This window comes from Crotalus tigris, unplaced genomic scaffold (genome assembly GCF_016545835.1).
Source record: "Crotalus tigris isolate CLP2741 ecotype Arizona unplaced genomic scaffold, ASM1654583v1 scf7180000018691.1937549, whole genome shotgun sequence".
NCBI classification, from domain to species: Eukaryota; Metazoa; Chordata; class Lepidosauria; order Squamata; family Viperidae; genus Crotalus; species Crotalus tigris.
The window spans coordinates 1,765,282-1,837,370 of record NW_024097150.1 but is presented as its reverse complement, the minus strand read 5'-3'; positions in this window follow the sequence as shown (position 1 = coordinate 1,837,370).

Below are 72,089 nucleotides of genomic sequence, written 5' to 3'. Positions count from 1 at the left end.
TTGGACTTTATTATTTTTTTAAAATCAATTTTATATTATCTGATTAGTGTCTGATAGTTATAAAAGCAAAAATTTTTAACTCTGGAAAACAATCTAAACATCTCATTAACCAAAAAAGAACCCTGAAAAGATGTCATCATATAGGCCTATTATTAAATAAAAATGACAAAAAATATCCACTATATTATTGGCCAGTAGGCTAAACAAGTTTATAAGTAATTATAATTCCCCAATCAATCTGAGTTTGTTCTGAAAAGAAATATAACCAATTCAATTATAAAACTACTTAACATAATATACTATGCTAAGCACACTAAAATTCTACTAAGCTTACTGTCTTTTGATGTCTTCAGAGCACATGATCGAGTGGAATGCAAATTTCTTAAAAGTTGGTTACTGGAAATGGGATTAGGACATAATTTTATTGCTATAATCAATCAATTATGTTCACCAGTGCAAACAGTAATTAGCATCAATGAAATAGAAATAGGGCTCTTTCAAATAAATAGGGGCATTAGACAGGGGATGCCCACTTCCCTATGTTTTGTTTAATCTTATTATAGAAGTATTAAAACAAAATATTGGGAGGAAGAAAAATATTCAAGATCTTAAAATAAAGCAAAATAGTATTGTGCAATAATTCTGTTTGCAAGTGATCTTTATTTTCTTCAAAATCCCATTAGGAATATCATTCAGTCACATGTGTTATTGAATAAATTTAATATGTCAGCAGAGAGCTGGTTTGGTATAGTAGCTAAGGCACAAGGCTAAATAATGTGAGTTCTACTCCTGCCTTAGGCAGGAAGAAAGTTGGCTGATTTTGGATCAGTCACTGTCTCTCAGCTCTGGGGAGATTGCAATGGTGAAGCACAACCAAAAATCTTTGCAAGAAAACTGTAGGGACTAGTCCAGGCAATGACCAGGATTTAACACTCATTCATAGGCACAAAAATATTTTAAAAAGATGTGGTAACAAGATTTGAAACTAATTTTGTTAAAGTGTCACCAAACCTATTTTAAGAAAATTTAGTGCCACCAGATGTGGGCTTCCAGAATTTGGATAACCGTTAGATGACAGCAAAACGTTGTGACCATCTAATTGTCACAATGAACAATTGGGTTGGTACCTTTTTAGGGACTTGCACATCTCAGAAACAATATGAGCTACATCACTGGAATGTACATTCTCAGAAGGGCAATGCTTGCTAGGCAGGTCATAGAAGAGAGGATAGACTGAATATGTTTCACTTAAGAAGGAAATGGCAGTCTAGTATTCCAGTATTTCAATATAAGAACAGACATTCACAACCAGCACAATGTCAAAATAATACTAGAGGATCTCACAAATTTGAAGGTATCCTATAAGCTACTGTTAAAGACTATTTTACAGGTAGCACTGGTCCTTATTATATGGCTAGATTAAAGCTTAAAAGATGACTTGCTGCTGAAGTGACTAGAGGCAAAAGGAAAATTCAGTGCTGCAAAGATATGTCTACCAGAATCATGAGCCAAAGCAAATTTGATGTTCTCAGAACAGAAATGCCAAGACTGAACATTGACATTCTTGGAACTAATGAACTGAAATGGAATGAGATGGGTCACCTCATATTAGAGAACATCAAATCTATGACAGACATGAAAATCATAGAAGAAATTAAGTAGACAACCTTATTAGCAAAAAGATGTCAGAGTTTTACTGGCTTATGACTAAAAAAATTAAATCATCTCAATTCAAATCCAAGGCAAATCAATCAGTGTTCATATCCAAGACTATGGTGCATTGCAGTGGAGTTCAGCTTGTAACACCATGTTAGCCAAGCTACACACACACACACACACACACACAAATCACATTTCTTGTAGGAGACTGCAGTGCTGAAGCCAGAAGTCAAATAGCAACTGAAATAGAGTATGTTTGTGGGAAACTGGCTGTATAAAATAAAGCAAAAAACAATAGAGTCCTGCCAAATAAATTCAGTGTTTATAGTAAATGCCTTCTTTTTGAAATCTAAAAGCTGATTCTACAGATGGGCATCTCCAGAAGATCAACACCAAAATCAAATTGACTGTAGACTCTGCAAGCAAAACTAGAGACTTTCAGTTCAGTCAGGAAAAACAAAGATCTGATACCAACTGCAGGTCTGATTACATATTGCCTGCAAATTGCCATTAAACAAAAGAAAGTCAATTAAAAAAAACCAAACCAACAAAATAAGAATTCAGAAATATGTGCCAGCACTTAGAAATATATTTTATGGGGTAGGCTGGATAAATAGACTCCCTAAAAAACTGAAATTTGTGGCATCACTGTAAACAGACAATATTTTGAAATAGAAAAAGGGGAAATGCTAATACAGTTGTCTGCTGATGTACTAAAAATGATTAAAGAAAGTTGAGAAGGGAAAGAAAAAGGTTGTGTTTTTTTTACAATTGAAGCCCTACCGTTAAAGAAGAGTGCTAAGAATATATCTAAGAAGTACAAAGAAACTGAAATTAATAACTGAATTGTAAAAAAAGATTTATTTAAGAAAATTACAAGATTTTTATTTTATGCATACTGTTTTGATGGCTGGAAAACTTAAAGAATCTCTTGCTGAGTTTCAAAAAGTGAAAACAAAAGTCAGTTTGCTGCTCAATAGTAAAAAAAACCCCCTTATTTGTGTAAGCGTACTCAGTCTAGTCTAATCAGTAAGAGAAGAAGTTGAAATAGTAACAGATTTTATCTTCCAGTGCTCAAAAATTCATAGGGACAGCAACTGCAGCCATGAATACAGATGTCTGATACTTGGAAGAAACGTTATGACAGATCTAGACAAAATATTAAAGGATAGATATATCTCTGGCAGCAAGCATATTTATTGGATTCCAAGGTCTTCAGAATATTAGCATAATAGCAATAGCACTTAGACATGTATACCCTTCATAGTTCTTTACAGTCCTCTCTAAGCAGTTTACAGAGTCAGCCTATTGCCCCCAATAATCTGGGTCCTCGTTTTACCGACCTCAGAAGGCTGGAAGGCTAAGTCAACCTTGAGTTGGTCAGGATCAAACTGCTGAACTATTGGCAGCTGGCAGTCAGCAGAAGTAGCCTGCAGTACTGCATTCTAACCACTGGGCCACCAAGGCTCTAAAACCAGGATCATCAGAAATGTTGAATAAAGTTACTTACAATCCTGATGAAATGATGTCCATTAGGTCATGCAGAGATGGAAGTGACTGAACAAGTGAACCATAATCAAAATTGGGGCTAGAATTTTGCAGCCCAAATCTAGTAGTCTAATTAACTCAGGAGGTTTGAAGACTGGGGAGTAATTATTACAAAAGACTGGCTTCACTTAATTTCAATTCAAACGACCATTATTTGTAAAGTTTTACTGCAGTTTCAAAAGTTTGCTTCCGATTGCCATACCTGTTATTTGGCTTCATAGCTGGTGAAAACAATTCCTTATTTATACTTAATTATAAGAAACACTTAGAATCAGACAGTAGAAGGCACACAAAAGCATGATAGAAGTTTAGCTGGGATAAATATATAATTAAAACAGTACAACTAACAATTCTTTTTTTAAAAAAAGAAATGCAAACAGTCAAACAATTTTAAACAGATAGAATAACTTTATCCTGAACAGAGAAGCAGAAGGTCAAAATTTGGAGCTGAATATTTAAAATAATACAATAGGAATTTAAATAATCATTTTCATCTGTTGAGCAGGCTCAGTGGCCTTCATTGATATTGTGTGTGTGTGTGTGTGTGTGTGTGTGTGTGTGTGTTTGCAGAAACAAGTCTTGTTACCTTTTGTTTTATGTAAAACACATTTGGAGGGAGTTGGAAAATGAATCTTTCCTAAATGTGATCCTTCACGGTATGAAAGGTAAAGGTGAAGGCTTCCCTGTCAGTCATGTCTAACTCTAGAGCATGGTGCTCACCTACATTTCTTGGCTAAGGGAGCCAGTGTTGTCCGAAGACAATGTCTGTGGACATGTGGTCAGAATAGCTACACACCAAAAGTGCACAGAACACTGTTGCCTTCTCAATGAAGTGGTATCTATTTATCTACTCACATTTGCATGCTTTTGAATTGCTAGGTGGGCAGGAGTTGGGGCAAGTAATAGGAGCTCACCTTGTTGTGTGGAGTTTGGGCTGTCAGCTCTTCAGCTGATAAGCTCAGCATCTTTAACTGTTGAGCCATCCCACCCCACAGTCCCAGGCATGATTGTTTTATAAAAATCATGAAGGAGCCGTGCAAATGACTGAAGAGACACTTTGCTTCAATAGAAATTTGAGTGAAATACCCCATTCAAACTTGCTTTGCAAAACAATGTGGTCCATTTATGTTGAAGATCTACGCAAAGTAGCTGGCTGGCTTTGTTTGGCTGGCTTTGGTTACCTATTCTGGCACTTACATTGATACATGTGCACACACAATGCATGAGCAGAGGCCTCTTTCAGCTGCTGAATCTGCTAATCAAGGCAACACAAAACATCTTAGCAAGGCAGATCAAGTATTCTCTTATCCAAGCTGCCTTACACAGGCTTTGTATGTATGTCCTGGTGCAAATTACATTTCCATGAAGATTTTATACACATCTTTATAGAAATAGAAATTTCTGATCTTTCCCCAAATAGAAATCCACTCAGAAGACTCTACTAAATTTCCAAGCATATATATGTGTATGATGTTTCTTTGTGTAATCATAGCAGTGCTCAAACTTTATATTGCCCTCTATGAGTGCTTACATATTGGATGTAATTGGAAAATGACTTCGATCCAATCTAGTGGATTTCTTTACTGTGCTAGACCAGAGTGAAAGTGTTAAAGGAGTAATTTTATTTTGCATTTGTGAACAGTGGAAAAATGCTTTTCAGAAATTATTTCCTGATAGTTCTTCCTTGTTGAAAAAAGTAAGACATGAGTTGTAAAATTGTTATTAAGTTGCTTTTAAAGAGACATGAAATTGCCCTTTCTATTTAGAAATTGGCAAAAACCCTTTCTTAAGGTCTTTAAGCCCAATTAAAAATCCCAGTGGATTAATTAAATAGATATTTATTTTACCTACTGCAATTATTTATCTGCTCTTTTAATATTTATTTTTAGGACATCTCTGTATTGTATAATCTATTCTACACTTGAATATATTAACACTGAAGCTTTTCAGAGTTCGATTCTGAACTATTCTTACTATTAAGAAGTTTTATTCCAACATTCAGTTGAAATCTGTCTTCCTGCTACTTAAACCCACATCCCTTTTCCTGAATGCTGGAAAAAGAGAAAACGTGCCTTGACCACCTTATGTTTTCCTAATAGGTATTTTAACAGTTATACTACCATACAGGTGATCCTTTTAAGTTAAATTAAAACTGTTAAATTCTCAAAATTCTTAAAATAACTCCAGGGTGTTAATCAATAGCTTCAGGGTGTTAATCTTTTGTTCAGCCCAGGGTTTCCAGTAAAACATTTCTCCTTCTATGTGCACAAATTATGCTTATTCCCAGGTCAGCTACTTCTAATTTAACTGCTTCCTCGTTGATGCCCAAATATATCTAGCAGCTTTCAAAGCTAGAAAAAAAGTCAGTTATTTATTGTAAGACAATCCATTTATGTATTTATTTATTTATTTCCCACCTTTATTATTTTTCAAGGCAGTGAACACATCCAACACACCTTCCTCCTATTTTCTGCACAACCACAACCCTGTGAGATGAGTTGGGCTAAGCAAAAGTAACTGGCTGAAGCCGGTTTTCATGGCTGAGGTGGGTTTTGAGCTCACAGTCTCCTGCTTTCTAGCCCAGTGCCTTAACCACTAAACCAAATTGATTCACATGTGCCAAGATTTCAAAGGATTCAAACACTGAATCTTTAAATGAGACCATCAAAACAATTCCCTTTCCACATGGATATAGTTGTTAATGTACAAATAATAAGGCTGAAGATCTGGTAGGTTAAAACCACCATCTCATGGGACAACTTCACTTTAGCCAAAGAGAATTAAATAGGTCTAGTCCCGCAACAAAAAGTGTTTCAATTTTTTCATCTATTTGGGTAAATGCTTTATAGGAAATAACACTGGAATCCCACAGTATATACAATTATACATAATATGACCTAGATCAGTGATGGCGAACCTTTTAGAGACCGAGTGCCTAAACTGCAACCCAAAACCCACTTATGTTTTGTCGGGTGCCAGGTGGGTGTGGCCCTTTGGGAAGGTGTGGCCCATTGGATGTTTGTGGCCCATTGGGTGGGCATGGCTTCAGTAATGGCAGACTGGGTGGGACTAAAAAGTTTAATCAATCAATTCCAACTTTGCAAGATCTTTTTTTTCCCGCTAGAAGTTGAAATTGATTGATTAAACCTTTTTTTTTTTTTGCACATGGCGGTGGAGCGAAAAGGTTTATAAAACCCAGCTGAAGGCCTAGGACTGGGGCGATGGCACGTGTGCCCACAGAAAGAGATCTGCATGCCCCCTGTGGCACATGTGCCATAGGTTCACCACCACAGACCTAGATGCTTTGAAATAACTGGATATTTAAGAGATGCAGTATTCCAAATAAAACATGCCATCCGGTTCTATGCAAAACTAGAAAATGTAAAGTTTAATGTTGGTAATGGATGTGATATTTAGAATGAGAAACTGGAATATCCAATTTTAGGAAATCAATACCCCCAAGTTTTAAGAAACTTAAAACTATATTTCAAATGACAGTGAGTGAAGTTAATTCATCAGATGATGTTCCACAGGTATTGGATTCCTCAAGGAATGTTTTTTAAAAAGAGAGTAATGTGATTGTTCATATTCACACTGTAAGAAATTTAAAGACTGTTGGACTCAAAATAAGTTATAATTGTACGATAGATAAATCAATGTAATAAATAAACAAATAGGTCATATTCTTCCATAGCTTTTTTGATTTCAAGTTATTACATTTTTCCCCTAGAGAAATGAATGAATGAAAAAATGAATATGATGCTGAATTATACTTAAAAAACAGGAAAATTGACATTTTACGAGAAAATCTAGCTGGGTTGAGTCTGAGGTTCAGGAAAAAGAATTACCCTAGAAAAATTCACACTCCAGACATTTAGGAATGGATTCAGCAGATGTATCTTTATTGATTTTTAAAAAGTTTTTATAACATAAAATTAGGCAATATATTTCTATATGGTCTAATAATGTATTATTGCTGATTTATTTCTGTACAATCTTTTAATCTTTAATTTTTAATACCTTTTCTTTTAATTCATTTTAATAATTACTACATATACTTTTTCTCTGACTATATTATCCCAGTTGTTTAATTTTTATCCTTCTTTAATTTCAATATAATCAGTGGTGGGATTCAAATATGTGAACAACCAGTTCTCTGTATGCTGCTTCCGGAAGTCCATTCTGGGCCTGGGCAACAAAAAATTAGTTACCGGTTCTGCCGAAGTGATGCGAACTGGCTGAATCCCACCACTGAGTATAATGTTGTTGTTGTTGTTATTTTAAAAAGAAAAATGCTACCTGAAAAGTTGCTTTACAGGGGAAATAGGTGGCATAAACATTGAACAAATAAATAAATAAGACTTCAAAGATATTCTCCCTCAGATGTCTTATGACTAAACATAGTCAGCTTCTTCAAATATCTGTTCATAGAACTTAGTTTCCAGTTGCTCATCCTTATTGCCTCTTTTTGAACCTGAGTCAATTTTCTTTGATTTTTCTTTGATTACTTCTTATAAAACACAGTGCCTAGAATTGGGCCCAATGCTCAAGACAGGATCTGACTAAAACAGAATAGTTTGGAATGGTTCTTCCTGCCCTAGTGGAGAAACGTGTTTATCAATTTCATTAGAACTATGAGTAAGAAAGCTGAACTTTAAATTTAAAGACGTGGAGGAAGGAACATCTTATTATAGGAGTTTTGTTTGAGAAGAAAATCCTTTTATTTGTTCAGATTTAAATTCTGAAGAAATTTAAGTGCCTATAAGCTGTAAGAGATGTAATTCCAAATAAATAGCCATATACATTCAAGTTATTTTGAAAATCAAAACTGACTTCTCCATTAAAAAAAAATATCACTGGTTGGTGCAACCAGTTCTGTGTCTGTACCATCTGTAACTCTTTTTCTGCTACACAGAGATTACAAAACGTTTATTGGATCTCTTCATTGTCCATTGATCTTGCAGAAATTTGAGGATGGCAGATCATGAGATTGTAATCACAAATTCCTCTATTCTTCCATTAGTTTCTTCAGTCTTTCTATAAGTGCACGGGTCTGATCAAGTCAACTACTGTGATTTATTGTATGAAAATCATGAGCAGGTAATGTTGTACAAGTTTGCTTGAGTCAAAATAACAGAACAGAAATATTCCTACTTTCAAACTTTGTAATTTTATTTGATTGCAGAGGAATTAATAAAGAACCATTCTTCTGTCATGAGGTTCCTGACACTGATTAAATAGATTTTATTCTAGACCAAAGTCCCATTTTTCATCACTGTTTTATATTTTATATATTTGGTTCGTTAAATGTAGATGACAGTAAAATGATTATTATAGTTGTTAGAAAAGCTTCTCTGGCTGTGTTCCCTTCCACTTATTATTAACAGACTGTTTCATTTTATCACCACAATTTCTCTGAACCAAATATTTGCAGGGAAAGGCTACAGAATAATATTAATAAAATATTAAGGATGCAAATCCTATTGCTTCTAAGAGAATGTCCCATAGCCATGTAGTTCTTTAGTTTTTTCTCTTCTGGCAGCAGAGAAAGAGAGAGAGAAATGTATCTGCAGAAGGACTAAATCATTTTAGAATTTAGAATGTGTCAGAATTCAGAAAGGGCAAACAGGATGAAAACTAACGTATAATGCCTGGCAGGATAGCTATGATTCTGTCATATACAAAACCAGCATGGTTTCCAACTGTGCACCTAAGTCATGTGTATTCGTTTCAATGGGAGGAAAATAATCATGCTGATTAGTTTCAATGGGAGACCTCAGGAAAAGATGGAATGCTTCTCTCTCACAAAGAATATGTACCAGGGTCTTCACTGTTTGACTCTCATAAATGTAGGATTGATCTGACCCTAGAACTAAATCCATGTAGGGATTAAGATGCTGCTCAATACAAGTCATTTCCTATATTGAAAAAAGCAGTTTAAACATGTATTTATTGCATTCTTCAACGTGCATCTAACTGAATCTTTTAAATATAAGTAGCTCAGCCTGTCAGTCATAAATGCATTCATGAGTCTTAGAAGTTCAATCATTTTGTTGTCGTGCTCAGTGCCATTGAGATAACATCTAGTTGGGATGGCAACCTAAGTCCTTTATTACAAAGGTAGAATTTCAAAGGTGATTTCAGGTTTGATTCTGAATTAAGTATATAGGCATGAAATAATTTTAAAGTTAAATAATGTGTGTTCATTTAATTTCTGAACTATATTCTGTTACATTCTTGTGGAAAGGGCTATGGTCTTGGGACCATATGCTTCAGTTGCTTGCCACACAGCTGCCCTTTACTCTCTATGTCTCTATAACCAGAGGCATCCAACCTTGGCAACTGTAAGACTTGTGAACTTCAACTCCCAGAATTCCCAAGCCAACATGGCTAGCTGGAGAATTCTGAGAGTTTTTACTCAGCAGGGTGGCCAGAAAAGAATACTCTGTGATCCAAGGACTTGGTATGCTATGCTCAGGGGCTTCAAGAACTGTTAAAATTAACTTCTACATCCATGGTTCAAACTTAATCTTCAACATAACCAGTGAGACAAGATATTTTGCTTCATTCTGTATTACTAAATCAAATTTAAGTGTTCTCCTTTAATATTTAGTTCCCCCTAGTGTCCAACCTTCAAAGTTCCATCTTATCCTTTTTTTTAATGGATTCAGAACAACAACATTTTCTCACAGGAAGAATTCTTATAATTAATTCCAAAATCTTATGTCAAATCCATATGATGAAAAATTAAAAAAAAACTTTCCTCTTAAAAATACACACACAAGATGTCAAAATGTTCAACCACATTTTAAAGTACTCATCAGTCATGACTTCTCCACAGGAGATTCATAATTTTCTGTCCAGGTGAATTGAAGTGCTAACCAAGCAGTAATTGACCAAAATTATTTTTACAGGCTACAGAGAAAAGGCTATATTTTGTTTATGGCCAATACATAAGTTATTTAGAGATAGAACTGTTATCTTTCTGTAGGAATAAAAGAAGTGGAATGTTGCTTTAGTTCTAATCTGCAAGACATAGATAGAAACACCTGGTGTGAAAAGCAGGAGAGGTAAAAAAAATTCGCTGACTACTAATCTGGAAGATAGCAATGTGACTGCTATAATTGTATTTGATACTGGTGATACAATTTAGTTCTCAAAGGTTACATTTTATTAATACACAAGTAGTTTTGCTCTTTGCAATAGTGTATTCATCATTGACGTTTTGATTCACTATTTATCACTGTATATAAGAAGATGAATAAAGTTGTGCTCACATTTTAATTGAAGCCGTTTGTTTATTTCCATTTGGATTATTCAGTTACTTTAAGCAGTGTGATTGCTTTCCTCATGTATAAGCGACTGATATCTTTCTAAAACAGAACAGTTTTAGAATAATAAGGATAATAAGATTGCCGTTTTTGGTTTAATTTTAAACAAAAAGAATGTGATGTCAGCTATAAGCAGATTTCATTAAATTCTGCCTTTGCACTAAATCAACCAATATAATAAGCTTTCCTGGACTCATGGCAGGGATATTGGCTTTGAATTATATCTGAGTCTGAAGGGTTGCAAGAAGACTAATGGTAAAAAAACTTAATTGTTTTACAGGCCATGTTGTAACTAGAGCCCAAATCAATGCTGTGAAAGGAACTGTGCTTCTGGTATTACTATAATACAGTAATCCCATTTCTACAGTGTCTTGCCTTCCTAGAAGTATCATGCAGAAATTCATATCAAATATCAACAACATAAAATGATCAGTGGCTTTTTTCCTAAATGGCGTAACTAACATTTCTGTAAAATTATTGAGCATGAGGGATTTCTTTGATGTCTCCCATGATGTTGTGATTGTCCACCATCTTTGTATTCTCACTATTAGTTTGCCTATTCCATTGCCAGTATGAAAGGTGGACAAGTGTCACTAGGGCTACTGGTTTTGCTCACAAAAGTCTGGGCAATTGCTAGATGGCAGCAAAGAAATGCTGAAAATCACAGTGGGTTTTTTTTAACTACCTTCTAATTGTCCCTTGAGTTTTTGCAGCTTAGGTTTGGCAGCCCTGATTAAGCCCCCTTTTTCTACGGTGGCATGGTTTGTAGTAGTATGATAGTATGATTTAGGGGAGTGTTGTAAGCTCCCCTAAAGCTTAACAGTTAGAACAATCATTTTTAAACAAAATTATCCAGACCATATCAAACAATGGTCTTGCCTTCCCCAGGAACGGCCCACTCCTCATCTCCTGCCATATTTTCCCATGCCCATGCCCATGCCCATGCCCATGCCCATCAACACTCTAATACTGTGGATCCTTGCATCCCTTCCTCTGAATGCCATATTAAGGGTTTCGGAACTGGGAATTCCATGTAAAGGATTCTTATTATAGAAGTGTAATAAGAAAAGGATGCCAAGTACAGAGGATGGGAATACAGCCAACACAATCCAGTCAAGGACTCCAAACCACTCTTCCAACCAGCACCAAGCCCACAGCACAACAGGGAGCAACCAGTGCCAAATCCAAAAAGAAGTGAATGCCTCCCACTCCAATCTGTCCTTCAGTCCTCTAGCCCATCTTCCAACTGGCTTGCTTGGCAACTCAGCCTCCCGACACAGCCAGCATCCAGTTCGAGCTTCTAATGCAACCAGCACCCTGTACAAATGCTGCAAATCACTCACATGTTCTGGCCCAGTCCATTGACCTTCAACCTGGTACAGCTTGCTCTTCCAATCCCATGACTGACTATCTTAGCCTAAAAAATCCCACTCAGCATGTCCAACTCTCAGCAGCTCAGATGCACTCAGTTCAAGGGCATGACAATGTAAAACACACAATCCAAGCAGCCAGAGTAGCCGACAGCAACACAGTTCCAAACCAGCTGAAAAGCCAAATCCAAATCCAATCCAGCCAAGTTCAGGTAGACGCTAACATATTAAAAAAAATAAAAATGTAATCCAGCCACACCACCAAGGCAGGATAATTAAGTGGCTCCTTAGTCACTAATATCAGTAGTCTAAAGCAACACCATTATATATGTGAGAAAGATGGGAAAGGAAGAGCAATGATAGATAACCTGCATCAGAGGTGCTCAAATTCTCTGGTACACCCATCTTCTTTTTCTCTAAGCAATACTTCAAATCATTTTTCTTATTCATTGTGGTTTCAGTGATATTTTTCCATTTTGATTCATTCAAAATGGCTATGCTGAAGAGCTAATTTTCTCCATTACCTTCAACTACTGTCCTTCAATTTGATGGCAAAGAAGTTTCTTTCAAAATATTATTCAAAGAAGACAGATTCGGTGATACTTTTGTAGCTGGGCTGGAATGGAATTATCATACTTACTTTAAATATGAGACGGTCAAGGAATCTAGCAATGTTATTATAAAACTTCATATCCAGCATTCTGTATTATTCTTCTCTTCCTTCTCTATTTAAATTCAAGTCATGAGAAACTTCTGTAAATTTCATTTTGGATCAGGACACATGGGCAGGCTGGAAGGTTGAAAGTGATGGAATGATGTGCATTTAAAAAAAAACCTGCTTCCTCAGACTACAGCAATGAAGTATATTGTAAAATACCACTAAATTAAATTCTGAAGCATCCTCAGAATGTGGTAGAAAAATAGAATATTCATTCACAGAGAAACAAGTTTTCAGGAAATTGAAAAATATGTCCTGACTTTGTATTAAAGTATTTAAAAATACCTTCTGTAGCTTCTCCATTGTTCCTCTTCTTTTCCATCACAATTTCCCATCTCATTTTTTTTTTAAAAAAAAAAAACCTGACATTGTAGATCAAAATCAATGCCTGGTTTATGCTTTGGCATATTTATCCCTCTAAGTCAGTGGTTCTCAACCTTTTTAATGCCGCGACCCCCCAACCGGTCGTAAGTCGAGGACTACTCAACCGGTTGAAAGTCGAAGACTACTCAACTGGTGCAGCACCGTTTACAGAATGGGACTTTTGGTGGGCTCAGCAGGGCAGAGACAGCCTGGACAATTCCTATTGGCTTTGGAAAGCCAATAGAATTAGACTCTATTCAAGAGAGTCTATTCTATTGGCTTTCAAAAGCCAATAGAATAAAAGGGAGTAGCACAGCTCAGGAAAAGGGGGGAAAAATGGTGGACTGCGTTGTTTGGCGACCCCCGTGAAATGGTCGTTCGACCCCAAATGGGGTCCCGACCCACAGGTTGAGAACCACTGCTCTAAGTCATTCCTGTCTATGGGTACAAACTGCTAGTGCACTTTGTAGCTGTTTTCAAACTGCTGCTAGTATGGATCACCAGTTGAGCTGTAAACAAATCAAGTTCAATTAAAGGTTTATATTTCAAGGGCCTTTAAATATTTTTTCATTCGAAAAATATAACAGGGTTAACTGACAAGAAAAGAAATTTGACTGATACATAAAGAGTAAGATTTATTTTTAAGCTTGTAAATAATTTTTCAGTACTAACTAATCAAGCTCTATATTTATGACAGTCTCTGAATTCTAAACTCTTCTAGTCTCCATCAAGAACACATTTATTATATATGAACTAACCCAGCATTTTTTCATGAGCTACCCTAGCAGTGAAGAAAACTGATGCCCGTGGCTTCATCCTATGTTGTCACAGAAACATCTGGAACTTCTTGGCTTCAACCAGTCATGTCAGTCATTTGATCCTTCCACCATTCATTACCCTTGTATCTCTTTGGGACAGAGAAACGCATATGTTCATGGACCTTGACGTTTTAAAACCATATGTTATTTAAAAATCAGGAAATTTAAACATTTCATTCACAGGCATTGGTAATAGAATTGGCTTATAAATTCCTTTGCCTTGAATTAATTACAAAGATTCTTATATCTTTCTAAATCACAACAGTTATATTAACTTATTCTATGAATTCAGAACCCCACAGATTGTAAACGAAACAACCAAATAAGTCCCCTTGTATTATACACTAAAATTAAATAGTAGGACAAGATAATATATACAATTTCCTTGAAGCGACATGTTGTTAGGACGGAAGGAAGGAAGGAAGGAAGGAAGGAAGGAAGGAAGGAAGGAAGGAAGGAAGGAAGGAAGGAAGGAAGATGATTTGTGAGAGAAAACATCTGTTCCATATACTATTTGTGGATATAGTAGCAAGTCATCATATCTTATCATTCCCAGGAGCATTTATTATTCATTTATGAAGATAGATAGATAGATAGATAGATAGATAGATAGATAGATAGATAGATAGATAGATAGACAGATAGATAGATACAATTGTGAAGTTTTCTAACTGCTTGAATCCATTTTTACCTGTGAAAAAAACTCCTTCCTTCTTTTTAAAGGTAATCCAGTTGGTGTTCTTCTTGTATGAATTATTATTCTTTTTACGAACACAATAAATTATTTAATTAGATTTTTAAAATCATTCCTTTATTATTTTTATAAATAACTCTAGGTGGCAAAATACCTAATACATTTTCCTCCTTCTATTTCTCCACAACAACAGCCCTTTGAAGTGAATTGGGCTGAGAGACAGAGAGAGAGAGAGAGAGAGAGAGAGAGAGAGAGAGAGAGAGAGAGAGAGAGAGAGAGAATGGCCCAATTAATGGGAGTATTATTTGTGAGCTTCCCAAAACCATCAGATTGGGTTAGGATGTTTAAAAAATGGCTAATCCATAGATAAACATGTTTCTTCAGATGTATATTAAATCAGAATATGTGACTACTTTGCTTTATTTGTACAGAATTACAGCAATGTATCAAGTATAAAGCCAATATTTAGATCTCAGTTGCATTATTATATACACTGCATTGTTTCTTTTCATTTTTGCATAAACAGTATGGAAAATGTATGCTTAGAAGTTTTATAGTGCTTTCAAACAAACCTGAGTGAAATATATTTCATGCTCCAACATCAATCATTCCATTCACTAAAGTGTGATGCTATAATGGATAAGTACTACTGTAATAGTAATTTGTACACTTTACTACTGTTTCAAATTCACCTGCATTGGTGGATTTTCATTTTGTCAATGCTCATGATTAAATAGAGTTCCCCCCAGCCCTTTTTAATACTGTACTTGCTTGTCACCTTGAGTGAGGTACATTGTTTTCTAGATAGTGTAAAAATGGTTGTGACTGGCTGAAAGTGATTGCATATCAAAGTATTTAAAATATGGTCTGAGGTTGGTTTCACAGAATAGTTTACCTTCTGATTCAAAGAAGTATAATTCTGAAACTTAGCTACAAAGTGTAATTCTTTTTCATTGGACTTTAGAAAGATTGCCAATTTTGATTTTCCCAGTAGCTTTTTTTCTCTCATTCTCTCAAATAAATGCAAGCAAAATGTTAGATAGATGCCAGTAATTTCCCAGTTGTAAGGACCCTCAACATTTTTCTTGCTGAATGCACAAATCATGGTACAGCCAAATGAATAAACAGGGGGAAAAAAACCTTCCCTTTTTGTGTTTTACCTTTCAAACTTGGCATTGCAATGATGACTGATCAACTGAATATCAGAATATACTGACATTATAATCCGCCTGCATAGGACTGAGTGCAAAAACCTGTCCATCTGTAATGCAGGTATTAATAAGTCTGTGCTGATATAATATGAAAGATAAGAATATTTTTTGCACCCCAATTCAGATTCTCTATTATCAAAGGTTAGTTTGAATTGCTACTTTGGACATTTGTAATATCTTTTCTAATATCTCGGGTAACAGTCTGAGAATATGGTTTGCTCCCTAGTAGTTTAAAAAACATCTGCTCTCTGATGCCATAAACAAAAAAATATGGTATTAATGTAGGCTGATGTCAATAAAAGCAAGAAATGTTAATTTAGAGGAAATGCTCACATAATTATATAAATGTTCCTTGCTAATCAAATGGGATAGAGATAAATAAAGCCTATTCCAAGTGAACATTCCTAAACAATAACTATTTCTTTCTTTTTTGTGTCCCTCTTGAAAAAAAATCCTCAGCACAGATGGAACTAACCTATAGTAGCCATTCTCTAGCTAACTGAAAAATGAAATGTGAATGTTTTAGACTACAAGAGAGGTGATTTACCATTGTCCTAACATGATACTTTAAATTGCCTTCACCATGATAAATCAGCCTTTGAATATTTTTATACTTTATTATCACAATAAAAATAATTCTTATAAGACTTGTGCTTTTGTATATAGTACATCTCTCTTTCTCTCTCTCTATACAGGCAATATCTGCATTCTATTATCATTTAATAGGGCACATTGAATAATGCTAAACAGGCACAAGCAAATATATCATTGCAAGTAAGTTTTCTTATCAATAAATGAAATTTCAGTAGTTTTCCTATTAATGAATTATCTAGAGAAATATTTGCTGAGGAACGTCTATGAATAATTTTAGTCTCTTGATTTGCGGTGCTCAAGATTATGAGTATTTTGTGTTCAGGGATACTTGTTGTGTCACAAATTTTTCAAATATATTTCTTCTTGCCTGAACAAATATAAATTTATAAGCAATTTACAGCAACAACTTTAAAAATGTATGTGATTTATAAATGTCTAAAGAAACAACAATACATTTAGAGAAATGCAAATAGAAAATGCTTAAATAATCAGTGAAATTCTGGATGGATGAACTTTATTACACCATGAAAAATGAAGTGCAACAGAGCCCTCTTCGTAAAAGCAAGTCTCTCTGTGTCTAATCCAGAACTTCCCCGTTCTTATCATGCTACTTTTCTGTATTTTTTTCAGTTCTGCCTTTCCTTTCTGAGTTCCAGAAATGGTGAGTCTAGAAAAAGAGTTCTAGGCAGCCACATACATTTTTTTTTCAAAAGGGAGGAGTAAGACTGCAATGTGAATAGTGATCATAGATTACATACTTTATACACTGCTCCAGCACAACACCTACTTTAGCTGCATATCTGCTTTGTATTCACTACCGTATTCAAAGTCAGAAACACAATACAGCACTCTGAAGAATATACACAGCCCAAATATTTTTCTGTTTTCCTTTTTATTGTTGTCAATCTCGATATAATTATTATCTCAATATATTATCTCACTATATTATATTATCTCAATATAATGATATCTGTGTAGTGTTAAGTATTGATATGCTGTTCTTTAGAGAATTCAGAATATTGGAAATAAAAGAAAGAGAAAGAAATAATCCTATCAGTAGTAATTAGGATATTGATATTACAGCATAAAGTTATTTGACTTTTTAATACAAAATTGAGTATAACATTAAGAAATGGAAGAAACTGCTTCAGATTACATCAAAGTATTTGTTCTACAATGAAGATTTTGGTCTTAAGCTGATTACACAGTATTGAAATTCCCATTGATGTGTTTTTTTTTAATTAAAGGAAAAAAATAGATAAACAAAACAAATTTAACAAAAACTAAAGTACCAAAAACAGAAAAGGAGAAAAGAGAAAAAAATTATCTATTAGATTTCCAACTTTCCCTTTTTTGTATCTGCTAATTTTCTATATTGTAGACATTTGAGCCCCATTAGAAGCCAGACTGTAAATGATGATATTTGCCATGCTGCATGATGTGTCATATGTATGGAGACTATTATTGCTTAAATTTGGTTAAACTTCTGCTGTGTGTATATATATATATATATATATATATATATATATATATATATATATATATATGTTGGCTTCTCGTTCGTGGTTGTGTCTCCTCTTCACGTGGTTGTGTCTCCTCTTCACGAACGAGAAGCCAAAAAATAGCAAGGCAGCCCAAAATCTTAAACCCCTCTGCAACTCAGACTAACCTGAGCACAACCAAACAGAACACTCCCCCAGCCAATCAGAGCACAGCCAAGCCCCTAACCATTCAGAACACACCTCCACCCAATCAGAACACAGCCCAGCTCCCACCCAATCAGTTCATACCCCCACTGGCAGTTAAAAGGAAGAAACAGCTAAGACCACACATTGCTGCTCAAAGCACGAAGCTGAAAACACCAGCCTGAAGATGACGAATGAGACTTCGTCGAAATGTTGCCAAGACACTTCCAATTTTACGCAGGAGAAAACCCGAACAACCAAAGACCTACATACAAATACCCACGAAAACCTCAGAAAACATATATATATATACATATATATACTCTTAGTTTAACCATTGCTGCATATTCTCCAAGTTTAAGTTCCCAATCAGATATTTTCAGTTTTGTATCTTTCTTTCAATGTTGAGCAACATTTATTCTCACTGCTGCAAGCATATATCCCATTAAATCATAGTCTTTCTTCTTGATTATTTTTTCTGAGATTATACCTAGTAAGAAAAGTTATGGTTTCAGTTCAGATTTAAACTCCTTTTTTTCATTGTATTAGGTATCTTTCAAGTACTTTTGTTTTGTTTTTAGACAGGCACTTCACTTTATGATATACTTTAAAATTTGGAAGAGAAAATTCTTTGGAATCTTGTGGGATCTTTCTTTCTTTGTTTCACTGAGGATCTTTTCCCCAATCTATTGACAGTTTCTTGTCACTCTTACAAGGTTCTCTCTGAAATTCTGATTGATATCATTTGTAATAATCTATTTTGGGTAGTAGATTCATTTTGATGATCACAATTCATTCTAACCAAGATAATTTTCAGTTCCTCCACTGAGGTCTTTCTTAATCTCTTGCCATCAAATCACAAATATTCAGTGAGCTACGTAGGTTAGGTAACAACAGCAGAAAAAAACTGACATTAAAATCATACTGTATTTTAAACACATTATGTGAAAACCAAACTCTTTGGAGAAGGCTGTAATGCTAGGAAAGGTGGAAGGAAAGATGGCAAGTAGCAACCAGGTGATTGGTCTCCAGCTATCATGGTGATGGGAGCATCATTAAGTAAACTGAAGGACACATCATCGTGGAGGTTCAGGACATATCATCGTGGAGAAAATCTATCTTTCTATGTAGTTGCATATAATCAATCCAAATCAATCCAAAACAATAACCAAATTTCCCAGCAGTGGATAGTTACAGTATGTTTACTATTTGCATTAGTTCTATCACAGGAAAGTAGGAAGGCTTTGATTCAATTAGATTACATTTCCTCTGGTAGATGAAGAGGCAGACTCTGGACTGTTGGGATTTGGACTTGCTGCAGAACTGGCTGATAATTTTCAAAGAAAAAAAATGACTGTATTTCTATTTCTTTTCTACCTTTAATCTCATTTTAGAGTTCAATTCACATCCATTTTTTTCTTTGCCACCCAAGAATATGTGATGCCAGATGTTCTTACTGCAAGCCAACATTTCTCAATTGCAATGTCAACATCTATTAATTCAGGTTTGTAAACATTTTAATCTTGTTTTAATTTTGGGGGCAGGGCTTGGGACAGGGTTTCTTAGGCATTTCTTTTCTCACCACAATGAATGCCATTTGGAATGTGATTGCAGATATCCTACCTGCTGTACACATGCTCATGTCAGCCTGATTTTTTTAAAAAAAATAATAATCTGAGAACAAATTGAAAGATGATTCTGGTCAAGGACACATGAAACATGCATTACAAAATTATCAAGCATCTTAGCATACACTGAGCATAAACAGTATATACTAGCATACATAGTGAAATCTATATCCAGGTCTGTTCTCTGATTCAGATCAAGATAATTGCAATCTGCCTTCATAAGACTCCAGTAGTAGTTACTTTTCCAGCATGCCCTGGGATAGTAATCCTCCTTCTGAATTGGCAGACACCATGGACTCATGAATGAAAGGGTTGATGATTATTTCTTTCTTCCAGTCCTAAACCTGACTTTATTTCATTTTCAGCTCTGAGGATGGACTTCAGCAACAAGTCCAAAAGCTCAGAAGACTAAATCTCTGGTCACAGTGGCTGACCCAGATTGGATCCTGCAACAAATATTTGTACATAGTCTCACTTTTATTTCTACAGAATGTATTTATTTATTTTTGGTTTGGGAAGGGGGGACACAAGTAATTTCCTATGGCATAATTTTTGTGCACCATTTCCATGATGTATAATGTATTACTAATATTGTTATGAGCGTATAAGTGAATTGGAGACCTAGTACTTTTAAGGGCTACTTGCCTTTCAGAGTACATGTTGTTTCAAAGGTGCAGAATTAAGGAGATTTAAATTCAATTGTGAACCAAATTTCTCAAATCCCTTAAAGTCACTAGAATTTATACTTGCCATGAAAAATAAAACAAAAAACAAAACAAAAAAAAAAACTCTTTTGATTATCATAAGCTATTAAATTTTCTTATTCTGCTGACGTGATTTTCTCATAGCAGGAAAAAGCCTGGACAAAAATGGCAATTTTAAATAGAATATTTGTTCACATGGTAAATAACCTGTGACCAAAATGCAGATGTTTGTTATGTTGAATAATATTTTTTAGCACTCACAGGACTGAATTATCTTCAATTGTTTTCATTATTCTGTACATACCCATGGATCCTTTAAGAAGAAGAGAGAAACATACATAAACAAACAAATATCAATAAAATATTGTGCTCTTAGGGCAGTTATAGTGAACCTTTTAGAGACCGAGTGCCCAAAAACTGGCCAAGCCCCCTCTCTACCTCCCTGCTCCACCCCCGCTCTGCCCCCCATCCCCTGCCCTGCCTTCCCACAGGACCACTCACCACCTCCAGGGCCCGCCGCAGATCACCCAGGCAGCCCAGCAGCACTATGATGGCCACACCATCTGTCCGCGTCCTGCAGCATCAATTGCATGATGGGGTGTGAGGGCAGAGTCTTGCCTACGCTGCTTGGCTGCCATGTCCTTGGCTGCACTGCTCCATGTGGGCCACGCTTGAGGTTGACTCTCCTTCAGGGAGGTTGCTGGAGAGGAGGGGGTCATGGGGAGAGGCAAGGCTGGGCAAATGTGCCCACAGAAAGGGCTCCAAGTGCCGCTTCTGGCACCTGTGCCATAGGTTCGCCACCACTGTCTTAGATGCTTTATCTTGTCTTACAGTTATTAGGAATTGCCATGGCAACTTCTTTTCACTTTGCAATTGATGTCTCCCTTACAATATTCTTACTATCAATTCATCCAAAACATGTTCTGCCCATGTTCTGTCCATGTTTGTGATTCATTTTCAGTATCAGTAAGACACGCCACTTCTGGGTGCACTTCTCAACAATGTGAACCAGATTTTTTAAGAAGAGACTGGACAGCCATTTGTCTGAAATGATATAGCGTTTCCTGCCTGAACAGGGGGTTGGACTAGATGACCTCCAAAGTCCCTTCCAACATTATTATTATTATTATTATTATTATTATTATTATTATTATTATTACCCAGAGTGGCTGTCTCAAAGGAAGTGCCCCAAAGACCTTAGAAGTCCTTGTCTTGTCTTTCAGTAAGTATGGCTATTTTTCAGCTCCAAGGAACAGATCTAGAATATTTACTAACCCATTTGTCTGTTAATTAATACTCAGCCTGGATGAGTATTAATAATATCTGAGCACACAGCGAATGCACAGTCTTTCACTGAAGTTCAATCAAGATGTGCTCATTGGGCTGTCATATTAAAAAAAAAAAAATACCCAGCCCTAGCAACAGTGGTAACATTTGGTCCAATCCCGACTCCAAGCATTGCAATTCAGACTTTAAGTTTCATCTACTTAACTTACAAAAATGCCACCTTCCATGTAAAGAGTCAAAAAACAGGAAAAACAGAAGCGCAGAGACAGGAGGTCTACCCAGGAATACCTGATGCCACCTGCTTCTGAGAGAGGCTGACAACTTCCTGTCTTTAAAATATCAACTGCAGACTGGACAACGGAGCAACTTTTTCTTATAGTTCGAATGTGCATGTCCTCTCTGTGTATCTTTTTTAATCCATGGTATACCAATGTCCTAAGCTTAGACGGACTCCAGAAGATAGTAGAGGACAGGAAGGCCTGTAGGAACATTGTCCATGGGGTCCCGATGGGTTGGACATGACTTTGCAACTAATAACAACAATACCAATGTCCTGTTGTGAAGAAAATCTCCAACTATACTCTTTTAATGACTATTTATCACTAAATTTTGTCAATAATAGAAATTCTGTTTTCTTTGACCTTGAACTGAATTAATACTTATGCCTTTGTCCAGTGGTGGAATTCAAATTTGTAAACAACCAGTTCTCTATGTGGATGCTACTTCCGGAAGTCCGTTCTAGGCCTGGGCAACAAAAAATTAGCTACCAGTTCTGCTGAAGTGTTGCAAACTGGCTGAATCCCACACTGCCTTTGTCTGAGGATTTGCAGTCTTCTAAGTGCTGCTCTACCCTAGAGAAAGCAAAAATAGTAGTTCGTGATCCTGTTAATATTTACTATTATGCTTTCCTTTAGGCAACATAGCAGGAGATCATGTACCAAATAGGTCTTATCACACTTCAGACCTTTTCCAAAGGTCTTCTCTGGTATCAAGATTTATTTTTCCAGCTCTTTGTATAGTCTGAAATTGAACACCTTCTATAACAGGTAGATGTCTGCAAACGAAAAATATATGCTTCATAAGAATATTGTTCTCTCCCACGTTTAAAAAAATGAGCAACAACACATGTAAGAATTTTCTTCCAAGTAAAAGCTTTTTTCAAGGCTAAAGCAATTGTATTTCCTGACACCAACCAAACTGCTATAATTGAATTTTGCGCAGATACTGGATTATTCATTCAAAAAAGTAGTAAGTAATTTTATTGTGCCTATTTCATACCATTGTGACATTATTATATTGGAACATGCAGTGTTGTAAGACTTTCAGAAAAAGAAATATACATGATGGGGAAATATGTTGATTTTGAAGCTATAAAACCACATTTGAATTGACACAAACTGCCAAAATAGTGTATCATTTATGTAAAGGATAAGCAAAATATAGTCCTATAGAGATACAACTCTAATAAACCATTGCCAACAAGACCACAGATGAAGGATGTTAGAAATTAAAGTCAACCAACCTCAACCTCACATGCCTATGTTTAGGTCACATCTCATTTGTGTTCCTGGGTATTGTCAGGAGAGAAATTCCCTTTTCTGTTACCCAAAAGAGCTCTTTATACTGGTGCTATACAAACAGGAAGAAAACTTGCAAATATGTCTTTTGAAATCTTATTTGGCACTGATCAACTTGGCATCTTGATTCCGGGTTACGTTTATAATTTTGAGGTGGGGGGAATATGCTCACATAAAGGAGGCAAAAACTTTCCATTAAAATGTGAGTAAGCATAATTGAAAACTGCTTGCTAGGACAAAGATTTCTGCCTCAGAAATAATTATTTAGTTTATGGGATAAGGATGAGCTCACTCTCCTCCAAGAGTGTTAACTATTCATTTTGGAAAGATTTTCCTCGCAATAAGTCAAGTCTGTGCTTTCCATCTGGTATAATCTCCCCAAGCAGATATTTATGTAGGCAGCTCATCAGGGAGTTGAAAGCAAGCAGGAGGCCTGTCACCGCCAGCTTCATTCAAGAGGAACTGAATGCTATCCTGACACAGTAATGCTATTTGAAGTTGGTCTGTCAGATGGGGATAGTTCTCCCTCAAACAAGCAGGAAAGGTAGACTTCGCTTACCTTTCAGTTCAGATAGAAGCTGCTTCATTTAATTTTCCTCCTGGGTACGTTTCCGGTTTATGAAGTTTTCTAAGTTAACATTGGTGACCTTGAAAGTCTTGACAGATGGACTGCTAGGCAATCTTCAGAGAGCTGCATGGTTTAATGGAATTGCAGAAAGGACCCTCCTTTTCAAATATCGATCTGATTTGTGTATGTTTATGTTACATACCTTGTTTAAGATCTCAGTTTGCACAATTCTAAATAGCTGTTTCCTAAAGAAAACAACTGAGTGGCACCTAATGTTACTTGAGAAAATGAAACTCAGTTTAAGGGCAATTACAAACAGCGTAATCCAATATAAAAACTAACCATTTTCAGTGAGACAGTAGGACTCAGAGACACTATACTGGGAGATTCATATATTTTTTCTCATCATTAAAAGCATCTCCATGGACCTGAATCTACAGTTATGACTGGCAATTGCCAAAAACAACCTACAAGACATCTGCATGACTTTGTTGATGGATAACATGAAACTCCAACATGAAATTCTTGGGCATTTTATGTAGAGACCGGATTGATCTTTCATGTTCTCTCCCCTTCCACCTGATCCAATTCAGGATCCCCTTGCTTCTGTCAAGTGGAGAAAAATAACTTTGGCAACCCAGGCATCGATATTCCACTTTAATCTATAGCTTCCCCATAACAGATGAAAAAAAAATGTAAACTTTGCTATTTTGAATACAAACCAAAATGCACACTGGATTTGGATGCCAAAATCTACAATTTTTATAATGTCTGTGATGCACTGCAAATCAGACAATAACAGTGAATCTCCAAGGTGCTTTTTCAAAAGGCAACTGGTATGAAGAAAAAAAACATTTCACTTCTCATCCAGGAAGCTTCATCAGTGATGAAACATCTTGGATGAGTAATGAAACATTTTTCTTCTTCTTCCTAAGGGAAAAAAAAGAAACAGTCCAGTTGCCTTTTGAAAAAGCACCTTTGAGACAACTAGGACCTGGATGAGTGAGCATCTCCACAGACAATAACACTGAATTAAGACTGCACAGAAAGGAAAATCAGTTGAGAATGTATTAAAAGACATGTCATAGAAAAATTGTGAAAACATGATATAAGATGATTCAACCATTTGAAGAATATTAAGAACCCATCTCAATACAATAGAAAGATTAATCCAATGAAGCAATTACAGTTATTTGACTAAAATGATTATATCACAATCAACTGTAAACTAGAAACTATCAAAGCATTTTCAGTAGAAAAAGGCAGATTACATTAAACCAAAAAAAACTATATTAAATTTCAACTCCTGTCAGCCTTGAGCATACTTAGGCCTTCTAAATAACAATAAAGAAAAAAATCATATTTACCACAAATGCTTAAAATAGTTATGTTATTTTTAATTCTTAGCTGGACAGCAACTTTCATCTGGAATCTTAGAAAACTTTTTTAAAAAATAAAAATTAGAAGTTTAAAATATCTATAATTCCTATAATTCCAGAATATACACATTAATACACCGATGATAGATAGATAGATAGATAGATAGATAGATAGATAGATAGATAGATAGATAGATAGATAGATAGATAGATAGATAGGTGATATATATAGAATAGACACTGATATATATAAAAGTTAAAGTTACTAAATATACAGTTTATAGTTTATTTCTCTCTGATTCTTATTAAACTTTTTTTCTCTATTACAAAATATAACATTACAACATAACTATATCTAAAAAAGTACTAATGTTCCAAAAATGCATTAAATTAAAAGTATTTAAATAACCACAATTTAGTTATCATCTTAAAATTCACTAACTAATAGAAAATATGTACTCCTCCATGGTAAGATTTCATTCTTTTTAATTGGGGGAAAATGCAAGTGTTTCATATTTTCATATTGATTTTTTTGACTGGTTTTAGTCTTTAAAGTATCAGCTCCCTGTGTAAAATTTCTCATATATCATCCTATGCAGATGGGTACATGAAAGAGATCTAATATATATTCTTCAAATAATTTTTGGGATAGCCAGGGCCCTCAGAGCCAGACTACTGTTCCATTTAATTCCTTATTCAAATATCTTTAACATACAAGTTTTGTTCAGGCTCCTTCTGAAGAAGACCTCAGATGGTTTGCTGTTTTCCCACTATTTTTGTTCAAACATCAAAAAATAAATTATCAAATTCACAAATGAATTTTCAGTAAGACTTCCTATAAGATAGAAAGAAAGGACTATAGGCAATGAATGATTTGTTGTGCCTTCAAATCAAAGCAGATTTGAGAATTTGATGTAGCTATTTATGGTAAACGGAACACTTGCAATCAGGACTTGGTATAAATAACATTTGCAAGCAACATTTTAAAAAATTGGCTGAATATGAGGACTTCTGGGTGAGTCATGTCTGACTGAAGATGTCTCCAAACAGCAGAGATGACGACCACCATGAAGAATGAAGGATTGGCAAGCAGGTTGATTCTTTGAAATCTTTCTGGAGAAACAAAGAACAAAACATGATTGCCCATGAGTGCTGTAAATGGTGGCTCCCCACAAGAGACAACAGACAACAGTCACTTTGTGGATTTGAGCACCAGGACCAGAAGGAACTATTTTAATAAGGACATATAGGCTTATACTTATTAATGTTTTGGATCTATATAATCTGTGTAACAAATGTGTTACTATAGTAATAGAGTGAATGTTATGTGATTTATTTTGCTAATATTAGTACATAACTGCATTCATTAGCTTCATTCTGTTTTTGCTCTTTCAAACCCTTCTGGTTTTTGACTTTTAGAGGATGTTGAGAATTTTTTTTATTTTTTATTTTAAAAAAACAACTCTTACTTGAAACAGAATTTGAAAGTATGCAAGACAACAAAATTGAGATGGGAATACAAAAGACAAACCAAGAAAAAGATTTGGACATGGGACAAGTGAGAAAAGTAAGACTGGACAATGTTTCTTTCCAAAATTTACAAAATAGGCTGATGAAAACTTTGATTGCCAGATATTGATGAAAGATCAAATCTTACAATGTCTTTGGAATGATTTAAAGGTCAATATTATAAAGAACAACAAAAAGGAATAGAAAGTTGGATTATCTGATCAGAGATAGACTGTTTGGTATTTCTGGTAAATCATAATACACTTTTTGCTGAAATACAATTTGTGAATTGCAATTAAATAAAAATTAGGTTATGGAAAGAATTCTTATTATTGGTAATTTTAAAAGAGTGAAAAGGTAGTATATTAGTGAAGTCACTTCTTTATTCTCTTTGGTTCTATTTTCTTTTTTTCTCTTCTATTTTTTCTTTTCTTTATCTTCCTTTATCTTTACAGAACTTTTCTTTTCCTTTCCTTTTTTCTCCTAGTTTACTTTGTATTAGTTTTTACTATGTTTATTAGAAACTTCAAATAAAATTATTTTTAAAATGGTTAAATATAAAACTATAGTATATTGCTTCAATTAATCAGATTAATTTTAATCAATTATAATTAATATCTCAAATTATTTAAAAAAACTCTATTGTGACTTTTTAAAAGGTATTTTGTTTTTGGTTTTTTTGAGTTACTTTCAATTTACCTATTGTAGTTACCCCTATTTTTATGAAATTAGATTTATATATCCTGAGTTCTGTCTTATTTTTCAAAAGAAAATAGCCAATGGACAACATTTGGAAAATTATGGATTAAGGCAATGTTCAGTCAAGCTTTGCTACCTGCCTGTCACCATGGGGTCTGTTCAAAATACTACCAAAATTTACTACCAGAACCCGAACCACTTTTATCCTGAGATAGAAAAAAAAGGGAGGGGGAGAAAATATTCCACTGAAGGTTTTTAAAAATAAAATTACAGATGACTTATAAAGGCTTTCGTAAAAGGAAAATGTGCATTATGAAGGAGGTGGCAATTAATTGGAAGAGGCTGGATAATTATACGTCCATATTGGCTGGGAAATTGAAGGATGTGATTGAATGCAGCCTTTAAACCAGGCACTGGATAGACAGATAGATAACAGACACAATCACATGGAGAGAGAGAGGGGGGGGAGGGAGGGAGGGAGGGAGGGAGGGAGGGAGGGAGAGAGAGAGAGTGCACTTTTCTTCATTTGTTATAGCATTATAGAGGGAATGCAGAAGTCTTTAACATCTAGATCAAATAAAAACAATATTTAAAAAAACATTTTTTTCAGTCTCTATAACACTTTGGCTTCATCAGTATTTTTTTAAATGTAATTTTAAAGGGCCATTCAGAATGTGTTTCTCGTTAGTACAACCAAACATGAATAAATAGTAAAATATTTAATGGTAAAATCTAATATTAAAATATTTTAAGGCTTTGTTTTTTAAAAAAAACCCATTATAAAAAAAGTGCTGAAAAAGAGCCCCTTATTTCTTTGTTCTCAACAGCAGTTCACCACCAAACCTCTCCCTTAAAGCCTTCAAACACTGAAAAACTTCAGACCCCTGGCCACAAAAAGGTTATTTAAATGTTTTTTTCAAAAAACACTAAAGTTTTAATATCTACCAAGCGAAGTGTTTAAATTGGTCCACATAATACTGAAAGAAAATTACTTGGTTTTTGAACAATAGAGAAAGGAAATACCAACCTAATACCGACATGTAGAATGCAATATGATTCAGAGGAAACAACAACATAAAACAGTATTGATCACCTTGCCTTCTAGTAAAATGCAAGCTTTCATTTATACAGATATTTTATAAGTCCATGGGTGTTAGATAGATTTATCCTCTCTGCTTTTCCTCTATAACATATAAAATATCAAAGTCAGCACAAGAAGGACCGAAGTGCAAAAGCTGAGCTGGAATTTTGCTTCGCTTTTCATTTGCAAATACAACTTACTGATAGGTACCTCTACTCTTTTTAAAAGCTACTTGAGTAGTATTATGATTGGAAAGAATAATCTCCGCCCAGTACAACACAATATGAGAAAAATCAAGCCAGTTTACATTGCCCTTGAATGGTTTAAGTGTTTTGATAAAACAGTGCAGAAGGCTTTCATTTCTTTCTACAGACATCTTCAGAGCAGCTGTCAGCCTTTGTAATGCTGCTTGTCAAATTATAGTAATACACTTTGACAACTTTCTGGAAAGATGACAGTCTCATCTGCATACTTCTTGATGTTCACCTGAGGAAAGGAAAGAAAACCCTCTCTCTAAACCAGTGGTTCTGAACCTGTGGGTCGGGACCCCATTTGGGATCAAACGACCATTTCACGGGGGTCGCCAAACAACGCAGTCCGCCATTTTTCCCCCTTTTCCTTAGCTGTGCTACTCCCTTTTATTCTATTGGCTTTTGAAAGCCAATAGAATAGACTCTCTTGAATAGAGTCTAATTCTATTGGCTTTCAAAAGCCAATAGGAATTGTCCAGGCTGTCTCTGCCCTGCTGAACCCGCCAAAAGTCCCATTCTGCAAACGGTGCTGCACCAGTTGAGTAGTCCTCGACTTACGACCGATTGAGTAGTCCTCGACTTACGACCGGTTGGGGGTCGTGGCATTAAAAAGGTTGAGAACCACTGCTCTAAACTCTTGTCTGTTAAAGCTGATGCGCTATGTTTTAAAACCATGCTTTTAAAAATGGGAAGAAGGAAGACTATAGAAATTACAGCTATTTTTACTTCTATAACCTGCAAGGTCCTTGAATGGATTGTTATGCATCATGTCTGTGATGCATAACCAACGTTGCCATTATTGGAATCTGAACAGGCTTCTTAAGAACAAGTTATGCCAGACCAATCTTATTGTTTGTTATGGTAGAATTCCTAGTTTGTTTAAACAAACCCGGTAGTCCTCAACTGATAACAGTTTGCTTGACAATGGTTCAAAGTTACAACGACAGTGAAAAAAGTGACTTACAACTTGTACTTGCATTTACATCTGTTGTACCACCACCCCCAATCATGTGATCATAATTTTTGCACTTGATAACCATCTTGCATTTACAACCAATTTCTGGCAAAAAAACAACAACCCAACAACACCCATTGGGTGAATCTGAATTCACTTAATGACTGCATGGTTTGCTTAATGATTGCATGAATTGATGAATGACAGTAGTGATTCACTTAATGACTTCAGTAAAATGTTTTAAAATTGGGTCCAACGATGACTTATGACAGAAATTTCAGTCTCATTTGTAGTTGTTATAAGTCAAGGACTACCGAAAGGGAAAACTGTACATGTAGTTTACTTTGATCTCATCAAAATATTTGACAGGGTCTTCCATGATATCCTAATGGATAAATGGATGGATAAATATGATCTAGATAATTGTCCAGTAAAGATTTGAGTCTGATGGAATTTGTCAGGAATTTCCTGACAATAAGAGCTTTCAAGTAACAGAGCAGTCTGCCTACAATCTTGCTGGAGATTTGAAAACAGAAATTGAATGGTGTGGCAGCTTCCTTCACTGAACAAAGATTGGACAAGATGTATAAGGTTCCTTCTAGTTCATGTAGTCTATGATTTCACAGTGCCATCCACCAGGTTTTCCTCTGCTTATTACCATAAATGACATGACAATGACCCATTGCAGAAGTGAGAGAAATCAGTCACAGTGTTCATCTCCAGCAAACAGGTGCTGGAATCTCTAAGCTTTCATCTTTAAGTATCCGTACAGTTCTGAAAGTGTCCAATTTTTTTTCTCAGTTCAAACTTTGAATGAAAATAATGCGCATTGTCTGCTTGAGAAGATAGCATATAAAAATGCAGATGCTGGAGAAAGGTGGATCTTAAAGAGTATAGAATCAAAACAAGAGGTGTACGAGGCAAGAATAGTTTAGGTTAGGGAAAGCTTCATGGGAAGATAGCACATATTTTTTAGGATCTTATTGATCCTAAAGCTATTGATCCAGAAAGCTTCTGAGAACAGTTCAAGGGGATGAGAATTACCTATTGTAAAGAATGCAGAGTGACCCTGGAGAATGTATGAGAGAGCTGTTAAGAGGGGAAGGAAGGAACAAGTCATTGGAGGAGAATTTGAAGAAGAGATTGCACAGCCCTGAGATTAAAAAGAAAGCATAAAAAAAGAAAATCAAAATAATCCTGCCTTGATTTGGAATTTGGAGAGGTTTCCAAGATTTTGCTAATTTACCTTCCTGAATAATGGGCATTCCTGAAATTCCTCCCATTTCTGTTTCTTGACCTGGCCAGTCTCAAAGGATCCACAGCTTTGGTTCTTGCTAATCCTTCTCCAGGTAGAATTTACCTGGCTCAGGTAAATTCAGAGGGGATGCTCTGAATTTACTCAGAGGTAAAACTCAGAGGGGATGCTCTGAAAATCTATTTACTGAGAAATTAGAGATGAAGGAATTTGAAAAATGATATAACCTGAACTAAATGATGCTATACAGAAACAGTCACTATCTTACATAAGAAGATTATTCTGGAACGTATATGTAGCCCTAACTAGAGAGCAGGTATCAGTGTGTGGGAGTGTCTGGCAGTTATTGGGTTAAATGCTAGGTATGTTGATGGGTCAGTGGGAGGAGTCTAAAGGTCATGGGGAGACTTCCTGGACACAAGCCACATGGGAAGGTCTTTGTCTGTAAGAAGCATGGGTAATGGAAGGTCACACAATAAGCCTGAGCCGTTAGAGCATCATACTTTTACCTGAAGATATGGTCTGAAGAAATGGACAAAAGATGTATTTTCCAGGAGTATCAACCACAGCGTGAATGCAAGTAATCTTTCTCATTAAAATATATTTTTTGTTTATTATAAGATCTTTCTTTTGAGTTATCTATCTGACTTGATAGGTGGAGGAGAATTTGAAGAAGAGATTGCACAGCCCTGAGATTAAAAAGAAAGCATAAAAAAAGAAAATCAAAATAATCCTGCCTTGATTTGGAATTTGGAGAGGTTTCCAAGATTTTGCTAATTTACCTTCTTGAATAATGGGCATTCCTGAAATTCCTCCCATTTCTGTTTCTTGACCTGACCAGTCTCAAAGGACCCACAGCTTTGGTTCTTGCTAATTCTTCTCCAGGTAGAATTTACCTGGCTCAGGTAAATTCAGAGGGGATGCTCTGAATTTACTCAGAGGTAAAACCCAGAGGAGATGCTCTGAAAATCTATTTACTGAGAAATTAGAGATGAAGGAACATGAAAGATGATATAACCTGAACTAAATGGTGCTATACAGAAACAGTCACTAACTTACTTAAGAAGATCATAATGAATAAAACATGCCTGGCTGAGGAATTCTGGAGTTGAAATCCACAAGTCATAAAAGGGCCAAGTTTGAAGATCCCTGTTCTAGAGTTCACTTGAATATTACCAGGAAATAAAAAAGGAGATGTGCATTTGTTAGTTAGGAACCAAATGGGAGAAATCCTGATGAGGGTGAAGGTTTGTTCTTTGAGCTTGTGGGTTGGTTTCCAAACATTTCATTACCAGGCTGGGTAACATCTTTAGTGGCATTTAGGGGGATGTCATTGTCAGTGCTCTTCTGTTTATAAGAACTTCATGTGTGAGTGTGTCAAATGAGGATCTTGTGATGGGTCAGGTGTGAGTTATCAGTGAGAGCCTGGTGACAGCTTTTGTGATGGGGAGGTTACATCAGGTCAGAGTCTTTCGCCACTATTGCAGAAATCCTGGTATTTTAATCAGTAGACACTCTGTTTGCTATAAAAAGCTTTACAAAGAAACATAGAGGTTTCTTTCTAGCCAGTGTAAAGAGAAGGGTGATCCAAATAGCAAAACTAACGATAAGCAATTCAGTCAATTCCATGGGATGAAATGACTAGTTCAAAAACTAACACAGTGGAAAACAATGAAAGTGGAGCCCAAATAATCAAAGAATGGTTCACAGGTTTGTTATGTATCATTCATTACTTACATTTGCCTCTGCCCAAAGGGAAAACAAACAGAAGAGGAATCATTGGATAGATGTATCCCAGTGGTTCTCAACCTGTGGGTCGGGACCCCATTTGGGGTCGAATGACCATTTCACGGGGGTCACCAAACCACGCTGTCTGCCATTTTTTTCCCTTTTCCCTAGCTGTCCTACTCCCTCTTATTGGTGGCCACACTCACTTGGGGGTCACCACAACATGGGGAACTGTATTATGGGGTCACGGCATTAGAAAGGTTGAGAACCACTGATGTATCCCCTTTTCTCATCTTTCTTATATTATATTGTTTATATTTAAGAGTCTCTCTCTCTCACACATGGTGTTTTATATTATTTTGAATGCAGCAGAAAACCTGAATTCTGTTTTATAAGAAAGAAAAAAGAAAAAAAGCTGGGAACTGGAAAACTTTAAGGCATAATTCTTCAAACTCTTCTTGCTACAACACCAGTATCTTTTGATGAGATCTTTTAGCAGCTCAGTGAATTTCAAAGGAGCTTTAAATTTCTTTTGACATAAAGAGCTTGTCAAAGATTTCTCTGAAAGCCTAAGAAAGTATGAAAACAAACACCCAGGCTGAATTCTTAAATGTTCAGCTATTCTGATCAATTTTTTAAAGCCTAATCTTAACTCAAACTCAAAACAATAGAGATTCCTCACTTTCAGCATGCATTATTTTACGATGTCATTTGGATTGTGATTGCTACTTTGCAAAGAAAATTAAGTTTATGATTTGTGTGGAGGTGGAAAACCTTTTTTTTAAAAAAAAAAAAAAAAAGTACCTAACTTAAAAAAATACAGCAAGAATGTAAAAAAGTAGAGGAAATTAGAATGTTAGCTCATATATTTCACTTGGTATTAAATCCATCAAACAGTTCTTATTCATTCCAAAACCTAAGAAGTATGAAGCTGCTATAGGGAAAAGCAGCTGAGAGAAGTGTACAGGGGTGAACATGCACAGACTATCCACTTTCTTTGTTCTTACCTGCATATAATGCACAATAAGGACCTGAAACTCTTACATTGCATGGGGTTCACAAATTGCCATACAAAATACAAAGGCCATGCAACAAGATATAAAGGCCATGCATTCTTCAAGAACCATCATGAAGTGACTCTGGTGAGTGTAGTGATTAGTAGCCAAGTGGTACAGACAGATTTGGTAAGATATTGGTCACAGCAATATGAATTTAGGGCTGGAATGGGAAGCAGAAGGTCAATCAGAAAAATATCTTCAGATTGCACTGCTGAAGCAATGCCAAAAAGGAATACAGAGGTTTAGTTTGTTATATGAGATTTGCTAAGACTTTTGCAGATTACTGTAGCATATTTCAAAACACTGGGCACTGGCCTGCTAAATGTAAACAGAGAAAAATGTATCCTGTTATACTTTCATTGTTTTTGATTTAGTATTAATGTGCCAGAACGGCTTGTGACACCATGACAAAGCAAAGGCTCATGAACACATTGTAAGATTACTCCATATATTTTTTGCATGAAGAGGCAAAGTATATGTAATATATAAAAATCAGGGTCTACTCTAACTTAGCATCCTTTAGGTCTTAATATGTAGGCAAAACTTATAGAAAAGGAAATGGAGTCTTGGCCTCATCCACATGGAACTTTTCCCATCACTACCAACAGTGTCTGGGCCTTATGTCTTTAGAGCTCTCTCCAAGCAGTGGGTGCATGAATGGCTCATGGTATGAGTCATACAGTACATGTATAATCCTGAATCTATGCATTCAAGTTAGGAAGAACAAGTATACTCCTATTGCCTTAAACAGCTTCCTTTAAGGGCAGGTATACTCCATTTTATTATGGTTCCAAATGGCATAGAAAGGTGTAGTCATATCCAAATCACTAAGTGTATATCTTTTGTTTCTGACCTCAGATGAATGCATGGGAGTTCAGGATAGTGATTCTCCAACCAATTCAAACCTGCTACACATTCAGCTGAATGCCTTAAAAGGCTTAGTGTAAGAATTTAAGATATGCATAGGTGGATCAAAGAACTGGACATCCTTAGTGACAATCCAGAACCTTTTTTTAATAGGTGTTGCCTATAAAAGCTAATATATGGAAAGATGCAGGTTAAGGCAAAGGGAGACATCATTTTTCATCCACTTTTGATCTTTACAGATTTTGTTTTTTATATACCTGGTAGTATATGACATCTCAGAGATGAAGACATGGAAGGATAAAGACAGAGCCAAGCATTTAGCCTCCTTTTCCATTTTTCCTGGTTTGAGGAGTCGTCATATGAAAATAAATTTCTTTAAGCTTTCTGAGTCAGAATGAAGCTATTTTAAACTTTTGCCAGGCAAAACACAAAAAACAAAACATTGCTGGTTATCTGCTGCCCAATTTAATTTTTGAAGTCTATATTTGTTGAAGTAAGCTTATGGGGCTCTATGGTTCAATTTAGGCTGAAGTCATAGAAAAGTGCTTTTTGCTTTAGGTAGCAGCTCAGTGAAAAAGCTACTCTAATGGATATTTCTGATGTAATGGATCTTTACTCACAATTCAAAGCTGAGCAGAGAAGAAGCCAGGAAAATGCCATAATAAGCACTTTGCAACATCTTGTGTCAAATGTTGAGCTGTGATAAAGTTATTCTATGATATTATTTCAACAGCAAATACTGGGAAAAATGCTTTTAAATGCTATTTGTGTTATTCACTTTCAGTATCATTGTCAATTGCTGTCCAACCATTTGTCCTTAGTTACATCAAGTAGTAAGTGACTGTAATTCACCTTTTGGGTTACATAGCCCAGCATAGCATACTTGTTGACTGGAAAATTATTGATCAGCTAGAAACACTCATGTGACTTGAGTATGAATTTATCCATGTGATCTTAAAATGAATAAGGCCAAATTCTAAGCAGAATGTAATTCTCTTTTTTTATTATTATTCCAGTGTACTGAATTTTGCAAAACAATTTCAGAATAAATTTTGCATACTTCATGTGCTCATTAGGAAAACTGCATGCAAATAAGTGTATTTGAGATGGTTATGCATTGTTCTGCCTCTAGCCTAGCTGTGTTGGATCACAAGATCTTTTGCATTCAGAATCAATAACCCACAGTATGAGAATTTAAGCCTTTATTCCAAGGCAATATAAGAAAATAGCATAACATAATGCTATTATACAGCATAATACAGCAATCAAGGAATATTTAATACAATGACAAAGAAAGGAAGTTTATATGCTCCATAAAGGGAATCCCAAAGTGATGGCCATGGGTAGACTTCTTTTTTTTTAGCCAGTAAACACCCTCCTGTTTAGGTCTGGGAATTTTTTACTAGCTTACATTGGGTCTTTATGAACTATTTAATGAATTGTTACTATATTAATAAATTCCACTTTCCTCTCAGCAAGTCTCAGTATATCACCATTGTCAGAGCTTACAGACTAACTGCCATGATTCAGATGAATACAAAGGTCTTCATCTGGTCTATGAGGACGTAGACCAGATTATTCAAACAACCACTGACAGCAACAAACCTATTATTCTGGGTGACTTCAATCCTAGAGTGGGGACAGACAGTCTTTGGGAGACATGGAATGGGAAAACTAAATAGCTGATTCTGACCAAATGTGCCAAGCACAACCTGTGCATCATTAAGATGATGTTCATACTTGCAAACAAACTCAAAACTATCTATGCATCCCAAGTCCAAACACTGACCCCCTACCTGACTGTCATAGTATGTCAGCTCAATCTTAAAGACATCATAGTTACCCACACCATGAAAGGTGCTGAATGTTGGACAGATCACAGGCTGATCCAGTCAGTCCTCAATCTACACATCATAAGCAACCAAAGACTGACAGAAAGTCATTCAATATCAGCAGACTACAAGAATCAGACTAAGTCCAATGTTTCCAAGATGTACTTAATGAAAAACTCTCTGACAATTTACCACTTGTAGAAATCTGTTCTGATAGGTGGACGTACTTTAAAGATGTCATCATGGAGACTGCAACAATTAGTTTGATGAAAGCCGTGGAACTATTTCAGCAGCCTCCCAGAACAAGGGTTATGCAGACTGGCAGAATGGGTCATCATGTGTCTCAAAGAAAGACACGTTTAAACATTATCAATCCAAATACAGACAGAATTGCAAGAAATAAGTTATCTTAAAATCTAGAACAGGAGTTTTCAACCTTTTCACCCATTGTACCACTTTTAGGATATGGCAATATCCGAGTACCATCAGTTGCCTAGCAAGGTGTCAAAAACTTGACCAAAAACCTATGTACCACCTATGGTACATTGGCACCTGGCAGGTGGTACACGAGCATCCTAGAAAAGTGGTAGTGGAGGAGGGGAATGAGGTGAACCGGTGGCAGCACCACACAAGCCTGAGCAAGAGATCACTGGAGCTGCAGGGCTGTCAGGGCTGAGTGGAAGTGCCAGGATCAGCGCCAGGCTCCAGATGGAGCTCAGCGCTGATCCTGGTGCTTCTGCTGAGCCCAGAAGCACCAATCAGCTGGAATGTTGCAGCATCTCCAGGGTCTTGTGATTTACATTCAGATGCTTGGCAACTGATTCATATTTATGATGGTCACAGTGTCCCAGGGTCATGTGAAGTGACCAAAACCTGCTGCAACTACCCAGCAGATGGGGGGAATAAAAACCTAACACCCCCACCCCACCCCCACTGCCAATCCTCACCAGAAATGCTCACAACAATGAAAACCTCGGACAGGAGGAAGAGCACTGCCAGGCAGGCAGGCAGGCAGGTGTCTTGCTCGGCTGTGCCTTGGGGGGGGCACTTTTTCAGTGCCATTATAACTTCGAACAGTCACTAAGTGAACTGTTGTAAGACAAGGACTACCTGTATTTTATCACATTTTTCCTTTTTTTTGGGGTCAAGTTTTTAACACCTTGCTAGGCAACTGGTGGTACTCGGATATTGCCATATCCTAAAAGTGGTACAATGGGTGAAAAGGTTGAAAAGCCCTGACCTAAGGGATACAACTAAATAACCACTATTCTATTCCATTCTACTAGTCTTCCAGTCAAACCATTAGCACTACAATTTGTATATACAGTAACATATACACCTTATGTATATACTAGGACTTACCAAATACATACAGTATACAGTATGAAGTCAAGTTGCATACCCCCAAATATGCACAAAATTACTTAAGTCAGTTTGTGCAATTAAAAAAAAGGGGGGGGGGATTTATTGAACTAACTTATTTTATTTCCATCTTATCCAGAAAAGAAAACAAAGCTGTACCAGCCAACAGGAGAATTGTATTGAACCATTTATATTTAATATGCTTCAAATTTGGAGGGTGAATTGCCACAGCAGCCAAATTGATCACAATTATGAGAAAATCAGATCTGAAATAGAGTTGTTGAAGCTGCAATAGGATGAGTCTTTCGAACATCTGAACTGCAGAGAATTCCCACCAGCTTTGGAAAGCTTCTATCTGATATTCATTTCTGAACATGTATTTTGCCAATTACTTTTGGATAGGCTTCTGCTATATATTTCTGATCAATGCAAATTGGAATATGCCTTTGCATATTCAGATCCAATGGAAAAACTAGATTGAACTGCTATCAACAGACAGTAAGAATTACCCAAAACCTATGAACTGAAATGGAATATAATTTCAGACACTTAAAGTCAAACTTCAGCATTTGAAGCAAATGACTTAGCCTCTTTTGTCTTTAAAACTTTCTAATTTCAGTTAAATAACTGCATGTCTGCCTTTGCTAGTATTCTATTTCAAAACATAATTAAGATAAATATCAGTCAAAATGAGCTTATACCTGCAGCTAAGCCTGGCAAATTTGACTCCTTCATCTGTTCCCTTTGACCTAGCACAAATGACTTACGATTAGGAGTGTACATGTATTGAATTGCTCATGTTGAGGAAATGTCAAATGGATTCGGGTTTGAAGAAAACATTATGCCTTCTTGAGGCTAATTTACTGACATACCCAAAAGAAATATTGTATTTATCAGACCACTTTTGCATATATAAATGTCAACATAACTCCATTTACAACATCCAAAACCAATAATTATTCAAATGAGCATTCTTGCTATATCTTAGCATCTTTATTTTTTGAAATAAACTATGTGGCTTCCTTAAAGCTGATGGAATCATATCAACAGCAATACCTGTTTTATTCAAATTTCAAGGAACTCAGTGTGCTATTAAGTTCAGAAAATCTTGTCTAGGTGCCACATATATTTGCTTTGAGAATATAATGGGACACTCAACTAACATCATATATGCAAAAGGTAAGACAATATCATACCAAGTATGTGTGTGTGCATGAGTTAGAGAGACACACAGAAGTAGATAAAAACAGAGATGGAGAGTGAAACAAAAGGATTGGAATTCAAATTGTGGAATTTCTCTCTTCTGTTTTTCTTTTAATTTTCCTTGTCCTATCTTCCTTTCTCAAAGCAACGTAAATCTTGAAAGTATGAGCTTAACAGCAGAACCCCAATTTTGAACTCCAATCATAAATAAAAAACTTTTATTGGTGGTCAAACCAAAAAAATCTTGGAATAGGCAAGTCTGTCAGGGTTATTTATTCTTGCTTTTTTATTTTTCCATCATAAAGTCCATTTTCCTATATCAGTTTATAAAGATACTCTACAATATATGTAGATAATATAAAATTCTTATGAAAGTCTCCCATAAGTAAACATGTGGAAATGCTGATTATGTAAATGCTATGTCAGGCTCTCTATCAAGCAGACCGCCTTATCCAACTGAGACAGCCTGAGGTAATTCAGCATTGAGTGCCTTCATCCGGGGTGAACCATCATAATCCTCATTTTCTTTCCTCAACCTGAATCCAAGACAGAAAATACATGCAGCTTTATGGTAAGGTGACCAATCGTCCTCCTTTAGGGAGGACAGTCCTTCTTTTGCAAGTTCTGTCCTCTCTCAAAAAGTGTCCTCCTACATATCCTCCTTTTTGATATTTGAAGACTAATTGTAAATCTCCGTATTCGATCGATGCCGAGCTGATCCATTGCGTGCGATGTGACGTATTTGTATTTGATATGATGATTCATCAAGGCTTGGTACAGTGCAGCGAGACGCGATTATGAGATGCATGCGCTCCGCACAGGAGAATTGTTTTGAGAGAGTGTGCTGTGCGCAAGAGTGCGCCGTGCGCAAGTGGTTTTGTTTACTTCTTACCGAAACATGACACGGCACATACGCACGTATTAGACTCACTTCTTTCTCAGTGAATATTCAATCATACACAGGTGAGCACAATAATTCATGTTTTATTAATTCATTATCTATTTAATAATTTCCAAATATGTATAATTTTATTTACAAGTTTATTCACTTATGTTATTGTTTCAGTTTTAATAATTAATTTTATTTATTCACAATGAATGTGCTTGCATCGTTCGTGTAGCTCTATATTTTATTTTTAATTTTAAATTTCATTTAGGGATGGAAAAATCAAAAAAGAGGAAACGCCATTTCAACAATAAATTGAATAAGGAATTTCCATTCCTCATAACAAAAAAGGATAACATTGTTTTCTGCAATATTTGCAGCGGAGAATTTTGTATTGCAGTTGGGGGCAGAGCAGCTATTACAAAACACTTGACCACCAAGAAACATAAGCAATCATCAAATGCATCTGCTTCCAATTGTAAAGTAACAAGTTTTTTTAAAACTTCCAATTATTCTGAAGATGAAAAACAGTTAGTTGCAATGGAGGGAACATTTGCATTTCATACTACAATTCACAATCAAAGTTTTTGTAGTATGGATTGTACAACTAAATTATTGAAAAAGTTTCACGATGCTAAATTTCCATGCGCCGGGACAAAATGTGAGGCTATTATTAAATCAGTATTTAAAAATTACTGTGACAAAATACTTACAGAAGACTTGGAAACTGCAGCATTTGTAACGGTTTTATCTGATGCATCCAATCATAATGAAACTAAATTGAATTCAATACTAGTAAGATATTTTAATGTTAGCAAGGGCATTCAAGTAAAAAATTTAAATTTAGAATCCATTGAGGGCAAAACTGCTGAAATTTTGTCAAATCATCTATACAGAGTAATAAATGAAAACAATTTGAAATCCAAAGTTGTTGCACTAACAGCTGATAATACAAACACAAATTTTGGTGGACGAAGATGCAAAGGGGTGAACAATGTGTATGTAAAATTACAAGATTTACTCCAAAAGAAAATACTAGGAATCGGTTGTAATGCACATATTTTGTCAAATGCAATCAACACGGCGTCATGTGCCATGCCAATTGATATAGAAGTAATAATAACTACAATTTATTTGTATTTTAGTCATTTTACCGTTCGTGTGGCTACTTTAAAATAATTTTGTGAAGAAGCGAATGTTCAATACAAAAAACTTTTAGGATATTCAAACGTTAGATGGCTTGCTCTAACACCAGCTATAGAGCGTGTTCTACAATTATTTGAGCCTCTCCATTCAAAGACAATTGTCTCTTTGAAGAAATTAGAAGACTGAATATATTTTTAAATTCTGAAAAATTAATACAATGGGAAAATAAACACGTTGGAATTGATAAAAGATGGGTGGAAATATTCAGCCATTTCAAAAATGAACATATTCCATGTGAAAATTTATTTATTCTTGTTCAATTTACATTGTGCTGCCCTGGAACTAATGCAGCAGTTGAAAGGGTTTTTTCAATTGCTAATGATTTTTGGAAAAGTGAGAAATCGAGATTGAATGTTGGTACTCTAGCTGCAGCACTTGCCATAAAATTCAATATGAAGGATATTTCTTGTTCAGATATTTCCAATATATTATTAGAAGATGATACATTGACAAAAAATATTCATTTAATAGAAAAGTACTCATTTAAATAATAATTAATAGGCATGTAAGCATAATTACAATATAAAATGTTATTATTACAAATGTCTTATTATGCGTTTATCATAGTTTATTCTGTATTATTGTTGCAATGAATAAAATGTTTCTTTTATTTTTTTTCTTCAATTTATTTGTGTCCTCCTTCTCATTGTAAAAAAGTCGGTCACCTTATTTATGGTATCTGAGGAATACAAGAATACCACAAGCCAGTCAGGAGAAAACTAGGCCTTCTGATTGTAATCCCAAAACACAGATTGGTATCCAGAAATGGAGGATCAAAATATAATTATAATTAAGAACCCCCAATAGCAAAGACAGAAGAGATGGGTGTAGGCATTAAAAAAATGGATTAGAGCCATGGTGGCGCAGTGGTTAGAATACAGTAATCCAGTAATCTAGTAATTCTGCTATTGCCAGTAGTTCGATTCACACCGGCTCAAGGTTAACTCAGCCTTCCATCCTTCCATGGTCAGTAAAATAAGGACCCAAATTGTTGGGGGCAAGTGGTATTGCTATTGCTATTAGGCTTCTAACTGACAAGGTAAACAAAAGAATAATGGGAATGCAGGCCTAACTAAGAGAAAAAAATACCTTTGAAGGAAACCAAGCATTTTGTCTTGAACACATAAAAAATCAAATCAAATTCTAATATCATTCTTTCTCTATATATTTGCTGCACTCAGATATTTAAATACTTCCAGGATACTAGACATCACTCTGAAAACAAAGCAGAGATAGGGGCATTGGATTTCTCTCTCTCTCTCTTCTCTCTCTCTCTCTCTCTCTCTCTCTCTCTCTCTCTCTCTCTCTCTCTCTCTCTCTCTCTCTCTCTCTTGTCCTCAGCTAGCTCCTGCTCTTCAGAGAAATTCAAAAATGCAAAAACCTCCATTAAATTCCTCTCTTGCTATTTAATCTAAAGGGAAAAGAAGCTGTGATTGCCAGCTAGTGTTCACTGGTTTACCTTTCAAAAAGTTGAGGGAATGAGTACACTCAACTGGGGGGGGGGGATTTCTAGAAGTTTGCAGTTTTAGAGGTGCTCATTAAATTGCAGTTTTAGAGGTGCTCATTAAATAACCACCTGATCCTCTCCTTGGTTCTCAAACAAAAAAAAATACATAAAGTAAAAACATCAGTTGTTTCCTGATTTATTGCTCATCTGGAAACAAAAAGTTATCTGGATAACTCACAGGTAAGTAGCATCAATTTAAATGTTGCACTGAATCACCATCAATTAAAATCAGAAAAACCAGTAAAAACAGAATTCAGCTTTGCACTTATTCTTGCAGCTGTGATCCATCCCATTAGCAGTTGGAAATAACTGATCATCTCTTTCTCTGATTACCTTTCATTTCCCAACTTAATAAGGCAGACATGATTTTTATTTCTCTTAAAAATGTCCCTGTGGTGATGCAAAGGGGAAAAAATATGCTTCACTAGAAGTCCCCTAATTTGGGTAAAATCTATATAGCGTAGGATCAGTTGCTTCCATAAGAAGCCACATTTTTTAAAAAAAAAATAGTCAGGAGGATGGCACAATTATGTAATTAAGTCATGACATCTTGTATAGCTACTGTATATCAGTTGCATCTCTTTCATATCATCACCTACCTTATCAGTAGTCAAAACAAACTCGAAACAAACTAATGGAATTAAGTCCGAGAAAATAATCTCTCTGAGGGGGATCGAGGTAAACAAATGGCGACCCATTGCAGAGAAGTGGTTCTCCCCTCCTCCATAGCAAAGGTCCTTGAACTTCCTTCGAACACTCACAAAGAGTCATTATTACTGAACATAAAGTGCAGACCGATTGATAACGATGGAGCTGTCATTAACAATGCTTCCATCGATTCATTTAAAACCAACATTTTAATACAGTAAATAAACCCAAAACCAGCCTAACATGATGGATGTGTGTGGCCCATCCATACTTCTTAATTATTTATTGAGTTTATATGCCACCCATCTCTCTTAGAGTCGACTCTAGGTAGATTATAATTTACAATCACCTTGTTTCCATTCTACAGATACAAAACTGAGACTAGGTTTCTCCAAGAGGCCAAATGAACTCAGCTCAGGGCTGCGTAGATTTTTCCAAAGAAAAACAGTTAACCTGCTATGCACTAGACCAAACTCAGTTATTAAATTACATAGGTTTTGGTATCTTACGGGATCTTTACATCTCCACTGTGGTGTTTATGTTTTTCACAAAACATTAAAGCAATGTTTCAAAAGGTCACCATACAGATAGAAAAGGATGGATAAGATAAGAAGCAATAAGGGAAAGCAATAAAGCTGCCTGTGTTTCTGAGACTTTTTCAAATGTATTCATCACATGCTATATTGCAGCAAATCTTGTTAAGGATTTGATGCCATTGTGGTTGGGAGAGGGAAGAATCTCACACTCCCCAGTGATGAATTCTGGCAGGGTTGGATAATAAGAAGTTTGACAGTGAATTGAAACCATAAATGAGTTATTGGTTACCTAGAGATGAAAGGAAGGATAGTTCATCATTTAGCCTTTCTGTTATCAAGAAGATGGCAGCAGTTGTGCAAAGGCAAGGCCATAATCTTCAAATGTGAGATGGTCTGAACCTTCCTGGTGCAGTTTCTGTGGCAGAATTTATACATTTATAAGCTAATCATACTTCCACACACCTTTGCCTTTGTAGCACTGGCTGCCATTCATCATCAAGGAGCATCTTCACATCTTAGCTTCTAGAAGGAGCGGGATTCCAGAAGTGAGAGGGGGGAACAAGGCAGAAGATTTATTCCAATGGAAGGCTACTTTAATCTGTAGTTTTAGAGGAAATGTTGAAAAACTAATTTGCAATGTTTCCTCTGAACTAACCTGAGCCTCTTCTAGAGTTAAGAAGCTCAGCTTTCATTGAATTCTTTAAAACCTAATGGTTTCAAAATACATGCAATGAGATAATTTTGAGATCAGAATCATTTCTGCACATGGAAGGGCCTAAATTACTGCCTCACATTGCTGTCCTTCTCATACTGGATTCCAGATTTATGGAATGTAGTGCCCACATTCTAATATGTACATTCTGGGCAAGAGGAATTTGCTAAAAAGTTTTCCTTCATGATTATAATACAATGACAGCAGTTAATCAAACTCCTTGGAGAAAGTGGAAAGAAAACAAAATGCTTCATATATACAACTTGATTTAATGACCATTGAAATATAGAAATATAGATATATGAATTAAGTAAGGAAAATGTATCTTCCTGGGTCACCCTCAGATTACAGAATGCACTTTTTGGGCTCCATTCTACCAATCATTAGAAAAGTAGTTCAGAAATATTTTAGCCACATATTTTAAGTGGTAAGGTTTTTGCACTTATGATTTTACATGTTTTGCTTTAATCTTATGTTGTATTGTGTTGGTGTGTGTTGGGGTGTGCATGTATTAGGTGTCAGGAGTATTCAGTTGAGCAGAAAGCAGGATGAATGAATAAATGAATGGCAGTGAAATTAATGTGCACCTTTAGTCTTGGTATGGAGTCACTGGCCTGCAATTCACACATTTATTTAAAAGGCAGGCCACTTTATCTGGGTGTAATTCATCTCAATTATACCGTACTATACCAAGAATATTCATGTTAGAGCCAATTCACTATTTCAGTGCTGTCTAAAAAGAAGGAAAATTGCAGAATTGGTTTTTTTCTATATACAGTATGTGATTTCTGTCACTTGAATATCTTTCCTTTATTCCTAGAAAATTGGAATGAAAGGCAGTTCTTTGATAATGATGGAAAGAAATACCATGCCATGGTCTTTGAAGAACAGGTTTGCATGGAAAAAAATGAGCAATAGGAATAACACTGCTCATGAGTACATATCAGTTGGCTTTGAAGGGACAAACTGATTTGATAGACCTTGGCTGGATCTGGATGGAGACTGAAGAACAGGTGTGTCTAAGGTTTTATTAAGTTCTAAATTATTTCAGCCATTACAATTTGTTTTTGTGTGCCCCATGTATGCTAACTCCTTGAGTTTTTGACTATTTGCCTTCTCATTTTTCTATCTTTCTAGAAGTTTATCTTCTAGAATCCTTGGGCCTCTGCTTTATCTTTGTATTTACTTTGTATTTGCTTTGCTTCTTGACCTCCTTAGGCATTCTTCCTTTGGAGTCAGACTGATGTAGATTGGTAGCTTTATCTTGCACATGGAGGTCCTTTCATTATTAATCTGTGACATGTTGCCCCATACTTAAACATAATTGTTTTTCACACATTGCACAGATAAGACCTCAGTTCCCTGGGAATATGATCTGAAAGTAGTTCTAATTAATTGGTAGCTCAGATTATGTATTAAATAATAACAGCCATTCCAAGCTATCTGGCAAACCAATTAGAAATAGGTCCGATTGTTTGAGATGCTAATAAATATGTGGCACTTGTTTAAACCTTCTAAGTTGAAGCACATTGTTTATAATCATAGGAAATCTTGACTGCCACTTAGAACCCACCTTTTAGTTTTAACTCCATATTTCATTTATTGCTCCAATAAAATGATAAAATCTGGTTGCAATGGTTTCAATGAAATGTTGCCTATCTATGCTATATTAGATTGTATGTAGCTGATTTTTTTGATCTTTCCATGGATCATTAAAAGATTGTTATAGTTAATTCCCATTTTATGAGATGGCTGTCATATGGAGGTGTAGGGAGTTAACTGAATAAGATTTTTCAGAATGCTGAATGTATAGAAGAAAGAGAAGAGGAGCTTCCAGACTGTAAAAAAAATTGCACAGACTAACCCAGATAGTTTGCCCCAGGCTTTAGGTATCTTAACAGTCCCTTTTAGCATTTACATGAAGCTGTTCAGTGAGTTCATTCAGTGGCATGGAGTGTAGTATCATCAGTGTGAAGATGATACTCAGTTATACATTTCTATCCCAGGAGGTGCAGATGATGCTCCAATTATAGAGGCTATGAGATTCTGAATGGGAGAAACCAGCAAGATGAAGTAGCTTTGAATTTTTGACCCACCAGAATGATCTATCATCTTTGATGGGGTAGCACTCACCCAAACAGAGTTCATGTGCAGTTTGAGAGTCTTCTAGGACTCGAGTCCTGTTGAAATAGCAGGTGCCAACTGTGACTAAGGTGGGGCCTTGGCATACATTTTGTTAACTGCACTTATTTCTGGGACCAGTGGGCCTTGCTCACTCATACTTTAGTCTTCAACTGGTTGTCCACAGAGCTGCCCTTGAAGATTACCCAAAGGTTACCATTGATCTAGAATGTAGTGCAGCACAGCATCCTGGGTGCTCCACCATCTGCTCATGTTAAACCATTGCTTTCCAGTTTCTCTACAGATATAATTTGGGATGCTGGTTATCACCTTTAAAGCCCTGAATGCTCCAGCTCCCTTTAGAAGAACCTCCTCATGCGATTCATAGGGTTCCTACCTCTAAACCCTCCAGAGGACTATGAAGACCTGACTTTTCCTCCAGGTCCTGGAGGAAGAGAGTGAGCTGCCTAGAATTATGTATAAAATTAATAGCCATATAAGTCTTCTAAATGAATAAACAAATAAATGTTGGCATGCAATTTTAATTACATTTAATTGACAAATGTATTTTTATAGCAATATCAGCATCTTCTAGATAAACTCAATCCTGATAATGTCATGAACATATCTATGTAGTTTTCTTGGCATTAATACATAAGTGATTTGGCATTGTCTTTTTCTTAACATTTGTTTTCTTAAAATTTAAAATTTAGACTGTTGCCTGTAATTTCCTAATTGTTTGCATCCAATTTTAACCAAGTTCAAACCTGTTTAGCCTTTTGATGTCATAACAATACTCACTGTTTATTTATATAATTCCATCATTATGTCATAATTTTCAGTGCCACTGCTATGGATCTACAACTGAAAAAATTGTGGTGGGTTGGGTTTTGTTGTTGTTATTGTTGCTTTTTATTGTTGTATGAGTCAGCTATTCATGTTTATTGTACTTAGTACAAACCTTGTTTATAGAAGTGGCCAATATTATTTGTCTAGCATTCCTATTAACTCTCTTTCATGGTTTAAATGGTAGTATAAGTCATCAGTTGAACTACAGAATGATTATTCTTTATGTCACACCAATTTCTGTGAGTGGAAATCAATCAAATGTGCCTGTTACTATCCACTTCAACCTATGTGTCCTCTATTTTCACTTTATGCTGCAGACAAAATTAAAAGTTTAAATCATAGCTCATTTAATTTGTGGGAAGATGTAAATGACTAGAATAATTAGCTACATTTTAAAAAGAGAGAAATGATTACAGAATCTTGGAAAGAATGTATCCACTTTATTTAGTTGTTCAAAGCTACCATCTGTATTAAAGACATGATAGAAAGTATATTTGTAAAGTAAATAAATACAGCCTTCTTTATTTTACTAGCTTCTCCAGAAGAATCAAAATTATTTTTCAGCTAAAGAAAGTTTATATTTGTTTTTTTAAAAAAACTAGAAAAAAGTTTCTTAAATCGCTGGAAACAGAATACTTTCATTTCATCATATGACAAGCAGTTTGAAGGATTACTCTTAAGATATTCAAATAAATTTCAGTTTGTGTTTTTAGCTTTGATCTGGATCAGTTGTTTTTAAAATAATAGCTGAACAGCAGAAAGCAATAGTTTTCTTAGTTTGGAAGGAATGCTCAAAATCCAGACCTCCATATTTGCTTATACATTCTGTACTGTATTTTAAAATGCTAGTCCATTTCCCCAACTGATAGGCATTCATAGACAGAGCAGTCACAGTTTGTATATATGTCTCAAGAAACAACAACTGGAAATTGAAGGGAAATCTATTTCAGCAAAATTATGGGTCTGCAACATAGTGCTATGACTCTTTTTTATAATGTTACAAGAAACAAAATGGGGCCCATACACAAACATACACCCTTGAATTTTTATGCAGAATTGGCTGGAAAGAATGGGAGGCAGGCAGAAATAAATGCCATATGGTAGAAAATACAGAATATCATCCTTACAAAACTCTTACTTGGAGTCTCATCCCAAAACTCATGTGATGATAGAGCATTTGTCATGGTTCCAATAGATAGAGCCAAATAAATCAGAACTCTGAGGCTAGAAGCTTTCTCAAAGAACAAGTTTATTGGATACAAAACATTGGCATGGTCAAAAGTGAAACCATGTCTGAAATTCCCTGCAAAGAGTTATACTATGATAAAGTCAAACTTCCCACCCCAGTGCTATGCAAGTATCTTCAATAGAATAGTTTGGCGGGCTTTCTAACAAAACGTCCAACCCTCTAATGACCTTGGTTCCCATGGGACACAGAATTGTTTAGGCTAGCAAAGAGACTCCGCACCCCCTCCCATTCAGGTGGCAACCTAGAAGGAGCAAGGTGGCTGCAGCCAGGTTCATTGTAGAGTTGAAAATATTACTCCCAAAAGTTTTGAAGCTGGCAATGCAAGATCCCCAAAACTCAATTAAGATAAAGATATTTAGGATCCCAGGGTTTTATTCCAGGAGGGAGAGAGAGGAGGGAAGGGAGGGAGGGAGGGAGGGAGGGAGGGAGGGAGGGAGGGAGAGAGAGAGAGAGAGAGAGAGGGAGGGAGGGAGGGAGGGAGGAAGGGAGAGAGAGAGAGAGAGAGAGAGAGAGAGAGAGAGAGAGAAACACACACAGAGAGAGAAATCTTTGTCACCATCAATCAATCCATTGCAGGATGAAAGCTAATATCACCATAATCTCCCATGATAGTCCAGCATAGGTTAGTAAATAGATGTTTTTCAACATCCCAGTCTAATGGAGAGTGAGTGACGGGCCCAATTTACCCAGCTGGCATCCATGCCTAAGGTAGAACTAGAACACGAGTCTCCTGCTTCTCACCAACACCTTAACCACTATAACAGACTGGCTCTCATAAACATAAACAAACATGTATCAGATTTCCTCTGCTGTTATATGCAGAGCTTCTTCTGTATAGGACTTCCTAATATTCACCAATAAAGCTAATTTATCTTACTTTTCTTATATCTGCAGAAACTGTCAAGCAGCTTCACAAGAAAAGATGCTCTGGGCACCAACAAATCTTACACCATTGCCAGTGGTGGGATTCAAATATGTAAACAACTGGTTTTGCAGGAAGAAATGGGGGTGGAATGTTTTTGTTCAATAGGTCCCAAAAGAAATTTCCACAGCGTCAAACACATATAGCAGAGGCATCCTTGATTTCAGTGAAGAGTTAAGACTGTACAGTCCAATCCATACTTATGTGCGAGTAAAATCTCCAGATTGCAGTAGAGTGGATTTTAGACTACATATACATGGTATGTATAACATTCATTTTCAGTTGTGTTTGCATTAAAGTAGTTGCCAAAGAACAAATGAAATTAAATCAGATCAAATATTAAGGAGAGTGAGATGGCTCATTAAATGACAGAGTATAGGATGTTTGGAAGGGCAAAAATATGCCACTGATTTAATTGACTCCAGGAGTTGTGAGTGGAAGTTTTAAGAAGAGATTGGACAACTATTTGTCTAAAATGATATAAGGTCTCCTGCTTGAGCATAGCTAAGACTAGAAGACCTCAAATGTCCCTTCCCACTATTTTCATTCTTATCTTATTTTAATGTGCCCGTGGAAAGCTTTAGAATAAAGCACTGTTCTCATCATTAGCTTTGTTGTTTATCATATACCCTGTTAACTTTTGTTGATTCATTTTCCAAAGGAACCAGGAGAACCATTCAAAAGAGGGAAAGTTAAAGTAATGCCACTCAAAAACTATGCTTAATTGCTAATGTTTAAATAAAGAAAAAGGATACAAGTTTAGGATGGCCAGTAGATTTACTATAATACAGAGCAAAACAAGTGATTGCAAGAAGGAGTAAAAGGTGTGGCATTATTCTATTGTCAAATTAAGCAAATCTACTTTTCCATTCTCTATCAGGAATCACTTTTTGTTCCAAAGAACTCTTTGTATTATCCCAATGAATCTGTCATATTGTCTGTCCAGCCTTTGGGGGAGAGAATTCCCCTGGTGGACATTCATAAAATGATAGACATCCACGAACTGAGTATCTAGCATTGGCAGCATGGATACCTATTCCTCATTCATCTTTGTCTCTCGCTCCCACAGCCCCCAATTTCTGCCTGAAGGAGGAGAGAAAAGAAAGTTTCATTGCATTAACAGAAGTCTAGTTGAACAACATTGGATGTAACTCAGAGGATATGTAGAAATGTTTCTTAGTTCTAAGCCTGGTTTGAACAGAATTGTGAAAGAAGAATAAGTGAAAGAGACTAAAGTATTGGGAGGGGAGGGGAAGTAGTTGACTATATCCAGAACTTGATCTTGTTGAAGCCAGTGACATGAATCTAAAACTGCATAAAGACCTCTCATCCTTTCTCAGATATTCATAATAACTAGCAATATGTTTAATGCATTTAGGAGCCCAATAGTATTGCAATAATATTTCATACGGAGTTGTTATTGGAAACTAACCAAATAGATAAAATTAATCAACATCATTTCATTGAAAGTAATCAAGTACAATGACCAGTTTTGTTTTGTTTTTGTCTTTTGTTAAACATTTACGGCACAACGGTAATTATCCACAGATTAAGAAAAACTGGGGAGCAATTCATAAACTATTACATTCTGAGTCTGAATGCCAAAGACAAAATACCAAATTAGGAAGACCAATGTTTGTTAGTCAAGAGAATAAAGTGAAAAAAATGAGAAGATGCGTGTCTCAGTATTTTTTTTTTATTATTATTAAAAATGGTTTAATCTTTGCTAGCCAGTTGGGACATTTCTCTGCATCTAACAAAATGCTGAGCTCCAAAAAAAGTTAATCAGAGTTAGAAGAACACTACAAAGGCCCAAAGCTCTAGACTAGATGGGAAATCAAATCCCAGAAGATAGCAATGTTAAGCCACTTCTCCACTGTTACCAAGAAAGCTAAATTGATGTATCTGGGCAGTCACCAGGAATTGAATCTGACTCTAGGGAATCTTTGCCACTTACATATATAACTTAGCCTTTCCTTGACAAAAGCAGAAGGACAATGCAGCCCACCAGTCAAATATACTGTAGCACCTAATATTTTCCCCTGATAATAAGCCATTTATATGCTTTATGATAAGTAAGTATACCTTCCAGATTTCTTAGAAGACCTTCTAATAGCATGCTAAAAGTACACACAAATAATAGATTCAAGATCAATACATGGGAGAATATGAGCATTGTTTTTCAGGTTTAAAGTTCCTGCTGGAATGACTTTATCTGTAAATCCACACGGGGCAGTTGTTCAAATATCAGATTAACACAGCTAATAGCAGCTAAAGGTTTTATAATGTGGGCAGTTTCCTGTACTGCAATGCAAGGTGGGGGTTCTCATATGCCAGGTGTCAGTTTCAAGTCAGTGAGTTGATTTATTGAGCACTGATAATATAACAACGTTTAGCCATGAAGATGCTAGTTCCTGACATCTTCCTTACTGAGAAAGTGCAATAGATGAAATTGTGCCTATCTCCATTTCCCAGTCGCTTGAAAGCACATTACTTTTTGAGCAAGAAGATAAGATTGATGAGAACTAGTAACTTTTTAGGGAAAAAGTTACCAGTTCTCATCCATCTTATCTTTCATCTTAGAAAGTAACGTAGAATATATGTAAAATTTAGTGTGATTCCTGTCAATGGAAGTCAGGTTTTTTTAAAAAAATATCTCCTTCTTTCCTTCCTTCCTTCCTTCCTTCCTTCCTTCCTTCCTTCCTTCCTTCCTTCCTTCCTTCCTTCCTCCCTCCCTCCCTCCCTCCCTCCCTCCCTTCCCCCTTCCTATTATTAATTAATCAGGCTTGCTTAATAATAATAATAATGATAAAGTTGGAAGGGACCTTAGAGGTCATCTAGTCCAACCCCCTGCTCAGGCAGGAAACCCTATACCATTTTGGACAAATGGCTGTCCAGTTTCTTATTAAAAACTTCCAGTGTTGGCGCATTCACTGCTTCTGGAGGCAGGTTGTTCCACTGATTAATTGTTTTAACTGTCAGGAAGTTTCTCCTTAGTTCTAGGTTGCTTCTCTCTTTGGTTAGTTTCCACCCATTGCTCCTTGTCCTTCCTTCAGGTGCTTTGGAAAATAGCTTGACTCCCTCTTCTTTGTGGCACCCCGTGAGATATTGGAACACTGCTATCATGTCCCCCCTCATCCTTCCCTTTGTTAAACTAGACATACCCAATTCCAGCAACCGTTCCTTATATGTTTTAGCCTCCAGTCCCCTAATCATCTTTGTTCCTCTTCTCTGTACTCTTTCTAGAGTCTCAACATCTTTTTTACATCGTGGTGACCAAAACTGGATGCAGTATTCCAAGTGTGGCCTTACCAAGGCATTATAAAGTGGTATTAATACTTCACGTGATCTTGATTCTATCCCTCTGTTAATGCAGCCCAGCACTGTGTTGGCTTTTTTGGCAGCTGCAACACACTGCTGGCTCATATTTAAATGACTGTCCACTAGGACTCCGAAATCCCTCTCACAGTTACTACTATTGAGCAAGGTACCCCTATACTATACCTGTACATTTAGCCACAAATCATCTGCAGATGATTCACACACAGAACTGGGTAAAAGGAAGAATCCTCCTCATAGGAAATGTCACTAAACTTTCTGCTGCAGGCAGTCATGCTGTACATTTGGTTTTTCTTGCCTAAATGTAGAACCTTACTTTTTTCACCATTGAATTTCATTTTGTTAGATAGCGCCCAGTATTCAAGTCTGTCCAGATCCTCCTGTATCCTAAGCCTGTCTTCTGGAGTGTTGGTTATTCCTGCCAGGTTGGTGTCATCTGCAAATTTGATGAGTTCCCCATCTATCCCCTCGTCCAGATCATTGATGAAGATGTTGAAGAACACTGGGCCCAGAACAGAGCCCTGGGGCACCCCACTACACACTTCACTTATATCACATACTTCTTACATATAATTGTCAGTGCTCTTTTTCTATAGGTTCTGTGTGTAAACAGGCAGAATCTTTTTGCTATCTATTTCTTATGGGTCTTGATCTTACCCTGTTTGTAACCTAAAGGACTTATTATTAAACCTTGAATGTTACTAAATACTGATGCTTTTTGTAGAGTATACCCCAAAAGATCATCCAAAAGGTCACTGTTAAACATGCAAATAGAGCTTCCTGTGAGCCAGCAGGCTGGGAAAAATGGTTTCTGGATTAGCCACAAGTCATCTGCAGATGATTCACACACAGAACTGGGTAAAAGGAAGACTCCTCCTCATAGGAAATGTCACTGAACTTTCTGCTGCAGGCAGTCATGCTGTTCTCATGGAGGTTAGATTGAGATCAACAGAGTTGGTTTGGGGAGCACATGGACTCTTCACCCTTGTTGACAGATTCAGTGCAACATACAATCAGATTGCCTGAACAAAGAAATAGGGAAAGGTCTTTCTATCCTTTTGGCAACCATGGGTAGCAAGCAGTATCTTTTTTCCTACTTTCTTTCATTCGACTCCTATAAAAATTGTGTTGACTAACCTTAAAGAGGGCAGGAAGAGTGAAGAGTCAGACCAACCTTTAACAAGAACATGAAAGTAGGATAAAAGCAAGATACTTTAAGGCAATGGTTCTCAACCTATGGGTCGCGACCCCATTTGGGGTCGATCGACCATTTTTCGGGGGTCGCCAAAGGCGACGATCCGCCATTTTCCCCCCTCTGGGGGCGGCGCCGCGCATGCACGCCACGCATGGGGGACGGCACCACGCATGCGCACCGCGCATGGGGCGCCGCCACGCATCCGCACCGCGCCGCGCATGCACATAGTGTTTGTGTGACGGGGGTCGCCGTCACACAAACGTTGAGAACCGCTGCTTTAAGGATTTGGGGCCAGTTAGTTTTTATGAAATTTTCTGTGAATTCACCTCCATTTCTATTTGGTAGAGTTTATTTCTTCATTGATAAGAAATGACTATGTTAGAGCATGATACCTAATTAATTGGAAAGGGTGATTTTTCAGAAGCAAATGGAACTTGTCCATGCAATTTGCTAAAATAACACAGATTAAGTGCAGTCTGTTGATATTGTGAGCTATCATGGCACATATGCAAAGAGAAAGAGGAAAAAAAATCAAAGAAGTTACTAAGCCTTGCACATTGTGTAATTGATTTTGTTTTGAGGGGAAATACTCCTTGATTGACTTTGAACCAATCCTCATGTCTCATCCTTATCTAACCCACAGGGTTGCTATATTGTTAAATGAAGAACTTCTTGATTCTAGAGCAAAGTGAAATACAAAATGGCTACCAGATCTGCACTGTAAAAATCCAAACAACGAAAGTGAAAGTGATAATCATTTTTGCAGTTCATACAGCTCTACGACAAAATATAACAATACGTGCATGAAAATGGAGAGTTCAAGTGGAATTATAACTGGGTAAAGTGTAATGAGAATATCTATTACATGTGAAATCAGTATTAATGAGCCAAAATGAACATGAAAAAAAAACAGAAATCCCAATAAGGATGGCAAAAAGGAGATACTGTTAGTTACGAAAGTGATTAGATAGGTGAAGACGGCTCACAAGTACTATTTCAGTTTGGTCAGTGGGGAGATGGGGATGGCAAGGCACATGTTTTAAGCAAGTTCTCACATGTTAAAAATGTAGACTATTTTTGTCCAGGAACATTTCTTGTCCTTTGTGCTAGAGGAAACAATTAAAGTCTACAGTACATTTGCCTTCTATCTTCTTGAAAACATCTCTCTGGTAGACTGTGGTAGGTTTTCACTGCAATGAGGCATTCCACTCTATAAAGTCCTTTTCTCATGTGCTTGGAGGAATTATGTAAAATTATGCTATGTTTTATATAACAGGGAAATCAATAGGGACAATGTATGGAAACACCCATGGATTCAGTTGTTCCCCGTTAAATTCTAATAGAATCACTTTTAATCGAAGAACTGGCAAGCTCTCCCAGCATGGGGTTATTACTTGTAGGACTTTCAGTTAACATCAAGTGAATTCCCTCTTGGGAATCTTGCAATAGCAACAATAGCTGCAACAATGTTGGAATTCCATTAACTATGGAGCTGGCTTGCCCTATAATATACCCATTTAGGTTTACAATTACTATTATATTATGGACTGTTGGATTCAAGTGGCTGATTGTTTGCTGAATGAGGGCTGTACTCAAAAGAATCCATCATTTCCATAAATAATGCATTTTTTTCCTCTGAAGTGTTAAAGCGTGTAATTGTTTTTCTGACATTGACTTAAACAATAATCTGTGTGTAAACAAGACATTGTCATGCATTCTACTAATGATTGCTAATTAAATCTGCCTTGTTATTACAGGTTTCCAAAATAATTCAAATGCCTCGAGTTGTACTGTGTTACTAGCAGAGTAGCATTAAATCATAAGCCAGGAGCACAGATAAGCTTTTAATTGCTAACCTTTCCACTGAACTTCTTTATTTTAGTATTCCCTTTACCCTGCTATTCATTAGATACCTGTCATTTTTTAAAATATAGTCATTAGATGCAGGAGAAACACAAAAAGAGCTCTGCTTTTAGCATTCCCCAGCATATAATAACATGTGAAAAAAATTCTAACATAGTTCTGAATAAAGTGAATGCTGTATATTGGAATCTCAAGATTTCTGATAGGAATCAAGTCATGTCTGTTCTTAGAGGGAGCAGGAATCTTCTCACATTGCGGTACAGAGAGTTGGTATAGCATTTTGGCAGCCAGGAACTGTTGCAACAGGATCTCCTCCAATTCAAAAATTGAATCTTTTCAGGTCTACTAAATTCCCAAGGCATAGAAACAGCAGTGGTTTTCTCCATATATTTTCAGAAATGTAATGTTACTGTAAATTTAGTATAAACTATTGTGTGTGTGTGTGTGTGTGTTGTGGGTGTGTGTATATGCATGTATGTATTATGCCCAAGAACAAGACCAATGCAAAAGAACAAGATCCACACCATCAACAGGTATGCCCTGCCAGTGTAGTGAGACAAGAAGGACATGAAAGTTGCCAATGTGAAGACCCAAAAGCTCCTCACAGTATATGGAAGTTTTCACCCTAAGCCCAATACTCAGAGACAGTACAGAAGCTGGAAAGAGGGTGGTTCAGTGGTGGGCTTCAAATATGTGAACAACCAGTTCTCTGTGTGGATGCTGCTTCCGTAAGTCCATTCTGGACTTTGGCAACAAAAAATTAGCTACCGGTTCTGCCAAAGTGGTGTGAACCAGCTGAATCCTACCACTGGGGTGGTTGGGGCCTACGGATTGTCAAAGCAACTGTTCTGGATGAAAACCACAGCATCCAGGAGTATATCAGTAAGATGACACCCAAAGATGAGACAACAGCAGACATGGCAATATGATTAAGTAGAGGAGTAGCATGGCAAGACAAGGCCCTGCATTGGATGTACCATCAGCAGATAGCTGAGATGACTGTCACTGGGAAATCCTACCAGGGGATAAAAAAGGCTGGATTAAAAGACAGCATCAAGGCACTAATCATAGCAACAGAACAGGTAGTAAGCACTAGATCCATAGAAGCAGGGGCTATCATACTAGACAGGATCTAAGGTGCAGAGATGCTTCCGAGACAGTCCAATATATACTGACAGGATGTAAAATGCAGGCAGGAACAAAATCAGAACTCTCTGTCCACAAGGGCTAGGAACAGTTAAAACATTGTGGAGAACCCTCAAACTCCCAGGTGAAGGACCATTTTCCCCCCTTTTTTGAAAAGGAACAGGTGAACATGAAAGTTCCCCAGTCAAAATTATTTTTCTGTTCATATTTTATGGCGTATGGAGTAGAAAAATACTTTCACCTATAAAAGAGGGATTTTTATTATGTTTCAATACCTAAACTATTGTTTCAAGGCAGAAATAAATTAGTTTATTAAATTATTTCCATACCTAAAGAAATATTTCAATATTGCAGCCACCATAGACGTGCAGAAAATATTCGCAGCAAAAAAAGCTTGAATGCCAGATTTATAGCATTCCGTGGCACTAATTATTGCCCTTCAGTATCAAAGTTTGATCTTTCGCTAGAACAAAAGCCCCATTGAGCCATGTGGTATCATCCCTGTGACTTTGAGTACATTGCAAACATCATAACCAAGTGTTAACTCCCTTCTCCTGAACCAGCAGCTGAAGTAATCACCCTAATTTGATATCTTTTCAGTTGATATTGCTGAGAGGGCACAAGCCAAAGGTAATACTATAAAATAAGGATCTTTCTTGTGGGTTATTTTCTTGATATTTTGGGATTTGATTTGTTCAAATTCACAGCCCCCGGCAGTGGACTAACAATATGAAACTTCACTGGAAATGTATGGGGGGGGGGGAAGGAGCAGGACCAATTGTAAGGACAGGCTGGTGGCTGGGAGAATGAACACAAATAGCGGGTTCATGAGTAAGGTTTCAAGCAGCAGAGAAAATTATTTCTAAATTGCAGCCACACAACCAGGTCATTTAAAAAAAAAAAAAATCAGGAGAGTGAGAAAAAAAAATCCTAAGTAGAACTTCTGGTGGCCATTCACGTTGCTCAAATAGCAGCAAGTAACTGGGGTCATGACTGAACAAAAAAGAAAGTAAACTGGTCCCTTTGACTCCCTTCTCAATAGACAGCCTAGAAAATGAAAAATGTGCTATTTGTCAGACACTAATGGGAGCATCTTGTGCTTCTAGTGCAAACTCTTGCCTGCCCCATCTCGCTCCCTTTTTTGCTTTCTTGTCTAATTCCAAACTACAAGAACAAGTATAATTTCCAGAGGGTGCAATCACATCCATTCACACACTCCCTGCACAGAAGAGATGTCCCTGGGAAGGGGGAGCAACCAGTAATCATTCTTCTGTCCAGCACACAAAGGCCCTGTGGCATGCATTGCTGGCAGCCTAGCATCCAAATCAACTAACTATTCTCTGAAATAGAAAGCTATGCTTCCCTTCCTCTACAATTTTATCTCTCTTTTTCCTAGGCATAGAGGTCTCTTTTCTGAATTCCTATTTCTCCAAGAAGCTGTTCATCTGATTTATTATTTGCACAATTAATTATTGTGATTTTCCAGTTGTTAAAGCCCTGTATAGCAGGTCTCATTTAATCACATGAAATGGCTCAATTAGGCATCTCTAGATGACCCTGGGATTAGGAAGGGGATACACAATAAAAACAAATCTTCTAGTTGAGTCCAAAACATTAATTCCTTTGTACAAATAATAAAAGACAGATTTTTGGTTTGCTCAATGCAACCCTGATCAGACAAAACTGTCCCGAATTCAATAAAATGATCCTTCATCTGAAGTCCTCTAGCTATCCCCAATTCAGACAGAGAACTCTGAAGACATAAAAATTCTATTAACTTCCCCGGAAATATGTGCTTCTCAGCCAGCTGCGCTGAAACAAAGTGCACAGGAACATTGCAAATAAGAAGTCTTTCCAACCACAGCATGTATTGCCATAAGGCACAGATTGCCATTTGCCTCTCTGACCTCCTTGCAGACACCCATTGCATACAAAAGGCATATCCAGACAGTAATGCAACTTGCTGTCCTCCAAACCATGAGACAACAGTGTAACCTGGTCTGTCTACATAGCCAGTTTCTACTGCATTCTTGACAACCTAAAGTGGGTATTGGAAGGAAGTGAGTTTTGACAGATGGCCAGAACAGCAGGTTTAGCTATCTGTCAGGATGGCGACTTTCTGTGCTTGCTTTACCAGGAAGCCCCTACCCCAGCCCGTCAATCACCTGCATTATTTGAGATTGGAGAATAGGGAGACAGAGGTGATATGGGCTCTTCTGGTGAAGTGATAGAGGCTGTTAACTCCACATGGGTGGGAAGCTAACATTGGCTAAAGCAGGAAGACTCTGGAAAACCTCCCACAGGGAACACTGGCAGCTTATGGCAGATAATTCACAGTAAGAAATTCCTCCAGGATTGCCAAGATGCAATACAGAGATTTTGGAAAGGAGAGTTAATAGGACTTCAGAGTCCTATCTAGCAAGTGGCTAGATTGCAGCTGATTGCAGCTGAAAGCAACCAATATTAAATAGTCAGGTCCAGCCTGCAGTTGAATTATTAGCCTGGTTGCCTCTAAAACCACAGCCATCATGTAAATAAAAAGTCTTGCATCAGAAGATGGAAAACATCACCTCAACTGTCAATGAAAGGAAGATTATGTCATGTAGATATGTCCCTCAAGAACTTTTAACTAGTCATCTCCAAGTAAACATTAGGGGGATATATGTAGTGTTGCTTGCCAGCCACAAATGAAATAGGACAAATTAGCCCAGAGATTTTAAAGTTTCTCTGAGCAAGTCAGATTCTATAAAATTGCATATTGTAAACTCTTCCTTTAGACTATGTATAAGTTACAATATAGAAAGCCTGTTGCATTTTGGAGAGGGATTGTATTGTTTTAATTTGAAACCCAACCTAAATAATCAAGGAATGAAACTATGAAGGGTTAATTGGGGAAAAAAGGAGTCAGCAGGCATGTATTTGATACTAAATATTATGGGAATTCAAGCTGTGTTTAAAGTCCTTCAAGATATAATTTGAGGCACTGTTGTCTATGCATAATTAGTTTTTGCAGGATTTGTCTTGATAGGTCTCTTCCTCTTCCTTGGCACATGTCTCCTCAATATTTTTGTGAGCTTCTGGTTGTCATGTGTACAATTAAAAGAGATATTTAAAGTAGAGCAAAGAATATTGGAATTGAAAAACATAAGACAGAATTTGAAATTAAATTATGTATAAATAATGAGCATGCAATTGCTAAAATATACAAGCTTTTACTGAAATTTGAAATAGAAGAACAAGGGAAAGAGTGTATGAAAAAATGGGCTAAGAACTTTGGTTATAACATATAACTGCACCAGTGAGAAAATATATGAACAGACTGAAATTCAGAGTATGGTATAATTTAAAGTACAAATTTTACAAAATAAATTTAAATAATAATGCTTTCATTCTCAAACCAGGCACTCTCTCCACTGTCTTCCCCTCAGAAAGAACAAAGCTCTCTAGCTAAAAATAATTGAAACAAAGAATAATTGAGCATCTAGAACAGGCATGTCAAACTCACGACGTCACGTGGCATCGCGTGACGTATCAGGACTTTTTCCCCGTTGCCTGCAATGGGGTGGGTGCAGTTTTGGTGTGACGCAGCCAGCCCAAGGGCTGGCAGTTTGACATATCTGATCTAGAACAACAGAAAAACCACAGAATAAGTCTGCCTGCACTGAAGCTTGTTCTAAAGAAACAGCTAACACAAGTATTAAACAATGCAAATACCGTAATATCAAATATAAGCAGCTGCTCACTGCAAGAAATACAGAAAAGAATTTATTGTGATTTATGAAATCGCTGATTAGAATATGGAAGGGGAACCTTAGGAAGAAAGGATAAAATATAAATGCATTTATCATTGTTGTAAAGAAGATTGAAAGCCACTTCTTTGTACTTTTCTTTTTCTTTTCTTTTTTCTCTTCTTTCTTTCATTTCTTTTCTAATTACTTATTTTTTAACCTTTCTTTGCTTTCTTTTTTCTTTAAATTGTTTTTACTTTGCAAAAAAACTTTTTAATTATTTATTTATTATTTATTTTTATACTTTAATTGTTTGACGATTCCATTCTTAAACTCAAATATATCAAAACAAAACAAAAAATTAATAAAAAAAACAGAGGGGCCTAATCTGAAAAAGAAAAGAAAACATATAAACCTATAGACATTGTGTTGATAAAAACAAGTGCATATTTTCTAGAAAATGCACTAATTGTGAAGACTTACAATATCTCCATAAAAATTAAACATTTTCTAATGAGAATTGTTGGCAAATGTAGTTGTAATTCAGTTGTTGACCATTGCATTTGGCTTTTCTCTACCTGGAGTTATCCTGCAATCTTGTACTACAGCTAGATTACCAGCCAATACCCCCCCCACACACAAACACCCCCCCCCAACACTCACAAGATCATAAGTCATAAGATTTCAATTATATTTCTCAATTTGTCATGAGTCCCCACCTAAGATTTCCATGTTCTCATGCTTCAATGCTTACACAATCACCAAAATCTCACAAGAAGATGGTAATCTTTTCAAGCATTAGTAATGTTTGGATGGATTCCATCTCAACTTTTCTCCAGACCCTCAGCAAATATCAATTTTCCCCAGAGCAACAAGCTTGGGGAGTAGATTAGACTGAGAGAAGGTGATAAACCCAAAGTTACCCAGGGATCTTCTATGGTAGAAAATGGACTTAAACCCAAATTTCCCAAATCATAGTCATTACACGGTAATCAAAAAAGTCAAGGTGGTAGTCATTATGGCATGATTAAAAGTCTGTCATGACTACTGTTGTGTCCTGAGCCTGCAAAAGCAGGCTCGGGACGCTGCATTGGTCCCAGGCATTCCAAAAACTGCCCGAGACCAGACAGAGCGGTGCCAGCCTTGTGCGCATGCGCAAGCCATGAAAACTCTCTGATCTTATTGGTTGACATTGTCCGGGGTTCTGGCCATATAAAAAGGCCTGCGTGCCTTTTGTTTTTGTTTGGTTATTGTAGAAGGAGAATAAAGTGTTTGTTCAGCATAGCCATGTGTCTTCATCATTCGCACGCGAACGAAGTACACAACAACTACCAAATTGATGTTTTTGATCTTATCTTGTGGAGATCCCTGCACTTTTTGAAACTTTCAAATGGAATATTAACTTCATATTTTTTCTGTTATAACTAATGTAAAAAATGGTTTTTTTTTCAATAACAAAAATTAGAATGTGAGGCCAAGCGATACTAAAGAGTTATGCCATATCTCTAAAAAATTCTTGATGAAAAAAAATAAGACAGTCATCTATTTCTGCAGTGTAGATTTATGTGAAAGATCTGATTGCTCAAGATTCCAAATATCTCCACAGAATGGCAGAGAAGATTTAAAGCATACCTTATTTTTAAAAGATAAGCTGAATCGTAGAAAGCAACTTCTGGTGAATGAACATGAGTTGAATAATGGGATGGGAAACATAATTGAGTCACTGTAGTTAATTATTGATATTAAGATGAAATGGGCTCAAGAGACTTTGGAGTGAAATAGCATATACAATACCAACCAGGTTTATGGTCCATTCAGACAGTCAGTTTAAAATAAGTTTTCCAGTCCAAGTAAAAGTATGCAAGCATATATCTAGTATATTTGCTACTGCTAGTTCAAACTTTTCCATGCAGGGATATTTACAGCACAATGAGGCAAGTTATGACAAGCCCTGTCCTATAAAAATGTCATCATTCAAACTCCTTCTTTATATTTCTACGTCAGGGCAAGACTCGTGTAGTTGTTTTTGTTTTAGGTTTTAAAAGCAAAAGGAAAAAATTAAAGCAAACTAAAACAGAGTAAAAAGGAAAAAAGAAAAGAAAGAAAGAAATGAGAAAGCCCAAGTGCAAAAAGAAACAAAAATACTATAAAGAAATAACTTCCTATCTTCTTTAAATACAATTCTAGACTTATCTCTTTTCTCTAAAGTTGCACTGTGAAATCTCTTCTTTCCTTAATGAATTTTGTCTAATCATCAAAACCATCGATCATAAGTTCATTTTTTTTTTCTGAGGGGAGAGTGAAAAAGTCATATTCTTCCCCATTGCACAACCACTACCCACCACAGGGGAGTGAAGCAGACGGGACACACACATGCCTGCTCTCATGGCCAATAGGAACTGGACAGAGCCACCCCTTGTTATCTTATCAGCTGAATTGCTGCCAAAGCACAATGTCATGCAAATAACAATTCCTCTTGGGAGAAAAGAGAAAACATTTACTCTGATTTGGAAAAAAGAAAGAAGCAAGTTGATTCAGCCTTGAGTGGTGGATGAAAGGAGTTTATCTGGAATGGATAGCTTTATAATAAAACTGAAAACAGGGTGATGGGTCAATGTACCCTTAGAATACTGACTCCTATTTTAGTGACAAGTATCCTATAAAGATCCTATAGAACTGATATGATTCTGTCTACAGGTAGTTCTCAACTTATGACCTTAATGGAGCCTGTCCATTGTGATGGTCATAAAAGGATTGCCTCAGTTTTACAACCTTTTCTGGGGAGGATCATTAAGCAAATCTGCAGTCATTAACCAAACAGTTTGCTATGGATACGCTTTCACCAAAGAAACGAAAGTGCCGGATTTCACCAAACTATCAGCAAATGTGACTGCAGGAGGGGTGATCATCAGAACTTCAACTTTGAAGTGTAAGAAGCCCCCTTCAACTTTGAAGTGTAAGAAGTTCTGTCATATCTTTTAAGGGTTGCTAAGTTCAAGACTACCTGTATCCAAGTAAGCTGAGACAGAAGAAAAGGTGTATTTTTCTCGCCATAGGACATTTCCATCACCTGAGAGATGCAACCTTGAAGGATGCCCTTCCTCAATTTTTGTCCAGAGCACAGGTGTCAAACTCGATGTGTCACGTGACACATCATGATGTATAGTGACTTTTTTTGCCTTTGTGGAGCCAGGTGGGAGTGCACCCATGCGCATGATGCATCCGGCCCATGGGTCGCCAGTTTGACACCCCTGGTACAGAGATTTCCATAGACTTCCAGGACAAATTCCTATCAAAGGGAAATAAAAGGTGCCTTTTTTTTTTCACCTTCAGCTGCTGGGTGTGTCCCAGGAATGCAGCTCTGCACAGAGCCTTCCAGGGTGATCCTCATGGACTAAAATTCCATCATTAGTAAGGATGAAAGGGTTTGTTGACTTGAGTCCCGTGTTCTTGGGATGCTAAAATCAGGACTACTTGGACAGAAAGTCATGGAAAACTATACATAAGAACAATATAACAAAAAGAAAAAAATAAGACATTATTAAGGCATTAGCAATAGAAAATAGATTAGTATCTGCTATCTGAGGCAATCATTTCAGTGGCATATTACTCAAACTGATGAGATTTTTTTCCCTTTTTTTGTAACCACATACAGATTACTCTTTAAAAAAAAGAATATATTTTCCATTTCCATCCTTATAAAGAGCCTGACTAAAATTCTTTTGTCTTCTCTTCTTACTAAGCTCGGCAATGGATGTGACTATTTCTTTTTCTACCCCTCCCCCGTCACAGCACTTCTGGCCACCTGTCAGAGGACCAAAATTAAAAACAGAGTCTGATTAAAAACAGCTCTCCGTGGTACAGTTCAGGCGGCTTCATTAGCACGTCAGTTTAGGGTTGCTGAGTGAGCTGGGCTGAAGTTCTGGAAGTTGATCTGGAGGCAAAGGATGTGGGCTCCGCAGTTTTGCACAGTTGCAAACTTTTGATTGCATGTATTATGCATGAGGGCTGGCCCACTGCTGATACTCAGTGGGGGCAGATCCAAACAAGCATGGAATAGCTCCCTCCCTCCCCCACACACAAACCTCATTTCCTTTGAAAAGGGGGAAAATGTGGGAAGGCAGCCGCACATAATAATACGAACTTTCCCAATCCCACAGCTCAGATTATTTTTTTTTTTAAGGGAGGTTTTGCTTGCTCATTTCTAAGCTTGCCCTGATATACAGGGAGCTGTGAGAAGAGGGGGGAGGGGAAGGAGTTTCAGAGCTTTGGCTCCCGATTGTTGCAGACATCAATGGCTCTTCTGTACCGTGAACACAGCAGGCATTTTTGAAAGCTCTCAATGTCACTTTGCTGATCTTTGTCTTCTCCAGTTGTCAGTGTGCTCTGTCACATGATATAACACTTTAATAAAGTGTTCAGGGGTTTTGCATCCCACCCACTTTTCCTCCTCCTGTCTTCCTTTTCACACCACAACTTATGTAGGTTGTGCATGTGAGCATACTCAAGTGAGAAACAAAGAACCAGTAACCGGAATATAATTTCTTAAAATCTTTTTTATTGTTGCCTGTATTATGCCACCCTGCTTATTATTCTGCCTGGATCTCACTGCACTAAAAGAAATAGCTTGGCTCCTTATATTATTAGTGGTAACTGCTGATACAGAGTTCTGCAATAAGCCTCTTTAGATGCATGTTGAAAGATACTGGGTATTATAACACAGAGAGATGCAAATCTATTTCAAGGCTGAAACATCAAGCGTGTAGGTCTTCTCTTCTAACTTTTTCAGTATTGCTTTAATGTCAGAAGAAGACTATCAAACCTCCTTTGATGCCAGTACTTTAGTGCTTTATATGTTACAGGAAGATTGCATTGCTGAATCTAGGATTTTTCATTTATTGGTATAAGTGATTAAACTGAGACACCTCTGGTAAAGTCAAGAGAAGCAATAATTCCTACTTATGTATCACATTGGCCTTTCCAAAACTCCAGCCTTTGAGAAATTTTGGATTGCAGTTTCTGCTTTCCTTGAATATTTGCATGAGTGGTGTTAATTGGAATTATTACAGAAGGATAAATTGGTCTCTAATAACACTGTTTAGCAATTAAATCAATTTGGAATTTTGAGAGCAGGTTTGAATCACTCCAGCAAAATGGCTGATAGTTACTATTTCTACTGTCTCATCTTCCACATCCTGTGGGTAAATATATTTCCAAATAAAACACAGAACTGCTTTCTACTATTTATTTTCTAAAAATTCCAACTATATGCCAAGTCCAGAAACATTTTTAGAACATAATGCAGCATACTAGGAATTATGCTTGAGACTCATGCTTTGCTTTCCCATTTTTTTTTTAAATTAAAAGTATCTCTAACAATAAAATCAGATGGGGCATGGAGCTTGGAGCAAGTCCAAGTGTGGGCACAACATGGCAAATTTAGGGAATAAGCCCATTAGAAATACATTTTGCAAAGACATTTGAAAACACCAGAATTATATTTAAACTAACTTGCCTCTTAGTTCACCTATACTTAAATAATTTAAATGTGTAATCCTATACATATTTATTCAAAACTAAGCCCGCTGGAAGTTACTATCAGATAAATATACATAGATTGCAGCCTACATTACATTATATTGAATGCATCATTTGTTCAGTAAATATACAAAAACAAGATGTAGTTCTTCTTATAATTATTAGCAGTACTATCATTATTTATATAGCTTTTCATCTATATTAGTTTAATTTTTGTAATTGGTTTATCTGTGGGTAATTAATGGATTATAGCAATAGCAATAATACTTAGACTTATATACCACACCATAATGCTTTAGAGCACTTTCTAAGAGGTTTACAGAGTCAGCACATTGCCCCCAACAATCTGGATCTTTATTTTAACAACCAGAAGAAGGCTGGAAGGCTGAGTCAACCATCAGGATTGAATTCCCAGCTGTGGGCAGAGTTAGCCTGCAATGCTGTACTTTAACCACTTTTCATGGTAGTGTGGTTAAAAATTTTGATGTTCAGCTGATTTGTGGAGGGGCTTACCCATGCACATATATATGGGATATACTGTATTTTACAAAAGTATTATTGCATATACTTGTGAATTAAACCCCTCTGTGGATTTTTAGATGCATTATGTCACCTAAAATTCTCAGGATTTTTTTGTGGATACATAAAGTGTCAACATTTGGTATAATCTACCTGAGCTGGAAGACTCCCTAAAATCACTCGATGGCAGCAAAGAATCTGTGGGTTTGCATTCTAGATGCAGCATGACTATCAAACAATAAACTTTGGAGGAGTTCCCTAGTTCCAGAAGGCACAAATCCTGGAGACAAAGAAGATGAACAGCTTGGAAAAGAACAAACTGTGTTTTGTCAACAGTGACCGCCTGTTTTATAGGAACTCTGATCCTCTAAAGCAATTCTCATGCCATTTCCAGCATATTGGTCTACCCAGAATGAGTTCAGTCACAGCAAATCAATTCCTCTATTATTGCATTTTAGCCACGGTCATATTTCTCCTGGAAATCTTGCCAGAATTAGCTGTTCATTGAGTGGGAACATTGATTTCCCCTTCGCTTCCTTCCTCTCACCCATCCCAGGGTCCCCCTGAATTCTACCTTAACACACATCAGTGGGAGTCATTTGTGCCAAACTGGTCTCTGTTGATATCTCTCTTTCATCCTTCATAAAAGGAGGCAGTGACCTGAATTTCGCTCACAGCAGTAAGAAAAGGCCATCACTCATGACACGTACAAGAGGAAATGGGTGGAAAAGGAGCCTTTTGTGAGAGGTGAAATGCAACTGCTTCCCTTCTGGGTGATCTTTTATAAGTCTGGAAGAACAGGACCTCTATAATTCAGACTAGTATATTTTCTCCAAGGCCAACCCACCCTGACGCTAGAAATATCAAACACAGGGGTTTAGAGAACAACCAAAGCTTCACAGAAGTTGGAAATTATGGGACTCTCCACTTGCTTCTGGGCAGCAAATAAATACTGACACAAAATAATTATTTGTTTTTTGACTGAGTTCCTTGCCCAGTCTGAGATAGCAGGTTGTAGTACTTTAGAGACCTTTAGATTTATGGTTATCACCAGTTTAGAGTTTTGTTGTTGTTTGTTTTCTTCTTCTTTTTAAGGGAAGTCCGCATTCTATTTCTAGGTGTTGTTTTTTTTTGTGCTCTATAGGAACATTAAAACAGGGAATGGCATCTGGAAGAAAACTACACATTCACAGCCAGTGCATAGGTCACTTCCATTACACCTATATAACTGCAGGGGGGAAGTACCTGATGGAAAAGGCAGTAATAGGAAACAAGCAAAGTGAGCCCCTTGTTGTTGGACAGGAGAGTAATTAGGCTTTAAAGAATGAAAGTATCTTTTTCATTAAAAAGTTGTATGACATTCGGGGATAGCAAACAGTGACTAACAGCTACTAACCAAGCTCGAATAGCTGTTATTCTCTCCCTAAAAGGTAGGGTTGACTATCTTTTGAGGCTGGGGACTGCCTTTGCCCTTTTCTGTGCACGTGAAGATCCACAGTGGGTAGAATTATATGCAAGGTTTGTATGTCAATATCATGGATAAGCATTCTTTAGGGATTACCTTACAGCAGTGGTTCTCAACCTGTGGGTCGGGACCCCATTTGGGGTCGAATGACCATTTCACGGGGGTCGCCAAACCATGCTGTCCGCCATTTTTTCCCTTTTCCCTAGCTGTCCTACTCCCTCTTATTGATGGCCACACCTACTTGGGGGTCACCACAACATGGGGAACTGTATTATGGGGTCACGGTATTAGAAAGGTTGAGAACCACTGCCTTACAGTGTTTGATGTCTATTTCCTTCCACAAAATGGCAGGAAACGCCACTGCCAATTTTCAACAATCACAATCTAAGAATGCTACAGAATCTACTTGGCACCTGGAGATAAAGAATCCCTCTATACATCAGAAGAGCTGGGATAAATGTTAGGTGAAAACTCCTGCTAGATTGACCAGATTCTGATGAAGTCAGACTTAGCCTTTTTTCAGTCAAGTCCAACTCAGGTTTTGAGCTTGCTTCCACCTTTACTATGTTTGCATCATGTGATGCCACTATTTCCAGAGCTAAAATGTAGTTTGCATGTGGAATGGGAACAGGAAAACAACAAACAACAAACAATTGAAGGCCCTCAGCCATAGCTGCCATCGCAGTAACTGTAATTTCACCTGATTGTAGTTAAGGAAGAGAAGAAACTCTATATCAATTCTGTTGAGAGACCATCTACATCTCATTTTGATTTTTCTTTTTAGTTAGGTACTTCTGTGGCAGTTTTAAATAGTTTATTCCCCACCTGACACCCCTCTTCCAAAGAAGGTTTTCAAAGTCACTGGACAGAGTTGCAATAGAAGCAATGGTAGCCATCTCTTGTTTTTTTAAGTTTCCTAGAATCTGGGCTAACGTACAAATTGAGAAAGTTAGACTATAGAAAACAATATACCCTAAGCTGTCCCTTGCAATAGCAGGTGTTTTGACACATGTATACTTTAAATACCTAAGGAATATTCTGTTGCCTTCCATCTAGTTTGCATTTTAATTTGTGATTAGTGGATAAAAATGCTTCTTGGTGAACATAACTGCCACTGATACTTTGTTATTCTAAAAATTCAGATAATAGTTTAGTCATTTATTAGACTGAAGAACTTATTTTGTTTCTTATCAATGTAATAATAATTCTATTTCAGAAAAACCCTTTCTTATAATGATACATTAATTATAGATATGTAGTAGTTCCTATTGTTTTTTTTATGTTGTTTCAACAAAGCTTAAATTATGTTCTATTTTAGATTTAGGTTTTGATTAAACAACACAATGAAAATAAGAATTGCTATGTACTGCAGATCTTTATACAATTGAAGTATTATTGTCTTTATCCTTTTAAGATTTATTTGAAAATAGAATAGAGTGTGTGTGTATGTGTGTGTGTGAAAGAGAGAGAGAGAGAAAGATGTATATTTATAGAAATAACTAAGCATACCTATGAGCTACATGCAAGATCATTGCAAGTGTCAATATTGACATTTCCCGGGGCATAATTAAATTAGCTATTATAGCTGATCTAATCATTTCCATTATATTTCTTTTATTTTGACACCAAGATATGGAGTTTTATGCAAAATGTCATCATGGCATATAGTCTTCATACTGTATATATAATAGATTATTAAATAGCTCCAGCACAATTGGGACGAGATTTGATTATAACCATTTATGTTTGTTGAAAAAGGAGACATAGCAGCAAGACAGGAAATCTTTGAACATTTCAGTGGCATTAGAAATAAGCAGCTTTGCCAGTTACAGGCCCAACCTCTGGGCAATGAAAGACTTTGAGGATTTTAACATCTAAAAGATATAACAATACTCTAGCATCTATAACACTGGCCAGGTTCACACATCTTGCTAAGCTGTGAATTGCTTAACCAAGATTTATTAAACAATTGAGTTTGCACAATACACTGTATCCTTAATTGTAGCCATAGCGGATGGATTCATGCAACATTTTAAATCAAAACCAAACAAACCATAGATTTAGCACAATGTTTATTCAGAAACCCAATTCTAAGCAGCCAGTGAGTAAATTCACTATTTACTATTTTTTTAAAAAAAAATGTTTTGATTTTTATTTTATTTTTTGCCTGTTTGATTTCTTTTATGTCCAATAACTTCATCATAGATCTCTGAGTTTGGTTGTTTTCTTGCAGATGTTTCATTACTCAAACTAAACATTGTTTAGCCTTGAAAGATATATACTGATCATTAGAAAAAATGTCTAGGACTCTAAAATGCATGTCATCCACATGGAGGGGGAAAGAATCATTATGTTTCCTACAATATCTGTATATCCCACTGTCTACAATATTTGGTAAGCATGCCAAGTATTGTATGCATATCCAGAATTCTATAAACCTGAATGAATCCTGACTGATTCAGAATTAGGAAGACAATCTCCTTCTCTTATGCTTTCTTTCTTTTTATTCCACATAAATCCAATTTTTTTCCTTACGAATGGAATTATTGCCTGCAGCCTTGGCCACTTTTGGGGAGGAAAAAGCAACTGCCAAAATAATAAAAGGCTCATTGGAAGTATAGAAAGAATACATTATAGATGTGCATATGTCTTTCTTCCTTCCTTCCTTTCTTATTTTATTTATCAATTTATTTTCTCTCTCTCTCTCTCTCTTTCTTTCTTTCTCTGTTTCTGTCTCTCTGTCTCTGTCTATCTGTGTGTGTGTGTCTTTCTCTCTGTCTCTTTGTCTCTCTCTCTTTCTCTCTCTCTCACACACACACACACACAAACACACACAGAGAGAGAGAGAGAGAGAGAGAAAGAGAGAGAGACTAAACATTCAGCCAACCCAGGGTCCCTTCTTTGAATAAATGAGAAGATTTATATAAGCTCATTTAAAAAGATACATCCATTTCTGCTGAAAGGGTGGTAACAGAATTAGTGTCAGCAAGTAAGATCCGGTGCAGTCTTAATGTATAAACGAAGCTCTAGGCTGCAACAAAGATTTCTGTTCATATTTATATTTAGTCTATACAGTTATAATATAATAACATCCCATTACTTTGAGTCTTGAGCATGTTTGTCTTCAGAGGATTAGGATTTAGTTTTCTTACAACAATATTCATGATAGAGATTTTCCAGCTAATTAGAAAGTAGTGATTTGATTTTTGCTTTTTCTTGCAGCTCTTTCTATTACTGTTTATTATAAGACTATTGGCACTCCTGTGAAATAAAATACTTATAATTTAACAGCTAAATATACTGCTTAAAGTATATTAATAAGAAAACACAATTAAGAAGTGCCTTAATTTTCCCAAGTAGAGTTTTGTTGTTGTTTCTTTAGTTTAATATAAATTATGTTTAATAAAAGGAGAGTATAGTGGCAGGCAATTACATTTTTTTAAAAAAAGTCTCAATATATTTTGGCTTTTTGCTTTCAAAGAAAAAGCAACTTATTTCAAAGGTGAAAGATAAAAATATGTTCTAGATTTGTGTAAACCTAAATACATCTTCCAATTAATTTTAGGCTACAATATTATAGGATAATTTTACTTGCTACTCAGTAAACATACTAGGATCATACTGATAATTATTTTGTTCTCTTAATACAATCTGCAATTAGCAGATAAGTATGCCCAGTAATATTCATTAAACCTCACTCTTTTAAAAACTCTAGCTTCGTTTAAG